This window comes from Vanessa atalanta, chromosome 8 (genome assembly GCF_905147765.1).
Source record: "Vanessa atalanta chromosome 8, ilVanAtal1.2, whole genome shotgun sequence".
In the NCBI taxonomy this organism is placed as follows: domain Eukaryota; kingdom Metazoa; phylum Arthropoda; class Insecta; order Lepidoptera; family Nymphalidae; genus Vanessa; species Vanessa atalanta.
In genome coordinates, this window is record NC_061878.1 from 11,320,765 (window position 1) to 11,392,853 (window position 72,089).

Consider the following 72,089-nt stretch of genomic DNA (forward strand, 5'->3'; position numbering starts at 1 on the left):
ATTCAAGCCCATAGACGAAGTGATGAAAATCAGCGGAATTCTTTTTGAGAATCTATAATAAATAACAAAAAAAATATAAGAGCATGATGTTTTCTTTATGCATTACTAAATCAATTTTAAGACCCTGAGTGTAAATATATCCCCTTCATATCCCTTTCGCACCCGAATGAAACGATCGTGAGTTTCTTGTTTGAAATATTATATGTTCGCGCGAAATTCGTTTCTCCGCGTCAAACCGACTTCGCATGGTCGTGCGCTCATCGATCTATCCAATAGGAAACGGTTTTGGTGGCTAGCGCGATCAGTAGCCGCGAGCGCGCCGGCAAGATGGCTGCGTTTCTTGACCCAGTCACTGGACGTCGTAAGTAATATTTATTTTTATGCAAATTTTGTAAGAAATCATTGATATTTTGATTGTATTACATTATTAAGTATATGACACATATGAATATTTATAAGTTTTCACTATATTTCTTGTAAATACCGACTTAATTTACAACAAAATTGTTAGCTCACTGTCGTGATACATGGGTTGCAATTGTACCAACGCATTATCGTGAGTTCATTCATTTTTAAGTTATTTTTCGATTTTTTTTTTTAACGACAGACGTGCAATTGAACGACGATCTCATCTTGGGCATCCTCAATGATGGTAACTGTTCCGAGTTGGACTTCGAAGACGACGACGAAGAGTTTATTCCTTCGCAGCTGGAAAATGATGAAGAAGGTGAAGTCGAGTTATCCTCTTCGCCTCGTCCATCAGTGGCAACTGGGCAATTGAAAAAAAACAAAGGTAAAGTGTCTAAAAGGAAGTCTACGTCTAAAAACATGGATGATAGTGAAGCAGGCCTATCTTGTTCGAAAAAGTCAAAGCAGACGCCTAGTTCAAAATTAACAAAAAAATCAAAGGCTATTAAAGTGAAATTGCCTGCTCGTCAAAGGTTATGGAAGAAAATTGATTACGTCGATAAATTACATAACTTTTCAGGTCATCCACAACCCAATGAAATAAGATCGCCGGTGGAATATTATAATGATTATTATAATGATGATTTTTACGAGCGCATGGCATTGTGTACAAACTTGTACTATTTAAGAAAAACTGGACGAGTCTTAAATACCACCAAACAGGAAATAAAAAAATTGATTGGTATCCATCTACTGATGGGTATACTTTCATATCCCAGGATTGCAATGTACTGGCGCAGAAGTATTAAAGTTGACATGATTGTTTCTGCAATGACAAGAGATAGACTGACAACTTTAAGAAACAGTTTGCACGTCGTGGATTCCGACTCTCCACCCATCTCGGAAGCAATAAATCCTCTCTGGAAGGTTCAGCCAATAATCGCGATTGTGAGAGAAGGCTGCAACAAAATTCAAAGGACACCGGGCAGGTATTCAATTGATGAACAAATGATACCTTTCACAGGCAAGTGTCATCTTCGCCAGCTAGTAAAGAACAAGCCTCGCCCAGTGGGTCTTAAGAATTTCGTGGTTACTACCAGTGAAGGGCTAATGGTGGATTTTGAAATTTATTACGGCAACAATTCCGCACTTTCCCATCCTTTGGGGCTTGGACCGGCTGTAGTTCTTCGCCTGAGTCAAAGTGTTCCACGCGGGAGCTGCATTTTTTTTGACCGATATTTCACAACGGTTCCCTTGTTGGAAAATTTGACGAAATTGGGCTATCATGGCACAGGAACAATTATGCTTAACCGTGTACCAGATCGACAGCAGCTTAAGTTCAAAGATGACAAAAAAATGATACGAGGAGAAATTGAACAAAGAGTGGCTAACGACGTAGTTTTGGTCAAATGGAAGGACAGCAAGGCGGTATTGACAGCATCAAATTGTACTGGGGGTACGACAATCGACATAGTAAAGCGTTACAATAAATCAGAAAAATGCTACGTTGATGTTGATGCTCCAAAAATTGTAACATCCTACAACTCTTTTATGGGTGGAGTGGATGTTTTGGACCAATCTATGGAATATTACCGTACATTCATGAAGACCCGAAAATGGACTCTCAAGGTCATACTCCACTTTATAGACCTAGCAATGGTAAATTCGTGGCGTCTCTACAGATCTGACTTATTGGCTAAAGGCATTCCAAAAAGTCGAATTCAAGATCTCCTTTCATTCAGATTTGAAGTAGCTGAGACTCTCATCTGCACTCCTGGCAGAGATCGGCGCGATTCATCCCCATTACTTGAAACGCGGGCACAAACTTCGGACAGATACAAACCCGCTAATCATCCGTCTGTGGGAAAGAGGTTTGATGGATATGAACATTTTCCTGTATTTGACGACTTGAAAGCTCCTCGCAAATGTCGCTCAGAGATTTGTTCATCTCGCTCTAAAATTAGGTGCCGTAAATGTGATGTTTACTTGTGCATGAGTCGTGATAAAGACTGTTTTTATTTGTATCACCAAAGAAACTAGTCTACTAATTTTACAACGTTTCCTATGATAACACTGTGATTTAGAAGTATATTTCAAAGATTATCTAAGTATTAAGTTTAATATTATTTTTTTCCAGTCAGAAAGGCTTTTGAGTTTATTTCTTTGTTTTTTTTTTTGTTAAGTTTTTGTTTCCTAAGTTACATGAGTTTATTTAAATTTGCTTATTTCGTAAAACCGTTGAATTTTGGTTCTTTTCTTTTAATTTCTAAGTCGTCTGTCAAAAGATAATTTGTATTACAATAAAATACAAGACTTTAATTTTATACCTAAACTATAATGTTTAAATAAGTCCTTTCTAATAACTAGATGCCTTTTATTTCATTACAAATAATTTCTAGGAAAGCTGACGCCATCATTGCATTAAAATCTCATCAAAACTTAAAAACTCACGATCGTGAGTTGGTAGAAGTCAGCCCCAGAGCTCACTATCGTGCTATCGACTTTCCAAAGTCCTGGTATACGCTGGATTTTTTTTACTATTTTTTACATAAAAATTACCACTTTTTTGCCAAAATATTACAGTTTTCATTTCAAATCAAAGGAACGAAAATCTCAGGTGCGAAAGGGATATCCGTTTTAACATTTCAAAATTGGCCAGTTAGTCACCACTAAGATTATACCTTAAGAGATACATTAATCAGTTATCATTATTTTCACGGAATGAACAAAAACACAAAATACACATCTAAAATAACTAACATATATTGCATAAGTCATAGATTATCGAAATCAATTATAAATTATTCGCTAACAAATATGCGACTAAATGTGAAACGCACGCGACAGACGCTGCAGGCACGAGCTAATATTTAATGAAGTCACAAAATTGAAGCGTGAAGCATCCATTCATCTATTTGGACTTAACTTATCTCGTTGAAGAATTTGTTTCGTAGAATGAATCTTATTACAACGTAATACGTGCTAAGCGATCAGATATATAGATTTCTAATCAGTAATCTGCTTGGCACCCCAGTGTGGACCGTGCAATCATAAATTTGGCGGCGGTCTTCGTGACAAAACTCCATTTTGAAACTAACGAGCTTCGGTAACGCAGTCTAGATTCTCGCATACTATTCCTTATCTTTAAACTCAGTTTTCACGTTAGGAACTTTGTTCGTTGCAATCTAGCTTTTGTGATCTGCTTGTTAACCTATTTACGTCGATGATGATGCCTCGAATTAGATAAACAACAATTATGCATATGATTAAAATTAGTTTTAATCGATTTTGCCGTTACTACTACTATAAAACGCTTCGTTATTCGCACTTATCGTTTAAAAACGACTTTAATGACGGTACTCGTAACTAAATAACGATCGGGTACTGGTATACTATAACGATTCGATAATGATAGGCATTCAGCATTAGGATGCTATGAAGAAAGTAAAGTACATAAGGGTACCTGAGACAATCGTGTATATTCAATCGTATAGTGTACAGTCAATACGTTATAGAAGGAGCTTCAATCGGTCATCGTTGAGACGACCGATTGAATCTCCAATTGAAGGTGCGTCATTCTCGCAAAGCTGTGTTGCGAGAAGACGTGTATATATTAACAGAGAAAAGAAACAATATATATATACTTCATACAGATGTTATAAATGTTAACGTGCATTTGTCAGTTTCTCTATTTGTTACTTCATAAAGATTAAACTACTTATTCTGCTTGTATACACATACAGTCGACAGTCCAGAGCCGGAAGTATACACCTTCCAGGTAACATATTTATTCCTGTCTGTTGCTTCAAATCCATTTTTATGAAATCGTTTGTTCAGGACAAAATGACTATCGATGCAAAGCCAAAACAACTGAGTATAGAAAGCGGAAATTTGGAATATATGTTTATTTTTAAAGGAAAAATCTGGTAAGAGTTTTTTTTTGGAAATTTTAATTTTAAATGATGGATGATCGGAAATGGGAACAATGACTTTGTATGAATTTTACCCTTTCGAAGTCGAGATGGGCAGCTATTGAAATAAGTATTAAAAGTTGTAACCGTGACAAGATTATATTATATTGTAAGAAGCGAAAAAGTTGCCTCTGTCATTCTTCCGTATAAAAATGTAAAAAGACATGGCTTATATATATGACAAAAGTACTGAGATGGATCAGTGGTTGAAATACGTGAATGTTAAGAAATAATCGCAGTTGGAAATCCGTGCCATCACCGATGAGTTTTATATTTTGTCAAATGTTTAATCCATCTAGCATTGGAGCAGCTTTGTGGTACAGAGTTCAAGCATTTTATACATGACCTGATTCCGCTGACAATTTTCTAATTGTAATAAAGTAGCAGTGACATGGTGAAGCTAGATTAAAAATACAAATTAATGATAAATCAAAGCCGAGATACTGCTTTAAACAATACAGATTTCTCATGTGTTTAATTTGTGTTTATAATTCATTACATGATCGGCAGTGAAGGAAAACATCGTGAGAAAAACCGAATATGTTAGGTGAAAATCAGTCACGTACTAATAGACCAGCCTTGTGGAGTACGCCAAAAATCTTCTTCATGAAAATTGGAGAGGAGGCACTGAGACCAGTAGTGAGAAATTCACAGGACATTTACTTTACTTTAGTGATAAGTCTTCTGGTACAATTTACTGTAACTAATGTAAAATAAAAATACTTCTACAGTGACATTTAATTAATAAAACTGCTTAAAATAATAACGGTAACTTAACACGAAAGCGTAAATTTCATATAATGAAATATACGTTTATAACTTTCACCAATTTGATGCGTTTTGATATCTTTACGTGAATCAATTTATATAACCCTTACCCTTTTAAATTCAACGCGTGAATGTCATTTTAAATTAATTCTTGTAAGAATTAACACGCGTAAGTGCTTTTGCCCACATTCGTTGTCATGTCAAGTGAGTGTTAACAACAGGCGAAAAAATCCATTTCGAATAATTTTTAAAACCTTAAGTGTTAGTGTGTTAGGGGTTCAATTCGATTCAATTTCATTTTACTAATAATAAAAATAATGTTATATATTTTAAATTTAACAAATGTAAAATATTATATTCATATGTTGAATAAATAAATGTATGACTCAAATCTTGTAAGTGAACTTTAAACCAGTTCCATAAAACGTCTGAGCTGAAATTTTGGTGCCACTTTTTGTGTTAGTGACAAGTATAACAAATTTGATTTGTAATATACGAGTACTCGTACATACGTGGATTAAATAAAAGGTTTGTAATATTGCATTTTTTTTAACTCGATAGATTTTTATAATAATATTTCAATATTTCAAGAGAATATTTATTAGTTTATCTTTGTTTATTTTACTGGTGAACTGCTAAGCTAACGCTTAAAATAAACAGAAAAACATTCATAACGAAAGAATGTTATTTTATTTATCATTTCCTAACTTTCATAATAATATATCCATAGTTCCAGAAAATTACAAATATTTGCTGGTAGTAGGTACAGTTAGGCCAATTTACGCCGCGCGATATAGAGAGATCTCAATATGATCGAAACAAATTGTCGGTCTGCGCCTGCGCAGGGCTACCGTAAACATTCACATCTTTGTTGTTATATATTCAAAGCTTATGACGGCAAACGACGTCGATGTAATTATTCCTAATTAATATTTATCCATTATTGGCTTACAATAATAAGTAACGAAATATTGAATACAAAAAAGACATGTTCGAATTCGAAAAAAAACCATCGAATTAATGTAATTCATATTCGAATGAAAGAGCTTTTAAAATACTAATTGAGAAATTTAATATCCTTGAGGTGGTATAATAAATATAAAAAATTGTTTACAAAGGAAAGTGGCGGGTTCCGTTCCGGCCATTACATATTGTTTATGCTACGAATAATAAAACAATAAATTTTCCTTAACAGTTTCTTTAAAATCTAAAAGAAATCAACAATCCATTTCTACTTTCTTTCTACTTTCTTTTACATCCTTTATATTAAGCATACCTTGTATAACTATCAAAGCCCGCATGTTAACAATTGTAGGATCGTTCTTACCTTCTTAATTCAAACGTATACATACATAATACACATGCAATTTTTTTGTATCATTGAGCTGATGGGACTTTTGGGCGAGTTCGTGACACAGATTTTTTGCACCCTCACAAAAGCGGAAAATGTTGTTTTCCACCAACCCGCATTAGAGCAGCGTGGTGGAATATGCTCCAAAACCTTCTCCTCAAAGGGAGAGGACACCTTAGCCCAGCAGTGGGAAATTTACAGGCTGTTAATGTAATATGTAAATGTTGTTTTTATATCACATAAGTTATGAATTGGCAATGTCAAAATAACACCACAATAAAGTCGCTAGGATTTTACGAAAACTAACGTTATGACCTTGAATTGATTGTTATTGAGTTATTGATTTATTAATTTATGTATCGCGCTAAAATATGACCAAAATATTTTCAAAGAATCCCAGAGCGTCTAATGTTTCTTTAATATTTTGAAAGAATAAATAGAGTTTATTTTTGTGGCAACCCTAAAAATCGCGTGAAAAGATGGCGGATAGATGCGAAATAATTTCATTTAGCGGTCGAGGTCGTTAATCCACAGTATCAAGACAGGAACAAGTTTTTACTCGACCTGTTTTGTTGGAAATAATTCAGAAATAGGGAAAATTCTCTTGTAAAAGCTAAACTATGTACACTTTGAGTTAAGAGTATTCGGCCTGATAATAATAATAATGTTATTATTTATTAGTGTACGAATAAATTGAAGTGTCTATAATTTGAAAACAACATTATATTATTTTTATTTTGTCTGTCTTTCTCTGTCCTCGGGATGATCTCAAGGTGAGGTATACATTACAAAAATACTGTTAGTGCTTTATTTATATAATTAGGTAATTAAATTCACTAAAATATTTTTTCGGATATTTTTTTAATATAAATTTAACTCCGGAATAAACTTCAGCGGAACACCGCTAATTTAGAATATGTCCAATCTAATAATCTATTACAATCAAAATTAAAAGTGTGCAAACATAAATATAACTCTAAAAAAAAAACAAATTATTATTCATCATTGAACTTTTATTTCAAACAACTATTGTTTAAATATTTTTGTATACATAAAAAATGTACTTTTTACAAAAAAGGGTAAAGTGAATTGTTAATATGTAAATTTTGCTATCTTTATAAGATTATATTATATATAATATTCAAAACTCTAAGTTTAATTGCCTATTTTGATACTAAGAGTATCTACAGCTATCGTCTTGACAGCCTAGGCAGCCAGTCTCATAACAGATCAGCCAACCACGCCGGATGTGTGGATTATAATATATCCCAGAAACACAAGTGCACTGTTCTTTCACTCATAACCCGATGGAACGGATGCGCTCCGTACACACAACTTTTAAATTCCGGGTAGCTAATGACATTATTTTGGAGGATAATCCATTACATATTAATCTGCACGATCTGGGATTTGAGCCCTGGACCTAGAGATCTGCGACCTTATACCAATCCACTAGACCATTGCGGCGAACCTATTATATCCCTCTTATAAAGCCAAAGCAGTAATCAAAAATAAATCAGCTGATGATCTTGCTATTCAAAACAAGCTTTTACCTCGGTGTGGTGTAAAACCTTTATTTATTACAATCCGTTTTACTCTCAAAATACACGATTATTATTGTAAATGATAACGATTTAATATTTCTAGTACCAGGAGCGCCGAGGAAGTGAGAATGTCAGATCGGATAAATTGCTTTAACCTATATGAACTTTGGTGAAATAAAATTGGCAAAATGTTAGTAGAATCAATTTAGTTTTCTATGAGAACGGTTTACGACATTTATTATTATGTCATGTCAAGAATATAGAAGATTATACATATTTTATGTTATTTTATATTATATAAACTATTTAAAATAAAAATGCAGCGGATTTATTTTTAAGTTTTGTTTCATTGCATGCTGTTTAAAGTTAGTCTTATGACTATTAAAAATTTTAATTTACAACAAGACCCTACACCCTGCAATAGGTAACACGACGTATAGAAATTTTATGACATACGATGTAACTTATTAAAAGAAAATGTATGTTTTTGTTAATATACGTATGCTATATACCAATTGTCAGTGTTGTTGTTTTAAAACAACAGCTAAAATAATATAGTACCTACTACATATTTTTTTCTTCCTAGTATTCGATTCTTTATGACCGCTTGGCGCAGCAGACTACCGGGCGCTACGTGAGACTACACGCCCCCAACCGCGACCTTCTCGCTCTCCGAACAGCTCAGTACTTTAATATACAATATAATTTATTGTGAAAATATCTGATGAAAAGCAACATAAAACAATACATAGTTAACAAAAATAAATTACGTTCTGTTCGGATGTAGGCAGAGTCGAGATGGCCTAACACGTTGGAACACGTGAATCTTGAGGGTTCAAACTTAACCGAGCAACACTATATATATAACAAGCACATGAATTTTCATCATATAACTTGCATGGTGTTCGATGGTGAAGTAAAACATCGTGGGAAAACCTGCAAGTTTCGGTTGTAAATCTGTTAAACGCGGAGAGGCTTTAGCCCAGCATAGAGACTTTTTACTTTTTCAATGTAGGATAAAGTATATCAAAAATTAGAAAAAATATTTATAGTACAAGGGATGAAGATTACTTTAAGTTATGTAAACAACTCGCTTGAAGCACTTTGTAATAATAAGAAAAAAAAAAGTTTTCTTAATTTGGAAACAAATAACGCTCCGTACAAACAAATATGTGTTTTAATTTGATAGTGATAATATTGACAAGTCAGATACGAAATGCGTTTCGGAATTTCAAGATAATTATGAATTCTATGCTTCTCACATCGTCAACAAAAACATCATTATTTCCGATCAATCTCCTACGTGTCGTATTTATGTACGTGACATTGGCAAAATAATTCGCTTCACAAAAAAGGGCAGTGACAAAAAAAATGTACCAGTATTTAAAAAAAGGAGTTATTTTAAAATTCAGATACGCTCTTTACGATTACTTAGACACCGAATTAAAAAAAAATGAACTGATGAATTCCTTAAATTTAAACACAGAACTATATATGCGATATACATAATTCTTATATTACTATGTGGTGACTTTTCATTGTAAATTATTCAGCCTTCTTGCAAAAACCACTACTGCATTTGACGGTGACGTGTCACATTATGATACTATTGTTTGAAGACCAACATATGCTGCATGGTAAGTTTAAATATTAATTAAGATTAAAAAGATTTAGTTTTAGTAAGATAATAGTTTAAATAAAACATTGGATTAATTATAACCGGCTTATTTAAGATGCCTAAGTATTAACATACTAGTTGCTGCCCGCGGTTCCGCTCGTTTTTTTTGGGGTTGTTCGTTAGGTGTTAGGGATAAAAAGTAGTTTTTGTTCTTCCTTGAAGTTCAGGCTTACTTCAAACTAAATTTCACCATATTCAGTTCAGTAGTTTCATCGTGAAAGCTTAACATACAGACGGACCGGCTTACTTTTCCATTAAACTATTAGTAGAGTAATCGTTTAAATAGTAGAGGAATAAATAAAATGTTGTATGATGATTTTCAAAATGTCTTTAAAACCTTCGCGACTGGATTAATAACGGTTTAATTCTTTAATAAATATGTATTTTTTTCTTTTCGTACATTATCTTATCACACTTAATAAAATATTCTAATATTAATTATAAAATCATTATATGAATAAAAATTGGCGATAAGAGTTTATGGTTTTGACGAGTAATCTTTTAAAAGTTATATGTGTATGTATAATCTATAAAATGTTTTCGATCGGATAGATTAAACAAATCAAGCGACTCGATTTTTTGTATTCAAATGTTTGTTTGTATCTTACTAATTAGATATTTATAATACTAAGAACTCTTAATTTATCCGTATATTTAATCAATATAAATTTCAAAACTAATAAAAAACTTAATAATTTAATCATTCGTCATTAATCCTTGATGACAAAATACTAAATATGTACTTTTGTGTTATAAATTTGATGAATATGTCGCCACCTATCGATGGACTCATACATACATACGATTACATAGGTGTAGATTACACGAGTGCGGGTCGGTCGCTCATAAGATTACCATGGCTAATGTGACATTAGCATAATTATCATGGCATACCTTGATGTGATACCGCTGTAAATTGCTAGCATTATTAAGTCGTCGGCACGGCATTTTTTTCGTTTTGTTATGTTATTTTAAGCATTGTAACAAATATTGTGTTTACAAATTAAGTATTGAAAAGTAATAAATTATTATCTAAAGGATTTTATTTTCAATAATACTGTAGCTTGCGTTTATTGCGGTGCCGGAGCAGCGGAGCTATTGAGCCGCCTGGTATTACGTGGTCACCACGAGGTGTACATTGGCTTTAATAAGTTTTGAATCATTCCTTACATCGCCAATGCACTACTAACCATAGATACTAAGGTGTTTGTCCGATGTGCCTGTAATTACGCTGGCTCACTCCCTCTTCTAACCGGAACGTAACAATACTAAGCATTGCTGCTTACCGGTAGAATATGTGATGACTTGGTTTTATCTACCGACGCTATTTATTGTACAAAGCGCTATCACCAAGTATCACATTTTGGTACAATCCCACGCAGCTATATTTTTGTATTTTTTTAAGAATAAAAAATAATTTACATTTTTTAGTGTATTATTTTGTTAGTGAACTTTCACTATGTTTTAGAACAACCCAGTGACACTTTTGCTGTGCAGTCAGGTAATAAAAAGCTAAGCAAAAAAAGTGATATGTGCCGTGGCGAACTATTACAACATTGTCATTAACAGTTAAGCAGACGAAAGTATGGCAAGATACGGGTAAGTGGGTGTAACCTCCTTATAGGCCCTACCACTGTATTAGAAACAAATACAGCCAATAGGACTGAAGCAAGCACACATCACGCATGCGCTCTTCCGGAACGATGGCGTCGTGTTAACGTATTATACGAAACTAAAACTAACTATCATAACTTGGGTAGAATAAAAAAAACGAATATTAACATTTTCATAAGCGACGAACTAAACTTATGGATACTTGTTACATTAAAAAACACAATAACAAGTGTAACGCGAAACTGGCAAACAGTTACAACTGTTTTAACGATAAAGCGATTACCTTTTGTCGTTTTTGAGTACTACCTACTAGTGGCAACCCCCATCATACCTTTAGGGCATTTGTGACATGAAACTTACAGCACCATTTATTAAATCAGTGTATGCAGATTTTTATTGATATTACTTACAATATTAATTCAAATGAGAATAAAGATTCTACACTTAAGCATGTGAACTAAATTTAACATTTATTTTTGTTTAAATTCAGTTTCGTCAATTTTGTATGTGCTTGAAGTGTCCTGTAATTGAAGGAGCACCTATATTTAAGAATATTATTACACGATGTAATATACTCGGTAAGTTTGTATCATTTGTTAAAGATCCTTAATATATGTACATAAAAAAAATAAAATACTGACAAAAATTAATCATAAATAAACTATATTATTCAAATACCGTTTTGAGGCTTAGCGTGACTAGATATTCGTTATAAAAGACTTATTGACATACAGATTAAATGATTATTTATTAATTTTTAAGACCGTAATTTTAAAGCTGATTACGGTGCATATAAATGAAAAAAATATTTTTTTGTGTTATTATTAACCAAATATTATTTTGGTTAAGTAATTATTCAAATAAATACTGCACTTTGTTGATAATTATAGAAGCAATCAATCAATGATGCATTAAAATAATTGATGAAAGTATCATTATTATTGGCGTTTTTGTCACTATGATGACAACAAGACGGAATGACATATATTTTATAAATATTTCTGCATAATTAATTTCATGTCGCCTTTAAAAACCAAGTATCGTATAATTGCAAATGTATGAAAAGTAAACAAAATCCTTCAATTACTCGTCCACAGCTGTTTGTAAGAACCGATTTCCGCTTGTATTGTAAAATGGAACATACTTAAGTTATTAATAATTGAATAATAACTCGGGAGTCTCTTGACATTATGCAGTATATAATTAGAGTAATCAATAGGTATTAAAATATTTCCCTTGCATTTATTTCGTGTTAATTAATAATTTATACTAATTATTATTAACTGAATATTGAACGAGTTGAATTACAAAAGTTAAAAACTAGTATAGTTTGTTAGGGTGGCGTCGAGATCGCTTATTGGATAGAAAACGTAAGATCGTTGGACAAAGATATGAATATAATTTTTAGCAAACGTTATTGAAAAAAGTATTTTGTAATTCGTCTTATTCAATATGGAATTATAATATTATTTCTATTATATTTATATACAATAATTCAGGTTAAAATGACAGGTCTTTATATTGTTTTCAGTAATCTTTTCCAACCAATCTTCGATGCGAGTCTTCTTGAACAATATTATTGAAATATATATCTATGTTAAAGAAGACGATTTCAATTTAAATTGAACTGTACCTATTAATGTATAAAATAATTAGTTAATTACTTCTTTAACTTTTATTTGTTATATTTGTTATTATTATTACACAAGTCGATGTTCAATATTATTAATATAACAATAGAGTGCTGTATTTTTCTAAGTGAAGAAAAAAGAAATGTGGAAAGATTCTAGTGACAGAATTCGATTTAACCGTAAAATTTCATCACACGTCGCGTCCCCTTTACAATTAACTTGAATTTAATGTGTGTACTAATCTTAATACGTGCATCAATAATATCGTTTGATCGAGTGATTTATCGAATAAAGGTCAGACGGTGTCAACGAACCCGAATTCTGAGAAAAGCTGTTAACCGACAATTTCAATCACACAATGATCTGGCAGTCTTTAACTTTTTGTTAAATGAAAAACATCATAATATCATTTTTTGTGGACGAATCAATGTGAATTGATATGAGAATATGAACGGTTAGTTGGTGTTGAAATGGGAATCGGGAATCGTGATCAAATCAAATTTTTGTATTAAATCTATAAATATAACTAATAATTAATTTAGTGTCTTTTCAAATAAAGAATAGTAGTAACGTCCCATTTTAAGATATTATTAATAATCCTATCTACTACAATCAAGCCTAAAGCTTGTGGGTACTAGGAGTGGGTACGACAGTAGCCCAATCGGTCAGTATCGAACCTGTGCTTTTTAACATCTCTAGGCGGCTCGTACACCATTGCGCTATTGACGCTTCTATATTACAACAAATACTTTGTTACCGAGAACGCTTGTACCATATTTTATTATTTACATATGACAAACCCACCCGAAATGTTCTAATTTAATTTAAGTTTTTTAATTATCGCCGGCACACATACCCGTTTATTCGGGCAAATCTTTGTTAAATTCATCTGTAGTTTCTGTCTGTGTATTTATAACAAATAGAAGAATTATCAAATAGCGATTTATAGAATTTGATGAATAATAATAAGAATACATAAAAAAAGCACTACGCGTATTATAGTGTTAGCGTAAAAAAAGGTATATTATAAAGCTTTACGAATATGAATTCATATAATACGATGGAACGGAAATTCAATAAAGTTGAAACGTGTTCAGCCGCAGGTCGTGAGATTGTAAACATAGCAAATTTTTTGAACGAAATGTTTAAACTACATATATTGTACAATAAAAAACAAATTAAACATTTAAATATGCCTGTGTTCAACTCTTGCTATGAATTTTGCAAACGAGCAGCAGCTCACCTGATGGAAAGTGACTACCACCGCCCATGGACATGTGCAACACCGGGAATTTTGCAGATGCTTTGCCGGCCTTTAAGGAAGAAGTACGCTCTTTTCTTGAAGGTTCCCATGTCGTATCGGTTCGGAAAACCGCTGGCGAAAGCTGGTTCCACAGAGTGGTTGTGCGAGGCAGAAAATGTCTTAAAAATCGCGCAGTTGTGGATTTTCGGACATCTAGGTGGTGCGGAATGTATATATATGTAAGTATAACAATAAAATTAAAAAAAAACACATTGGTTATTCAAGATTACCAAATTTGTACCATTCAAAGATTCCCAATGAATACATAGAAACAGTATCCTACAACATGGCTGAAACAGTAATTAAATTAATTATCGGTAAGTATGAAACGGCTATTGCGTTTAAAAATGACGCCTTCTATACGCACGAAAACGTCGATTTACACTTTTTTAATTTACCTATTCAAATGTTTTTCATGTACCTAATCATGTTTTTACTAAGTAATTGAATATTCAAACAAACAATTACTATGATCATTGAACGGAAACAATGCAAAAATATACTGAGAAATTCATAAATAACGCTTTCAAGCACGCATGAGTAAAAGTAGCGGTTGTAATCGATATCCATTTCAATATATAATGGAGTATTCGATTCAAATGGTTTTTGTTGTGTAAATTAAACTATTATACATAACACAAGCATCTCTTCCCAACTTAGCGCGGATACGCTTAAGATTCTAATGCGAAAAAAATATTGATTGCAAATATTATAAACAATATGTAGTATCGTCTCTTGCAAATGTTTAAAAAAAATAGAACATGGAAAAGTGCACGACGCATAAAGCCCATTGAAGCAAATCAGTTATAATAAAGCGATAATGCGCAGGCGCCCTAGTGGGATAAATGTACGTAGCATATATAATACCATACATGTCAATTTTATATAGATATCCAAGTCTATAGGTTTTTATTAATTATAATTAAACGACACTGAGTAAGACAGCCATTCACAATAGGGTGCCCCCTACCGTTACTGAAATGAATGTATTAAATGAATGTTGACTCAATTAGTGATACATTTCGCAAGTTACAGTATTTTCATATTTCACACATGATTGACGGGATAAGAATTTGGACTAATATGTATTATTTACTTTTGAAAAGATCCCATTTAAATTATTTTTACAACGGTATGCAAATTATCTTGTTTTCTGGAAAATTGTATATTATCAATCGTCAGTGCTACGAAGCTGTAAGGATAATTAATTAGTAGATATTGAGTAAATACAATAAAATACGTCACTTTATAATAGGCCCCGAGTGGTAAAAACTTTAGGGTCTTCAAATTTAAGTTAGAAAGGGAAGTTGCGAGGAGTTCTTTAATTTTTTTCTTGCATATATTCAATTCTTGAAACCAAGATAGCACAACGCTAAGTTATTTCCTATCTCATTATTTAACTCTTCCCTATACAAGTATATAATATGAATAAATATAAATTCATATCCATAAAACATTATGCCTAGTATACATAAAATAAATTAAATGAATGTATTAAATGATATGTAAGCCTTTTATATATAACATCGTTTTGATAACTGGTTAGTTTTTTTTATAAAAGCATGACTGCAATGTACTATACAGGTAATTCTGAGAAGCATGTTATAAGAAGTAAGTTTTACAAAATCACTGAACGTGATTAATCAAAGGGGTATTCTTGACGAGAGTGAGAAATAAAAAAAAGCAAATATAGTAAATCTAAGTAGGCGCTCTCCATTTAAATCTCAAGTTTGCAAGTATTACACCGTGGACGAATAGAGATTTATTAAGTTATAGCTAAATTATTAAAAATAAAAGATTAACCTCGTCGGTTTGCTAACTGTTTTGCTAAACAAGACAATGTGATAAATTTTTGCTCACTAATAGTGTATAAATTAGCTGTTTACACAGGCCGTCGCTAAAAAACCGCAACATCGCGGCGGCGATCAACTCCGTGTTTAAAATAATAAGTAAACACTACTTTATGTAATAATTGCGGCAATAATCGCCACTGATGCCGCGGTATCATGATTCGTCGCGTGTATGAAAGGCAGTGCAATATGTAAAGTGGTTCTAAGGGGCGCCGTATGTATGCCGTATGCCGCCTTAATTACAATTTACAAAACTACATTTTCATTCTTGAAAATTTATAACTATAAATATAAGTATAACGTTTTTTAGAAATTAACACATAAATAGGATAATAGTAAAGCAACCTTAAAGCGCTTTAAAAGTCGTCTATGATCATCGACCATAAGGTTTAAACTCCTTTTGGGCTATATTGTTTCTTTGCCCATTTCAAGCAAAAAAAATGATTAATAAAAACGGAAAATTAACGTTCATTTGCTGTACTATTACAAACAATACAGATATTCAAAAAGGTAATAAGAAAATCGTTCACACCAACGCGTGTCCGAAGTCGTGGGCACAATCCAGTACACATAACTCTTGGAGCATTGAGCATTTGACAGTTCTTGCTTGTTCAGTTTCTTTGAATATAAATCAAAAATATTAAGGGTAATAAATTTTTAAATTGATTGTAAAAAACATACAGTTGTCGATGTTAAGTTCGCGGGTCCAAGTACATACCAACCAAAATTACTTAAACTCACATAGAACTCTACCAGCAAAATATTGTAAAGAAAACTTGCATTTATGTCGCGAGTTCTACCGCAAAGATACTTGGAACTTAGAAAGTAATAGCCTTAGTTAAGCGTATCATTAGCTATTTAATTAGACCTACCGTTTATGTTTCATCAAATTTTCTTATCTACGTACTAATCGTGGCACAAAAATTACCTCGTTATGCTGTATTCCAGTTTGAAGTGTAATTGAGCCAGTAGATTTTATTTAAAATTTATGAATCATAAGATATTCTACCGCCAAACAGCAATACTTAGTAGTGGTTTGTTCCGATTTGAAGGGTAAATGAAATGAGGCAGTATGACTATAGGGACAAGAGACACAACATCTTAGCTACTAGGGTCGGACGGCGGTGACCACTTAACCTGTAGTGGTCCATTTGCCCGTTTGCCTACCTTTATTATAATCTACTATTATTATTATTTATTTTTTAATAGTTGTTGACATCGTGATACTGTTTTTCTTTACTTTAAAGACAACCAAATCAGCTATGAGCAACGAGTGTTCCTTAGAAAATAAAACCAGTTATTTAAAAACAGACAATGTTCTGCGATTATGATATCAAGATATGAAGAAGATTTTCATGGTTTCGTTTATATTTTAAGTAATATACAAAATGCATTTTATAATTTAATTGTAGAAGATGAGACTATAGGAGTGGGGAAGAAACGCATAAAATATGACGCCTCACCGGCATTGCCCTCTTTTCGCTTCGACACCCATCGTGAAGCGTTGTAAGGCTGTTGCTTTGTCGGTTTGTCTTTAAATATCCATTATTGTTAGTAGCTTAATTATTTTTATTTTGTAACATAAATTGTGTTCGATTTGTAAAAAAATAGAAAAAATCACTTCTGGTCTAATTTCTAAGATTATTTATATTATCCTTTAATTAAATGATACAATTTTAAAACAATAGAATGCTAATTTGTATGTTAACCAACTCACAGTTTAAAATACTTACTCAATTTATGTAACTTATTCCAAATCAATTAATTTACTCAATATGGAAAATTAATCTACCGTATCTTAAAGAGGTATCGAAATCTATTCGCAGTTAGTACGAGTGCAGGAATGTATTTAGCGTTCGGATTTCAATGCTCCATATTAATTAACTGTAATTACAACATATCCGCAATACTTCGCAGACAACTTAATTTGCTAGTAAGATTTACATCGAACGTGAAGGGTTCGATAATAACTATTATTTAATTTCAAATTGAAATCTGTTAACTAGTGATTTTCTTTCCCATTCTAATTTCATTGCTCACTGAAAGAAACTAAAATTCTTTGCATTTAATTGACGCCGTAAAGATATATTAGACATTGATTTGAACTTATTTTTTAATTTCATCGGATTTTAAGCTCAATTTTTTATTCGTTACATAGATCACTGTTTCTATTTATCCGTCTTTATTCAATTTTTGATTTTTAAATTTCTATTAAAAAAAATCGTTCGTGTATTTTCTTAATGAACTAACTATCTTTTATTTATTTTGCTTTACGTAACTAGATAAATATAAAAATGATAAAAATTGAAAAAAATGAGTTTTATAGACAGCACCGTTGATTATTTGTATGTCTAGATAGACTATCACGACCGAGAAAGCATGGGTAAAAATAGTGCCCAAGAATTGATCACTAAGTGTGCGCACACTAGTAAAGTAGTATGACTAAACGTCTAATGTGTACGAGTGACAAGTGTGGCTGTGACGCACACCAACATATTACAGTTGACTCGCTTGTTTTAGTTTTTTGTATTGATAATATATTATATAAATAATCTAAGGATAAGAAATATTTCACTCTCCTAAGCCGATTAAATACTCACAAATCTTTTTTTGATTATGGTATGGTAACCAACGTCAATTAGCGCCAAACCTTGTGAATTAAGATGTAATAAAAAGAATCACTAAGCTCTATGAATGGAGTTTTAATAACAGGTACAAAACTATAAATCATGAAAAATATGAATTAGAAATACATATTATATAACATACATTTTGTTTTTATCGAATGAATCTTAATGAGAGTAGACATTTAATTGAAGATTTTTATTAAAATGATAATACATCTCATCAGAAAACAAAAGTTTAATTAAACACTCGTACTATAATTATATAAATACCTACTTAAACGGCGGATGAGCACGTTGGACCAATCGTCAATGGTCACCATCGCTCATGGACACTGGCATTTCGATTTGCCCTATTAGTATAATTATTTGCATAATTAATTTCTTTGAATTATTATTACCTTCATGCTATTAAATAATATTTTCCCCATAAAAAGTAGCGTTTCTAAACGTTAGTATATGAAATGTCACGATAATCTATTCAATCGTTTAGGCGTGAAAACTATATCAGAAGATCTCGTTTAATTAGATCATTCCCCTTTTGAATTTTTTAATAACACTTTTTTAAACCACTAACATTCCGCCTTCATCCGAGCGTAAATATGACGTTTAAAAGGGCGGTATCTTTATTGCAAAATAGTAATCCGGCCATCTTGCTTTTGTGCTAACGAAGCTAATTCTTTGAAGGTTTGTCCTTGTCATTCATTTATATTTTTAAATAATTATCAGACAGTAATAATAATAATCTAAGAGTACTTTATCTTGCACAGTGCATTTTTCATCACACATCACAATTATGTTTCAATTCTGTGAATTGTCTGATCGTCTCCGTGTCATGGATTCTAAAACTGAAACCGGAATGGATATCCATGAGCGAATTCCAGTAGACTGTACTACGCGGCTCTTCTAATAATTAACTTCATGTCTATAAATTTTAATAGTTTCAACCGTCCAGTAAGCGTTCCTGCTGCGATTAATGAATAACTAATTCGTTGTTTGCTAAATGATTAGATTTATTCACTTGTTTTAGTTCGATTGTTACTAGTCGACAATTGTGGTCTATCTTCACGGTAAGATATTTTTCCAGGGATGAGAATTGCAATAATGCTATATATATTAGTTTATTATAAAGTATTCCTAACACACCAGCAGTGATACTTTTACAATTAATTTAATCTTTTAATTAATGATTCAATTATGAATGACTAAAGTCAATTTCAATTTAAGTGAACTTAGTAAAAGTAACTTTATATAATTTACCACAAGTTGTTTAATAGTTAAACACTGATAGGTAAATAAATAATTTGTATCTACCCGATCAATAGAATAAGTAAAATACCTCTGTACTAAATAACATCGCAAACGCCCAAACGTATAAAACACGCAGACTTACATTTATAATATTAGTACCTACGTAAGAGAAATATTGTAACGATCCAAGTCCCAGTCGGACACGAGTTGCCATAATTTTAAAAATATCTCGATAATAAGTAAGTAATCTAGGACATGTTATCTATTCTGGACATAATTAACGTCGCTTAGAGGCGTGTACCACTTAATTAAAAGATATTATGGAGCCGGTATATGCAGAAAACCAATTTATAGTGCAATCTGCGGACCCAATAGACGCTCTTAGGTGAAGATTATAAGCGGTCGTACAACGTCACGGTCTTTCACGGTATCTTTAGTTAATTTTAAAATAAATTACTTGGGATAACTGAGCTTAATACGATCGTAACGAAAAACGTTTTTTAGATATTTCTATTAGAAGGTACGAAAGTAAAATTGGTATCATTAAATATCACAGCTCTTATTGATTAACCTTAACAGACTTATAGACACAAGAGTGATCCGAAGAAGGTTTATATATACTCCAAGAATAAATATTATACCATAACGTTAAATAATGTTAAAACTATTAACTAACAAGACGATACGACTTCGTTAGGACGCGTGTTCTGCGTAACAATCGTGTTTTTATATTAAAGTATGAATATCATCTGTTACAACTATGTATTTTTATATTTTTTAGTATTTGATGCACTTGCAAATGGCTTATTGAAGCCTTCGTGTGAATAGAGGTCTGGGTTCTTGAAAGCATTTAAGTTTTAATTGAATATTTTTTATCATTTTTTATTACTGAAATATTTAGTTTCTTTCGAACGTTGCTAATTGTTCTTAGTCAATTGTCTTTCGTGCACATACGGTGAGATAAAAGAGCCGAGATGGCCCAGTTTATAGGAAATGGGGTGAAGGGCAATCATCTCGCCCTTGATCCTGTTATTAAAATTTCCAAGGAAACATTCCATTTTTTCTTGTTTAAACGGACCAGAGAATATTCTCACCCACGATCCATTATAAGGAGAACTGCTCCAGGTAGGTGATGTGCATTGCTGTGGATGAACGTGACAGATTAAGTAAGAAATAAATAAATAATTAAACGATTACAAACAAGACTTACGCTATTTATTGTATGTTTTAATCAATTCTGTAATAATAATAATATAATTTAAGTTATTTTTGAAGGGAAGAGGGTACTTTGACTTTTCTCTTCAATATTGTGAGTCACGTGATTTGTAGCGAGGCTTATATAAGTGATGGAAACTCTGTACAAAACAATTTTACACTTTACTCTTTCTGGAGCAGCAAGGTGCTAACATTTAAGGTACGATATAATTTTGTGATATAGTATAATTGTTGTTATTGCTTGTTAAATTATTGATAATAATATATGAATTGTGTTTTTTTTTGCAATTATCAAGATACAAAGTTAGTATTAAGATAATTGGTGTTAATGTAAATATTAATTAATACAATATTACGATCACTACAGCTATTATAATGGTTAAATAAATATTTGTGTTTCATATATAATCTTTTTTTGTCTTAAAAGCTTAAAATATAATAAAGTGATAAAGAAAGATATTTATGAGAAATATATATTTAAGAGAAATTATCTTAAAATATCCTGACATAATGTATAAGTTCTCTATAAAAAAATCTAACAAACGCGAGCACTCGGCATACAGCCAAGCCGCAAATACATATGAGCCATCGGATGTCAAAATGATCCTGCTGTCTTCTTTTAAACAATCATTATTCAGGTTCTCGTCCGTTAATAATTCTACATAATATCAAATACGAAATAAATTAATGTTTCATTTAACTCCTAATTTTGGAATAATTATTTATAACTATAACAGTTTTATGTTGCATTCATTTTACCGTAACGGTTTAATGTAAATGAAAACACAGGACCGCTTAAAATTTAAATACATTTTATTACAGTTATGGTCACAATTATCTTCAGATGAGCTCTGTTGTCTGATCCTACTAAATTATATTAGTTACAGTACGTTATCGATTCTATTCCGAGACAACTTCCACTAAACCGTATCTGGATCGTTGAAATAGAAAAAAATGTATATAAAATATCCCGTACTTTACGTCTTACCGTTGTATTTTACAACATTGTGAAATTGTGGCCCTCACAAGTTACGTAAACATTCATTCAATGAATTCAATATATGCTGATTGGTTGGAGTAACCCTTCTATTCTCTCGCAGACATTTTTTTCGAACTAAAAATTAATTACCGTGACTAACGATATATTCGACCGATCTATAACATTCTATGCAATATAACGAATTAACATAATAGCTAAACCTAACAAACAAAAAAAGCAATTTTTTTATATACTCTGAACTACTCATAATATAACATCGCGACTGTTTAACTGTAGATCTCAACTTTACAGGTTAACATCCCAGGTCCATGTTTTATTATAAAGACGTTGTGGCGGTAGCATATGTGATGAGTGGGTGGTACCTCTCTAGATAGGCTTGCAGAAAGTCCTACCACTAAGTGAATATAATATGCCCTGCACAGTTACCTAATCCAACGTAACCTCGGTACCTAGTTTAACTCCCTTGAAAACGGTCACGTGATTGATATTGGGAAAGTCGTTTTCATCATCATTTATCATTAATTATTTTACTAAATTTTTTAACATCAAAATGAAGCTCATCCTAATATCTGTGTTACATAGTATTTTGTGAACAGGGCATGACTTCGGCCGCAGCCAATATAGTTAAATCGCAATTACATTGCCAATGCACTATTACGAAGTAATTTCAATTATGAAATACTAGCTTCTATCTAACAATCTGCACACTGCCATAAAGTTGATAGCTCTGCCCACTTAGTTACGTCCCCTCTTTCACGAAGGGGGGGCAATTGGGATCTACAGTGTATTTAATAAGTAGGAGGTGTCGCGAAACTGTATAATAGTGGGGATTGCGTGCACGTAGATTGTTGTATGGCCCAAGTATAATATTCATCCGGAAATAATAATACTAAGATTTTTTAATTGAATACTTTCGGCAGTTGATTTAGACGTAAAATTAAAAAAAATGATTGAATACTTTGTCGGTTACGAGTGAACATGATATCTGTTACGATTGAATAATGATTTGGAAAAGTATTGACCAGTTTTATTGTTCCATAAAATAATGCATTTATAATTTAGTCACGATTTTAATCATCGAACTGATTTAATTTTTTATGAAGGTAGCAATAACCATACAAATACTATTAAACCGAAGCTAAGCGACGTAACATAAATTTCTTTATATAATTATAATTTGTAGTTTATAGTAACTGTTGCCAGTGTCGAGTACCCATTTTACTGGTCTTTAAATTTATTATTATTTTATTGGACTAACGATCATTTATTTTAGACAGAGTACGACAGATGCAATATATTTTCAATAGGCATTATGATAGATTATAACACGCAGATCTTCCGACAAGAGTGGCGTACGAAAAGTAATTTTAAAATCTTGCAATTATTACTGAACAAATAATAGAGGGATCATATATTTTGTACATAGAAATAAACAGAGAGTATTGGTTAAACACTTTTTTAAAACTATATGGGAAAAATAATACATTTTATTAAAATATATAAAATACTGCCTCGACTTCGTTCCGGTAAAATAGGAATTTAATATCCCTTCGATCACAGCCCCTACCTATCGAGGCTAATTTAAACCATCCAGGAACCCACACAAAAAATATTATCAAAACCAGTCCAACCGTTAAAGAAGAGTTCAGTTACATACGAGTACACACGTACAGAAGATTTATATAAAAAATATTAGAAAATTAAATAGTTGGAAGTTAAAATAGTGTACTGGAAGTATCCTGCAATACTTCCAGTATTGCTGGATACTTCCTTGATATTCCTGATGATAATTAAGAAGTGCAGAAAATAAATATATTTATTCGATAAAATTAATAATAATACATCTGCAGCTTGGCTACAGTCTTTAACTTGGGCCATACCACCTTAATGAGAACATGACTGTTCTTAAGCGACGCCATTTATGCTGAGATGTAATTTCCGATGCGATCTTGTGAAAGCGCTGTTACAAATGCATTCAGATTGACCGCGCACGTGTTTTGTCGTATAATAAACATTTATTAAACATAACTAAGTCTCTAAGGTCTATTAAATTGATGATTAGTTATTACTAGATACTCGTCCCGGCTTTGCACGAATAGAATAAGGGTCTACATAAAGCGCTGATGTTATAATACATACAAATATTGGATTATACGGTGCATGCCAGTAAAGTTCCCAGTCAGCATAAATTCTTTCGACATCTTCATCTTAATGATGAAGATGTCGGAAGACTAAGTTCTATTTCAGCGAATTTTCACAAAACCATAATGAATTACCATTAAACCTAAACACACCGTCCATTGATGGAAATCCGTAAAAAAAACAGGTGTGATTGTTTTTGAGTTTATCGCGTTAAAACATATAGATAGACACGGTGAGAAAACTTTGTTTTATAATAATTATGTAGTTACAACGAGATTAAGATAGAAAAAATGTAATCCAGAATGTGACATACATATTCATAAGAAAGAAAATATAAACATGTTTTTAATACATATTTTTAGCAAATTATGTTCTTCTGGCCGATTTCTGCCAGGGCGACCATTTTCAACGAAGAGTAGCCACAGCTATTATTGCGCTCAATCGGTGAAATGGCATTCTGACTTTACTAGAGAAAATTCAGGGGTATTACTTTTTAAAAACTGCAATTGAGTTTTTTTGACAAAATATTTTTTTTTTTATTATTGGCTCCATTTGAATCCTACGTCAACGTTATCTGTCTAAGACTAGCTACGAGATACCAGAAGTAATAATATAAGGCGCGTTTACTATTTTGAAATAATAAGATTTTTTAAGATTTTAAAAACTCGGCGTTTCATTTCGAAGAAATTTTTGAGTATAACGTATCTGACACAAAAACAGTTTACTTATCTCATGTGTACTAAGTTACACGCATTTTAACTTATTTTATTGTGACAGGTTTTAATTGTATAAAAATCCTTATATACAGTAATAATTATTATTTCAACGTTACAAGGAAAATAAGCTTAACAAATACTCGACCACCCAACAATAAACGTCCAGATTTGATGAGTTCATTATATATTTTTTCAAACGATTCGTTACCTCATGTAAATAATTGTATCTTCGTTACACACTGGTGTATACTAACAATAGTAATTGTAATAGTAAAATATGTATATCCGCAAATAAATAGATACGTACAGTCGTACATGTTTGAATACTAGGTACCTACTCATCAGATATTCTACCGCCAAACAGCAGTACTCTGTATTGTTGTGTTCCGGTTTGAAGAGTGAGTGAGCCCAGGTTGGTGGCGCATTGGTGATGTAAGGTGGTTAATATTTCTTACAACGCCATTGCCTATGGGCGGTGGTGACCACTTACCATCAGGTGGCCCATTTACTCGTCCGCCTACGGATATCATAATATAATATAATGATGATGATGATGATATAGATCCGATCTATTTTAAAAATACTTTATTTATAACCTTTTAACTAAGTATACTGGTAACTCAATATGTAATTAATTTAATAATGAAAAAGAACCATTCAAGATTCGCTAAAAAGTTATAGGCACGTCACGGCACACAGATATTTTTCTCCTTCCGATATCCGTATAGTTACGGATACGCACATCGCTAGCCACAATTGCAGTTATATATATTACATTGCACAATAAATTACGCAATACATAATAACCATGTTAATAACAAATTTTATACTCGACATTTACTTTACTTTAAAACTTTTTTTTCTCAAATAAGTCATAAACTTGTCCAATTTTTATTTTAAATGTTGTCATTTGTTTTTGTAGCCAATTTTAGTTTTTATCAACGATTTTGATACGCCTTTTAAGTAAGAAATATCCCACGGTAATACTGAATGCTTGAGGATTGGGCGTTGTAAAACAATTTTTTCGAGTCGTTTCCAAGATATCAATAATCGCAACCTAACCTTAAAACGCCTACGAATAAAAGCAAAATCAAACAATTCATCATAGGGACACTCAAGAAATCCGCTCACTATCATTCTCATAGGGAATATCGTGAAATATCGTTTCATGAAACCCTAAATCTTAAAATGATACAAATAAATAACACGCGTATGCCAAATGAAGTGATAATACGCAGAACAATAGTGCTGTAGGTGTCAGATCTACTAGTCATGTGCTTTCTATAACATCGATATATGATGACAAAATTAATTTACCACTTTTTAAAAAATATATCATAACATTAATTAACCGATAAACTATAATGAAATATTTGTTGTATTAATATGCCATAAAACAACTCTTTTAAAAGTATTTTAAATTATAAAATATACCCAAATAAACAAGTCAAACTTATTGTTCAATCAACAATTTTAGCACAAAACATACTAAGTATTAAAAATGAATAATTTAAAAAGATCATATGATCTTAATGATCTTATGAATATACAGTATCAATAATTACCAAGATAATAACAATAAAATAACCGACCAATAACACAACAAAATTATACCCACTCATATAATAATTAATCATTTATCGATCTTGATATCGATGAAACATTGTAATTTGCATCGATTAATCATAAAGAAATAGTTACCACCAAATGTTATCGATATAATGTCTCGTCACTAGAAGCATGTTTACGACACCATAATTCATTGTCGATGTTCAAGTGACGTTTACAGCCGTAGTGTGGTCATTAATGATTGTCGAAGAACTTTAATAGACTAATATTGACGGTTAATGTTTCGCTTTGCTTCAGTCAGTGCCGATTGAAGATTTATATACATCAGTCACGAGAATTAAGACTACAGACATTTGAATGTACAGTCATACATATATCTAAGTATTTAACGGAGAGATCGAACTAGGTTTGTCTTTTATTTTTATAGAAAACGTTAATTAATTATTTCCAAACAGGTTATTTGCAATTTAATAATATTGATTTAGCAGAATTACTTTGGTCATTGTTATATTATATTTTGTCTAATATATAGACCAAACATAGTTTTGGAAGATATATTTGGTTTAAAAAATGTACGATAGTTTTCAACAATATTATTGATAGATAACTTGGTACTTATTAAAACAATATAGTTAAACATTTAAAATTAAGCCAAGATGGTCCAGTGGTTAGAACATGTGAATCGATTTTTGTGGATCCAAACCAACCAAACGAACCAACCAATAATTTGTATTTATAACCATAATATAATATAAAATGTATATTTTATGAACCGTGTTGAAATGTTAATGTTGTAATTAAATTAATATTATTAATTTTTATTTCATACCATTGTTTTTCCCTTTTGAATTCTAGAAGATTTTATTAATGTTTCTGTGGGATAGGACATTTCTGCTCAACACGATCCAATTCTCTCGTACTAAGTGATGTAGGAAAAGTTTGCTAGGAAACCTGTAAATATCTAATTTCACTGAAATTCAGTCGAATGTGTCTCTCACTATCTGTCTCGCATTCGAGCAACGTGGTGTAATAAGCTCCAATAATTATAACCATTTTATCTACCGCACTAAGTAAACCCAAGCAGTAAGTAACCCCTAACTACGTAGTATAACTTACAACGGACCAGATATAACTACTTTGTAAATAGTATAAAATCATTAAATCCATAAAATATATCTGTAACAGGCGCACATGAATCTAGCATGTAATTAATATACTGGCCCTTCACGATCGATCAATGAGTTAGAGAGCCCTAATTCCGCCCCGGAGCCCCGCTGCAACGACACAAATTGTAACTTATCAACTACACGCATTTTTCCTTATAATTTCCGCGTCAATCGTTTATAAACTAGTTCCTGGAGCCCTAAGCTACCGTTCCGTCTCCATTCCTAAGGATAATAAGCGGTAAATAACTCGCTATGAATTATGGCGGTGGCACACAATAGTCGATTGTCGATAATGATAACGGGTGCATCGTGCAGCACTATTGGTATAAGTGAATTTGACGTACACGGCTGCATTTTTAGTATTTGATTTAACTAATTAGTAGTGAGTTTATTATGATTAAACTAAATAAAAATATATACATGTTTTACTTTATTCTATATTTTTAAAGCGGTAACTGTCCCTAGAAAATTCTGTTCATCCTAATGACCAGAATTATCTTATTTCTAAGGTAGCCTTTCATCTTGACCCTTTAATTTAAAATAGTTTTCAATTTGATCATATTTAGCTGGAATATACTGGTTAAGTTTAATATTAGACTAAGTTCTTATGTATTTCTGTTATAGTGACAATAAATAATTCCTAGTAAACAATTTAAAAAAAAGCATGTTAAACTAAAAAAGTAAAGGTTCTAATGGCTTTTTTCTATTTTAATAAAAAAATGAGTGCAATATTTTTTATACATTTAGCCAAGAATACTAATTAAATTAGTCTCATGTCTATATACGAGTATAGATTCACTATTGATATTCAATTTTACAGATCGAGGGAAACATTAACATTCACACGCTATCCTGATTCTAGTCATAGAGCCTTCATTATTCTGTATACCACAGTATACTCAATTCGCTCAAGTTTTTAGACTACAGATCATAAATCAAACCAACATGACATGCTACCTTGACAAAATTTAGATTCGCTATTCAGAATGCTACTTGATTACTTTAAATTATTTTTTTAGGATTATATATTTTCTGTTTCTGTATATGTAGATTTAAAACCTAAATTTATTTCTTACAATTGGAGATTGTTCATTACACATCACTAAATAATAATTAGACCGAATTTAGATTTAAATGGTTCTTTGGAAATGGAAATCATAAAATCCAATGCATATTTTTTCTTATTCTTATTTAGTTTTAATTGATTTGCTATTTCCATTTTAATCTGTGTTGATATCCGATACCATTTCCGTTTTAATCCCTGTTCTATGGACATGTTAACATTTGAACACAAGTTACGGCCCGGGACGTGATAATACGACTATAAATAAGTAAGATGATGTACACCGACGTCATACAATGGAGATTGTTAACTGGTCCGTACGTTCGTCTTAGGTAAAATAACCTGATATATTCCGTAGAGCGTGGGACGTCCATGATATGTGATAGCATTAGAATTCAGATATAACGAAACCATGAGTACTGGACAGTCAGACTTGTACTACAGTGGCCTGTACATTTTTTGCATAACATAAATAAGAAACTTCTTATAAATTCAATATTAAAAACCAGACATTAAATAATTTTGATACTGCCATCAAAATGTAAACTACCAAGCCTATAAACATACCAGATATAGGATCTTATTCTTTCTTCTTCTAACAAAAATTACATTTAAGTTAGGTTAGTTTAGATGTATGTTTAGATTATTACTCTAAATGGTTCAAACTTGACCGATAAAGTTGCGAAATAATATAACCGTTTTTCAAAATAACTATGTTTATTAAAGGACCTTGATTTGCATACGATTTATTATCATATATATAAAGTATCTATGTTATTATTTGTTATAAAAACTATTTAATGAGACAATAAAAATATACAAATAGATATGTCATAGTTCAAGAAATTAACCAAGTCAGTAAGTCAGAGACAAAATTACATCTATAGCAGTTAATTGTAAAAAAAAACAGTTTATTTAATAATTTATTCCTAATTGCTGTCAAGACAGTAAATTAATTTCAGTAAATACTTAATGAAGACTCATTATAGATCATTAAATTTAAAATATCGATAGACGCTATGGCCTGCTTTTACCATAAAAGTACATAACTATGTTCATTGCCTTGATAGTCTCTTAGATCTCATAAATCATATATAAGTAACATACTAACAGAACTACGAACTATATAAGTTATTGAGGCTAGAAAATGGCAGTTTTTAGAAAACTGTTCTCGTTGTAACTTGTATGTGACATGTTAGGCCCATGTCAGACTTAGCTGAAATAATAAAAGCTTTATTTTTACAGCTAAGTTTGACAATTCTTCGGTTCTTTCGATTCTTCGATAATCACTGAATTAATTCATAGGATAAATAATCACATATCCACTGCTGGACTTCGACCTCTCCCAGTACGTCAAAGTGTCCGATTCTACACCTCTGCATCCAGTTGGGTCCCGCCACCTTCTTCAGGTCGTCGGTGCTCGTGGCTGAGGTGTGTCCTACGCTGCGTTTGCCGATCCGCGGTTTCCACTCTAGGGCACTTTTGCAGTCGGTATTTTTCAGTAAAAATGTCATGTCGCAGATGGAGGCTGCAGTGAGGGAGCGTAAAAAGAGTACCTCCGCTGACCCGTGGCACCGAAGAATACCAAGAATTAAGCCATTACCACTATGCACATACCCCGGGAAACCCCTCTACCTTGGAGCCCCACAGAATTAGGCCACCGTCAAGGTGTCACGGTAGCGTGTGCAAGCTCTCTGAATGTACCACTTATTTTTAGTGGATATTCCAATCAACGCCGATACCGAACCGGGTTAATAAATGTCCTAATTTATTATTTTTAATTTCCGTAAGATATTTAATAATCGTTAATTTTTTTAATAAAGGATTTTCTTTTGTCACTCAAATATTTTAATGTAAATTTGTTTATATATAACAAAATATGTAGAGTTGAAAGTGCGAAGCAAAAATGCTAAACAAATGCGCCACCATCAATTCAGGTACAAACGTGTCTCAAACGGCGCTACGATACATAAAACCACATGAGAATAAAGAGAAATAAATCATTTTAATATTAAACTAACGCGATATCATTGATCGGGATACTGAATAAATAATATTCTATTATTATTGATTATGGTTTATGGTATGGTTATGGATTCGTAAAAAAATATGCATTTTAAAAGTCGGCGAGGTTGTTATCAGATCTTTAGAAGTTAAATTTAAATACGTATTAGTAATAAACTGCAAGAGTGTTGTATTATAAATAATGATATATTTCTATATTTTTTCGGTATCGCTTAGCTCCGCAATCAAACTTAAACTTTAAGCCGTCGAGGCGCCATATAATTTTCCCACCTCTTCCAACACACTTCGTATGACAGGGACAGCATAATGTACTACCGGGTCCAATCCGCTAGTCATTCCCCAAGTCCAGACGTGATAATGCAACTATAAATAACGTAAGATGAGTTATGTTGACATGAAACAATAGCGATGGTTATCTTGCCTCGTGCTCTTATACTTATCGGACTAGACTTTTAACTAAGTAGCGAAGAAAAGAATGTACCAGGGCAACATAAAACAAAAACAGCTTATTCACACCGAAGGTATGAGGGTCACGATTTTGGTCTTATCTTAAAACTGTATTACTAAAAATCTTAATAAAATTTAGCAGCTGTTTTATTTAGCTACACTGTTTATTTAAATTACTTATTCCTGAAGCAACAATACAATTGTGTGATATATATCACAACAAGCAATTAAATTACAGCCGTATAAGTCTAAAATTTAGTCAAATTTTAGTTTCCAATACTAAAGTTCGATCGTGTAAAAAAGATTAATTACTAAAAACATGTTTCCATAGCAGATTATTATAAAGATTTTAATATACCAGTATTGATCGACATCACCATCAAAATCTTGATTCACTTGCTGCTTGAATATCAAAAAACTGCCGCTACTCCGGAAATAATTACCTCAGGCCTGACAAGATAAGGACCGTAAAAAACATACGATAATTATATATTTTTAGATTTTCTTTTTTTTTACAATTATATTGATACATTTTTTAAACTACTTTGGATGATGTAAAGATATCACCTAGTATTTTTAAATTTAGGGTTGTTTTTTTTAAACTGTTATAATAGCGTTTACCTAAATTATCCCACTAAAATATATGAGTACATAATTGAGACAGGTTACAATTTGTCAACTGTTTTACTAAGACAAACTGAAGGCGGATCTCTAACGCTAAACATGGGTCAAACCGCAAACCAGCTATTTATTTTTATATGAAAATCAAAACATATTTTATTACATCAACATCACATCTACACACGTAAAATGTAAAAGGATGACTTTTGAATCGTACTTTTACAAAGCTATACTGAGTGAAGCTACCACCGGTTCGGAATGTAATTCGGAATAAAATCAGAGTATTATTTAAATTATCATTTCTAAAACCGTAACGACGAGATTATTCGTTCAGTATTATCAACATTATACTGTAACGTAACCGCCCCTTTGGTTAAGCTGAGCGACCGAAGACGATAAAAATATGAAAAAGTTGAACAAAAACAACTTCGTTACATCGTTTTCGCGCGATATATCAATCACGAATGAAAGACCGAAACATACTTCGGCCATACCGCTATTGGAACGTACACCTTTAGCACGTACAACCTTTGGCGCGCGTGGCACGCATGCGCACGCGTCGGCATTGTCAAAGCAATGAACTAAGTAACAAACGGACTTTACTTGATACTAAACACATATGAAGTCTCTAAATGACAAGAGAATAGCAGGTGTTTATGTATACAGAGCAATAATAATTATCGCCTATTAAAATCGTAATAGCATATTATAACATTTCATAACTATATTAAATATAACATAATTGCATGTATGTATGTACTAAACATGGTACAGCAGTCTTAAAAATTTCATCATAACCGACTTATCAGTACTATTAAACATAAATTGGAAAGCAATTTTGATTACACCTAAGATATTTGAAATGATAACTTGCCGACAAGCGGCTTAGGTTAATAAGTATTTTTTCGTGTCTATAGAAACTGTATCACTTCTTAGAATCATAACAAGGTGTTATATTTTTATGTATTTTATATATCAAGGTTCATAATTAAAACTGTTATTTACACAAAAACACAAGAAACTACCGACATGTCGTATAAATGGAGAATATATGAGTGCCTCTGTCTATTATTGGCCTTTATAGGCATATTTATAGCTTCTGCACACATTCCCCCTATATTCACATGTTAAGGTGACACCTTAGTGCTATAAATTTAATAAAACTCAGTATAAGTCAACACGGTTATATATAATATGAAATCATTATTATAAATCTTTTAACGTTTTATCGATATTATAAAATAATGTATTACTTTTTGTTATAATTTGTTTTATTATCATCTATTGTTTGTTATTATAGCTTATAGAAATAGATTAATCAATGTTAATAGATGCTTTCATATCTTTCCGTATATGCTTAAATAGCGCAATCAAACAAATTAAATCAATGTTTACGGCGCGTTGTTCGTTAATAAAACATTTGTAAATATTTACACATGTATAAACCATATTCACATATTATACAGCGCGGGCCCCGTATCAATCTCAATGTATTTATAAGACAAATTACGTAATCCTCTTCCGCTTCCATTATATTTCTTTCTCTCATACAACAAATCGGTGTAAATATTCATTACAAAGGTATAAATTAATATAACTATAAATCGAATACAATACAATTTAAATCAAAGTAAATGCTGTACTTGCTTCTTTACTTGTAATAATTTAAGTATTAAAACTCATTTAATGAAAAAAAGTATACATATTAATAAAAGAATTTTCTTGTCCGCGTTTGATATATACAGCTTGATGCTTTGTTTCCGCGGTCGCTTATTACTATGTCTACGAACTTAACCAAACATTGCCATCTGTATTATTCAGGAGAGTGCAAATAATAAATAATTCATATGCGGCAGTTAACGCGACTCTTAGTACGATGCATTAGTCTAATTAAACATTTTGTATTAGCCGCCCGCCGGCTACCGACTAATTAAAGTTCGACTTAGACTGAATAATCTTCCTAGCAACCGATATGCGAATAAGTCGTCGGTAGTTTTTGCCAGAGCAAGTCTATTTTTTTAATGGAGAGTATGAAGGCTAATTACAAATTAGGTACTAGATTGTGGATTGGAATAGCCATTAGCCATTGCAATAACTACTAACTCATAAACAGACATCAACGTTTTACAAATCGTGAGATGTAAGTTGTTACCCTATTTACTAGAGTACAGAAATAAAAGTCAGTGCAGTCGTTTGAATTTGATTGTTTCTACCGTAGAAGCGCGCACTAAACCCTAATTACGATAAAGACTAATGGCTATAAAATACAAATGTTGTTTGTTAAGGAGTGCCTCGATTTTTTTCTTGTATCATGATATTTTGTTGTATCTTCTGGAATACATTTTATATATATTTGCTTAGTAATTTTTCAGTTAGGGAATACAAAACAAAAGTCTCGTTATTTTTTAATTAAGATACTGGATGACAGCTGTCATAAACTTTATCATCGACTACTTACGTTATTTTTTTGTGGATTGATATTTTTTCAAAATGTATTTAACTCATAAAGTGGTGACATCTACGTATAAATGTAAAATATGTATTTATATATACATATAGGCCGAGGACCGCAATCATAAAGTTAATTGTCTTTCGTAATAAATAAAGTTTGTTTAATAATTCAAATGTTATCAAAACATTCACTTCTAGCTGTTAGCAGTATTTTAAATAGACCTTAACGTGAAGCAATTACTCTTCGATTTATATTCAATTATCTTCAATACGTTTGTGGACCAGTTACAAATTATTGTTTCCTATGCAAACATAAATTTACCATTTAATTATTTTCCATATCGGTTTTATTCAAAAATTAATCGATACTCACAGTACCTAATAATAAAACATTAATAAAGCTGCTAATTATTTTCGTTATTTATGTAATAGTTATGTCTTCGAATGTTTTGATTTATTAAACTGCTCCACAGGGCCTTATTAATGTCTGTCTAAATAAATAAAAGCTTTAAGAGTCATGTCGCTGAAGAAACTAAACTAAAACTAGAATCCTAGATGCTAATCACTATGTGATGTCAAAAATTAATGGTCGAGTTATCCATCTCCGTCAGTCAACCGTCGACTAAGGGCTTGGTCACAGCACGTATACTATTAGCAGATATATCGAAGTTATTGAAACTTTAAAGTATTTAATTAATATGTATACGCAATAAATTTATAACATGTAATAAAGTATATAGCTTTTTATATCTTAGTATTCAATTAAGTGTAAGAAGCGAAATTTACTCTATTGCATGATGTCTTTGCGTTTTTTTAAAAAAAATGCAGTATTTTCTAACAACGTGTTAATTCAGCGCAAACTTTCATATGTATTTATGATTAATTATAATATAAACAATGGTTACATCTGTAACCGCATAATGCAGGGCAGACAAACATGTCCTCGATTCACTAAAACGATTTCAAAACAATCATTGTCATTATCATATCATTAACGAAAATTTTCATAAGAATTTTGTAAACTAGCGATATATCTCGATATATTTAACTTAATATATGGACGTTTACCCTTACCTGCTTAGATATTTTAAAGTGGTATAACGAACGTACTGACTTTGGTATGTAGATAGTCTCTCTTTGATTTACATCTCAACTTGTTACTATAAAAAGTAACTATTGAATGTGCACAGAGTATTATTATACAATGTTCCGTTATACTGGTATTTTCAAGTATAGTACATTTAATTATATGAGTTAGTAACTATACGATTGATTGCTTTTAAACGATTGTTAAAAGTATATTATTATAGTTGTCGTCAATCTTTTGGACTAAGTCGCTATTTTAATGCTCAATATAAAATATATCAAAGTAGTTTTCTTCATTACGATTCATAATTGCTTTGTTTGCTAGTCATTGTCGAGGCTATGTTTAATATTTTTATTCAGTTATAAGTGTGCATTTGTACTTCTTCACTTTCTTAGGTTTAATTGTTTTAAATTACAAATGTACAGAGTATTCCTTATTATTTTTGTTTTTAAATAAACATAATTATACATGGTGTCGAGCAATAATACTGCATTAATATAACTGCATAAGAATATATAAATACTCCTTATGAAAGAATTTTGGCCGATTTTTAAAACTAGTTCACTGCGCAGGATTATAGCGGACGTAAATACACGGTGGGCTTTCATATTTTTCGATTGGACGACAAGTCTACACGATATGGGAATTAAAAAAACGGGTACTATATGTTCCCGATTATATTTCGATTCAATTTCGACAATGCCTCACAAAAAATACATATGATTACGTTTCGAACTGATTGCAAAAAGATACAATTTGATAGTAAAATTGAGCCCCTGAGTAAAATTAATTAGGCATATAACCAATTTTTTAAAATCTTTGCCGATTGTAAAATTACAAACTTACTAATATATATTATACTATACTTAACTCACAAACAACATAATTTCACTTGTTGGTAAGGCTTTATACAAGCCTGTCTGGGTAGGTACCACCCACTCATCAGATATTTTACCGTCTAACAGCAATACTTAGTATTTTTTATTCCAGTTTGAAGGGTGAGTGAAACTGTAACTACAGGCAATATTGACATAACATCTTAGCTACCAAAATTGGTTATGCATAATTGTGATGTAAGAACATCAGGTGGTCCAATTACACGTTTGCCTAACTACAGAACAAAAAATTAAATGTAGGTCTGTTACGACAAATGATAAAACAAGTAACTTTAATTGGTCGGACTTGAAATTTAAACCACGAACCTCATGATCAACTACCGTACAAAGTAATCACTAAACCGTCGAGACGGTTACAAAAATAATTTTAAAGCACATACCAACCATGTCTCATAATTAATACAATATCTAAACGGTACACCGGCAACCAAGTCGCGCGTTTGATCTTAGCCCCTCAGAGTACTGGCAAGCCGACTTGTTAGAGGGAAAGAACAAACATTTGTAAAACAATTAAAATAAGCATTGCTAATGATAAAAAATAAGCCGCGTATTGACAAAGTACGAGCATTAATCAACAGGTCTATTTGGTCAGTTTTCTAATTATCTTTGAAACAAAAACACGCCGACTACACATCAGATGTCAAATTATAAACAATAATATACAGTGAATCTATTCTACATAATTATTGAGACGCAAAAAGGAATTTAATTCGATATTAATTTATGGTTGTGTTAGAATTTCCTATTGGTTTAATTACAGGATAATGCTAAATCGTCGGTGACTTTGAATCATTGAAACGCTACATCACCGTTAACATTATAAATTCATAATTACAATAAGCATTTAATTATTTATAAGGAATAGTTTTTGTAGTTCTAGTTTTTTTTTAACTTAAATTAAATACATGAAAAGGAAGACAAGTTTTCTTTATAAAACAGCGGTCCCTTTTACGTTGTAGCTTATTAGTAATTTCATTTCTTATTATTTCATAAATATAAACGTTAACGTATTATTGTTGAAACACGTTTGATACTATTACTGTAATAGATACTACCATACGCAATTAATATAAACTGCTTTTATGATTCTCCTTGAATAAAATACGTAAAACACGCATTCATCGAAAAAAATACAGAAGGCTTATTAATAATAATACGCAATGACGTGTCATTTAAAAAAGGTTTAAGTTTACAATATACAATATAATTTTATTTTATAATTCACACAAAATTCATGTCGAACTGCTAAGAAAACGCCGCCGATAGTTTTTATAGGTTATTAGAATAAGCCTACGTTATTAGAATAAGCCACGAGTTTTCGGATGTGACAAAATATGATATGAAACATTGTATGTGTTCCTAAGATGTTCTGTTTCACCACGAAGAACTAGACAAATTATAAACACCAATTTAATTTAAAAAATCAGTGCAACTTGTCTCGTATATTTTGTCTTCTTTGTATAATTGATTAGATACATTTTAAGATTTAATTACTTTGACTGTATATTACTTTTTTCATTCCGCTCTATATCCGACTAAATAATAAATAGCAAATATAATTAGCCTTACGACTTATACACTAAGTCGCACTTCAAGCTATGCACGGTTGAATTAACAAGCAAACACTAACCCGTCTATAGGTATTTTTTATTCACATCGCCAGACAGGGATAATTGTTCGTTAGTACATAACATCTAATTTTATTCAAATATATATATATAGTTCTCAAGCAGTTTATGTAAACCTATTCACCATATCTTTTTGAGCATTCATAAAAGAATTAATTCAAATTTTTTCTATGTCTGCAACACCTGCTTGTGTATGCGGAATTACGGAATATTCACTCGGCATATTTGATGTCCATAATCGATGTCCCTCCATGACCATTGCCCTTGCGTTTGTATGTGGCATACATTCATACATATTTATAAGAAACGACAATTTAATGCTTACAAGCCCTTGCCCGTTGCTTCGTTTGATAAAAATTAACGATTCTCCCTTTTATGTTTGCGGTGACGATTTTTTATTTGAACCATTATAAAGTAAAGTCCGACAAGCCTGTAAATTTCCCGCTGTTCAGCAAAAGTGTTCTTGTCTTTGATGAAGAAGGTGTGGCGATTTCGCCGCGCTTCTCAAATCCGGGTTTGTAAATACACATGTGGCAGATTTACTTCCGGAAAATGTAGGTTTCGACGCGATGTTTTCCTCCAATGGTGATGAAAATATAATATAATATAGCATAAGATAAAAAATTACAAGCACAAATTAGTCACTTTAAAATAGATTTGTTCTAGTCTGGTTTGATTATATGATAATCACAATAAAATGTTATGATAATAATATATGATAATGATAATCAATTATGATTCACATTTTCTGACAACTGTACCTTTATGATTGGCTCTGAACATCTCTTCCAATATAGTAAATGTAAGATATTTTGTACTTAAACTAATACTAAATAGTCTTGCGGCTTATCCGGATTCTACTGTTGCTAGATAATTAATATATACGTTTGGCTGACACAGTTTGTTAATCTTAGAGTAAGTCTCATCTGATTGATTTGTTAAATTAGACCAGCTTGACAACTGGCTTCCCACGAGGAGGATGACCCCACAGATACAAATATGAACAGACACGTTTAGTTTTTTAAGTACAAGCATCCAAAGCTTACCTACCAGTATTCAAAATTACAATTAAATATCTCGTCAGAAAGTTTGAAAATTTACGTTTTTAGTTTACAGATAAAAAAATCGTAAGTACTTACTACATTATCATGAAAACAACCATGCGAGCAATGTAAAGTCTAGTTTTTAAAACTAAAAAAATATGATTTAATAATAACACAGTAATTACTCTTCCATACAGATTTTTTTAAAGAATTTTTCCTATTTATCTAAAAATATACATTTCAATTTTAATCATCATTATTATTTTTCATATATTATTGTAGATAAGGATATATGAATTATATTTTTAATATGTTATTTAAGTTAATTAGAAAAACTAAAATTATTAAAATATACTTGAAGACATTGTAGTCATATAAAACTAAGCTTAATATGGTTAGAGGAACATGGTTACCAATCCACTTTGTAAAGAACATAACTTAAAATAGCTTCAAATGATAGTATGAGATAGTTGCTACCACATGCTCTATTTATTCATACTAGTGTTCTAAGCTACTAAAATAGAAGAAATTCGGTCGACATTTAAAGGAAAAAAGTTACTAAACTAACTTTAATTTAACTAAGTTATTAACTAATTTGTATTTGTTTTATTACTTAGTGGTAGTACAAGGGCCATAACATCTCAGTTCGTTTAATAGTATGGTCGGGAAAATACATGTTTAAATTGACACATGTCAATGAGACATGACAATTGATTTACATGCCATGTCTGTTACATAATAGAATTAATAAATTACTTAATATTTTGTCTTTAAATTATACGAATTAAAAATACTATTACTAATTGGCTAAAAACAAACTGAAGATCTCTTGCTGATAACCAAGTTGTACTTACATTACTACACTTACACATGCGCGTACACATAGGTACACACGCCAACACACTGTCACACTACATGCGTGCTGAAATATAATTTTAATAAAAGGTAATAATTATTTAAATAAATGAACTAAAATTTAAAAATATATTATAAAACATTTTTGTAAGGGATAAGCAATAATAAGATCTTCTGCCACAGATTTTACTCAAAGTGAGGTCACCTCCATTATTTAAAAATTATAATGAATAAATATTATATTATTTTTATTATTCTTTTTTTTTAGATAAAACCGTAAGAATTTTTAGGCAGCTATAATAATGTAGTAAACATTGGAAAATAAGTACATAATTATAATTATTAACTTTGCATATATGTAATTGTTGAACTTGATAATACAGAAGAAAAAAATGTATGCAACTCGACTCGACTTAGACTCTACTTATAAAGCCAATTCAAGGGATGTAAAAAGAAGTCAAATTAAAGGCAGTATGATGCCTTATCATATAACAAAAATATGTTTATACTTACTAATAATTTCTAAAATAAACATTTAATGCATACACAGTGATCGTTATCATAACAATTTTATTATCGCTAACTATTCTCCTAACTGTTGATAATAATTATAAAAAAATGTTTGAGATCGTAGCATATGATAGATATCTGACGTATAATTAATTTACCGTAAGTTACTATATTGAGACTAATTATTATTTTACATTTAAAAATACTATAAATTAATGACGACACGGTCATTGCTTGTATCTTAATAATTATAATTAAATTAATCTTTTAATCATATAACATTGTGATAAATATATGTTAGTAATTTATCAATACTCTTAAATAGATTTATAAAACGTCTATTTATCTTCGGGTATCAAGCCTCAGAAATTGATGTATCCATTTCGATGGCTATTTATGAAAAAACTTCGTATATCTTACAGAATGAATAAACAGTGGTCATCCAATTGTCGAAATTCGATCGTAATTCAATTGATGTATCAAGAAGTACAAATTTATAGAGGATTTTTTTTTGTAACATATTATGTAAATTTTAACGTTTAACTTTGCAAGTTATCATACTCCTGAGCGCGCACAATGTTTTTAAACAGGGGTGTATAGCTTTATCTTTACATATTAATAACATTGTGTCGTATAGTATCGATATCGTAATTTTGTGTCAAGTAAAATGTCTGGAAAAAATATAGTTTTCGTCGACTCGGAATCACGTAAAGCAGTTGTTCCTGTACCTTATCTCATGTCGTAGTGGATTGCCGACCCAACGGACCATGAGAAGGATGAAATAGAGTTTATACCTATCTACCCGCCTGTACGTACTATTACTTCTTACCGTAAGCTGCACGTGTGTTTTTCTCACGTGTTAATTCAAGTATATAAAAACTTAAAAGAATACAAAAAGCCGCTTTAAAAAATACTGGTCTAAATTGTCTAAAGTCATTCTTCTCTTCATTCTCAGTCATTTTTTTTTATATGAAAGTAATAAAAAAATAAAAACTTATCAAATATAAATTTTAAATCCGTAAGTAACTTTGTCTGTCCTACCTATTATTAAAACGAACCGATTAAACCGATACAAGTTTAATTATCAAATTATCATTAGGTGGTGACCTAATGGTAAGTGGACGCATTTGATTGTCCCTTCACCTATACCACAATAAAGATATTGCTTTAATTATTTTCGTTTTTGTAAAAATCAATTTTTATCTCGCTAGAAAAACGCATTACGCGTTTCCGCCACGTGGAAGGAGGGGAAGGGGAGTATGTGTGACTTGCTGGTGCCCTGTACACCGAGTGCACCCTGGTACAAAGTAATACCCACTAAAAAACCAGCGGTACCCTCTCCGTCTCTTCGGTGGGCGCCACGGGATCGCTTTCCCATGCTACCGTGACGCCCTGACGGTTGGCTCGCCTATGCGAGCCTCCAACCCCTGGGGGATTCCCGGCATACTGAGAACCCCTCTAGCCCCTGTGACGCCTATTGAGGCGGGGGAAGAAGGTGCGCGTAGCGCTTCTTCCTCCTCCTCCCCAGTCTTCTTCGGTGGAGCGGGTTTGCAGCGGCATCCTCTTCCCCCTCCCGCTCCACGACTTCCTTCTGCGACATGACGTTTTCGCAAAAGGAAGAGATGCGCATCTCTGATCGGCACGCCTCGCTACCGAGCATTTCGTTGACGATACTTGGCAGCGAGAGGGCTCCGCTCATCGTCGCCGCCAGGGACTGTCTCTGGGGCAACATCTAGCTATCCTACTTAACAAATCTAAGTCAAAATAAAGCTAATGCAACACAAAATAAATTAAATAAAAAATAAAAAAATAACATAACATACAAATTTTATAAAATTAGATAATTTTACACTAGTTTGTGTTGTCCAGCGATAATTTACACTCAATCAATTGGATAAACCAAAAATTGCATTTAAATTGAATTACAACATTTAGACCACACATACTAACAGATGAAAGCTGTTGTGAATGTTAAATATAATAGGTTGTAAAAATTCATACGCGTTGAAAACCTTCCGCTTTTTAATCGGTTAACTGTGGGATAAGCGGCATTAAAATTAATTTTATTCTTCTAAGCATGATTAATGCATGACATCTTAATGTTCGTTAAAATGATTATTTATTATTTATCAACTATCAAGTTATAATGTTTATGAGATACGTATATCTCAACTAATCTTATTCTAAATTCTTGTTTAGATAATAATAAAATTTATTATTATGTAAGAATAAAATATTTAAAATTAATCTTATGATTTGTATTATTATTTTGAAGAAAATAAAATTATACAACGAAATTAAAAATAGGCAATAAGTACATTTTCTTATTTATTTAACGCGGTAAAGGCAGTCAGGCTAATGCACCACCTGCTGGTTCCCATAGACATTATAGCATAGAAAGAATTATAATTTAATTTCCTACATTGTGAATGTGGTGCTAACCATGGGTTCAATATAGTGTTCATTGGACATGCAATTACTGGCTGACTTATTTTTCAAACCGTGTAACATCAATACAAATTATTGATGTTAAATGGTAAAATAATTAATGAGTATTGTGAGTTATTTTATTATTAACACTCAGTTCTAAGTTTGCTAGTTCCGTTGATAAACGTACCTGAAAACAAAATAAAACTAAAAACAGTTACCAAGGTATGATATGTCGTCGTCGCATACGACGTGTAACATTTGAGGTCTTAACTTAGAAACAAGCAACATGAACAATATATCCTCTCCGGTTGATATTATCTGACGGTCAACCCTAGCACCGCGCGCGCTCATTTTTCAAACAAAATCGCGAGCTTGCCCAGCTTCCTTTTACACGTTTCCGTCCCTTTCCACGGAATTACTCTCAAATTCAAGAAAAGTGAGAGGGAAGATGTTACACGTCAAAAAATACTACTAACTGTATAGTAGCCGTAGAACAATTAATAACAAGCACAATTTATAGAATTAATTTATAATACTGAGAAGAAATTGCTCTTTCAAGAGCTCTTTCAAGAAATATTGAAACAAACATGCGTTCCCAGCAATTAAGTAACTACCATATACATCTCAATAAATAAATTGCTTTATCTCATTGATCTTATCTTTATACAAATGATCATGTTGTAATCAAGAATGTGTCAATACTGACCTGAGGGGTAGAAATTTGATATTTAAATAATATTAATTTCAATTGTATGAAAACTTCTTTCTATAGTTTAAGTTACCTTGATCATTTATTAAAAAGACACTTTTAATCGTAATTAGATCCATTAGTATTTACAAATTTATGTTCATGATTAATTTAAAAATCCCGCCATTTTAAGTATACTTTAATGTAATATTTTTTGTAAGCCCGCCAAAACCATGTACTCTTTTTTCACAGATAATAAAATCTTATATAATAGTTCGATTATAAGACGAATAACAAAATGAACATTCGATTCCATTAGTCATAAATAAGTAATTATTGGCTTGAAATATAATTTATAATTATTATTCTAAAATACTTATAATATTATTTATTATTATCATTAGCTTACACAATTTGGAATATTTTTTTTATTAACAAATGTCATTATTATCAAATACTTGGTTATCTAGCTTAGAAAAAAAACAAATCAACTTTTGATATATTTTTTTATTTGATATTTTTACTATAAGATAAGGATAGGATAATAATTGCCATACATCCTGTTGGCAATTATTATCAAATACAAATATTTAAAATTAATAAATGAGAATTTGATAAACCAGATAATAGGTAACATTAAAAAAGTTATCTGACAGTAACATTATATAGACCACAACGTAAAAACAAGATTACATACAGATAAATAAAACTATATTAAGTACTTTTACGGAATGCGCTTTTTAAGGAACCCTTATTTTTATTAAATTGACGATAACTAGCATTTTCTTTACTTACGCGCCAATTAAAAAATGTTTCTGTATTAATCTTGGTTTAAAAAAATCCACACACTCAAAGGTGTATTCGAGTTATTAATTTCCCTTTTTTAATAATAATTAAAAGGTTGCTGGTTACGCTTGTTATTTTTAATGTAAATAAACTATAACGGAGCCAGTAGGCCAGCCAGAATGAATTTCTTTTAAAAGATAGATTAGAATCATCATAGAGTTATCGAAAATTATTAATAATATTGTTTTTAATTTATGGAAAGGACTGGATTATTAAAGACCTCCATTTAGTGTTTAACATATTCAGCCATATGTCAAGGGTCATTTTTTTATATCTGTAATAATTAATAAAACATGTGGTTCTTAATAGTATTTTTAACAAAAAATAATAATAATAATACGTGAAATAATTAGGCTTATTTTAATAATACTGGCATCTAATACGCACGACACATTAATATATTTTAAATAAGTTTATATTTCGAATATGGAACGCAGAGTCAATTAGGAAAATCAGTTTAAATGTAATCATTAAAATGGCGGCGTGTTGTCCACTATTTTGCACTATATAAAAATAAACATAGTTAATAGTTATTATTTGAGTGAACTGAAAACTAAATTTGGGTAAGTTAAAAATTATTATTTACAATGCTATACATGAATATATTGTTTAAGTTTTTAATGATTGAAATTAAATATTACAACTAATTCGTCCGTCACAAAATTTTAAACAGACATGCCATGTATCTAATGACTAGCGCATAGCCACGGATATGCCCGGAGAGATATCAGCTTTCATAGAACCCTTATTTTATAAAAACATTACAAAAATAAGTATTTAAGCATTTTGTATGAAATATTTACTGGTAGAAATCACGCTTATCACGCCAATATTATAAATTAAAAGCGAGTGATACTGCTAAGCGCAGACATTTATATTATTTCTGGTTGTGTACTCGATGAGATATTCCATCGATTTCCATATTTCTAGCATAAGAAAAGATGACAGCGAACTTCGATACAAACTGTCACCACCAATTTAACACTTATGTGGTGATTTACAAAACCGTTATTAGAATTGGCTTCGACCTATTATAGGCCGTAACATAGACGTCTATTTCCATATTGTCCGCCATTTAAACCTACGAGATAATTTTAAGCTGTTTTTAAGCATCTCTAAAACGCGTTAAATTTTATAGTAAAATAATTTACTGGTTTAGTAGTTTTTTCAGTTAGGCGATACAATAAAAGGCTTTTCACTTATTTATTTAGATTAACAATTACTATGTGAAAAACTACCTTTTTTATCTATCCCAAATAATTAAAATGATTTTATTATCAGATACATAAGTCTCGTTATATGCACTACCTCACGCATAAGTATATGTTTCGATTTTTTGCCGTCCATTCTAGAAGGGTGAGCAATGAGCATCCATGTTTTTTTAGTAAAAATTCCACAAAATGATATCTGTTGAAACGAGTATATTCAGACCAATCAGCTACAACTTTTCGTTTGTTTTTTTAGTTTTTTACAAGTTTGTTTTGTTAATTTGCAAGTTTAATTAAAAGTATAAATTCTTTAGTGGTTTTCATTTTAAAGTAGGTACGTATAAGCGAAATATATAGTGTAGTAAAGAAAATAAGAATTTTGGTTGTAATGGCATAGAGTCATCATTTCTTTAAATTGTATTTTAGTAGTACACTTATTTTATTACGTTTGCCTTTTTCACACATTCAAAATGTATGTAATAAAAACAGGAAGGAATTCCCTTCCTAAACAACAAAAGATTCTAAGGTAACATACATGAAATTATAAAAACTCCTCCTTTTGTAAATCGGTTAAAACCATTCTTATTTAAAAACATACATTAATACGGCGACCTTGGAGACAAAAATATTCTACTAATGGTTTTTTTTAAATCATATGCCACAACTAAACCGTAATTTATTAGTTATATGTATATGCCATAATGCATTTGTGATCAAGAAACAAACGATGAAATTACATCATAAAATATAGTCGTCATTAGTCAGTCACTCCACGTCAAAACAAATCTCAAATGTAGGTTATAGTCGCACCTTATTTGATTACATGCAAACATTATTCCAGTAAGCGATAATTAGAAGCTAGTAGCTATAATTAATTATAAGCGTGGAGTAATGTTCCATTATAAATATTGAATATTTAATTTGCTAAATAGACTAGACACAAATTTGATATAAAAACTCAATAGATCAATCAATTTTCTTTAAAATAACATTAACTTTTTATTTAACGTTTTATTATAAGGCAGTCCTCTTGACCGAATTTTAGTCGGAGATGCCAATACCAATAGAACACTACGCAGAATACATTACAGTGCGCAAGTGTGTGTAAACACCACCAGGTACACAAGTACTTGTGTCCTTACTGTCTAATAACTAATGGTTCGAACATTCGAAAACGAAGAGTGATTATGGGCGGAGCCACGGCTTTACATGCTTTCCGAGATATGGGAGTTGGGACCGCCGATTTTTCAGCTCCGGCCTTTGTTGGCCCGGCCCGGAATTCGAACGCATTAACCTGCTCCAAATAGGGCAGTTAAGCTAACTAATTCATGAGACCCGAAGCATTGAAACTCTCGGAATGTTATAACTATGCACACATCAATGAGACATAATAATCGTGGAGTTGCAGTTTGAAGTCCAGCTGCATTGTAATTTTTATATAATTTTCAAATGTAAATATGTTTCCTCTGAGTGTAGATTAGCACGAAATAATAAAATAAATAATAATGCATAGTTGTATAACCATATAGTAAGCTAATTATTGCTACCTACAGCTAAAATGGTCGAGTCGTTCTAGTTAAAGCGATAAATTCTAACTAACATCTGCTGTTTTGATACTTCTCCCAACTTGTGTATAAAAAAGTGTAATTAAGATTATCATAAGTGCTATGTTAATTTAAGAATTGTTAATACTAATCAATATATAGTATAATATAATCAATATATAAGTCATAGTTTCTTAGTTTTCGCACTACAGCTGTGTAGTTAAATAATTGATGGTGGAATGCAATTTCAAAATTTTGTATGGAAATTCACACGGTACGGATACGGATATTATATAATCATTTAGAATATTTCAATTGTCTAAATATTTTCATTCTAATTGGTTTCTACATTCTTGTATTAGGTAAATAGGTGTCAAAGGTTCGAAGAACATACAAAGTACCGAATTATAATCAAAAAAGCACGGATAGTTAATGTCCCAGATAAGATAGGCCAATTAAGAAGCTTTCAAAATATAAAAAAACGAATTATATATATCTTGACGTTTACATGAAACAATATGTAAACTATCACCAGGCTGGTTATTGTTTAAATCAGGCTAATATATTTATCACGATACAATAAAATACTATTTGTTCTTTTTTTTTTTATATATATAAATTTTGTTTTAATTATTTAGTTCATATACGAATAAAAGGGGAATGAAAATTACTATATTAATTGAAATATTAGCATAACACTGCGATATTACATATACTATGATCGCCATTTTTATTTATATATTTAACTCAAGATGGCTACCATGATGCTAATACGCTTGAATGAATCGATAGATTATTTATTGGTTACAAAAAATAACATATTATTAATTTTAAAATACCTTACACTACGTTAGTTATTAAATAAGCAAGTAGGTAATATATATTATAAAAAAGTCATAAAATAATGGCGTTTAAAATTTTTTTGTTTTTAAATACTGTACATTGTATCAAATAACTTCACTATCTGAAATAACACCTCTGCGATATAAGGCATGCCATGATCACCATATTTATTTATGCATAGATGCTTTGAATCAAGCTGACGGCCATGCTTCTTACACGCATGAATGAATGATTTATTGTATACCAAATTAGTACATATTACGACATTATACATGACTTACGTTAGATATTTAAACTAAGAAGGCATGTCGATGGTAGTTGTGACTATTATGAGCCCATTTTGAAACTTTAATTTTACGGGGATTCTAATATTTGTATTGAAAGTATTAGTGTTTAAATTATTTATTACTATTTTGTATTTTATTTTTTAATAATCATGTTTATTTTTATAAAAAATTGCGGGTGGGCCCACTATACTAAGTATTGCTGTTTGGCGATGGATTGTGTGATGAGTTGGTGGTATCTACCACCAAACGGGCTAGAACAAAGCCCTACCGCTATGAATGTCATGTCCGATTGCTGCCGCATCAGCTTAGGAGAGTGAAAGAATTTTTTTTTGCAAACATTGAAATCGTGTATCCACTTTATCTTATGCAATTTGCTTGTCTCAGTAACTCTTAATATTTGTCTCCAACCCAAGCAACTAACCTAAGTGATAGTGTTTTTTAATCTCTACAATAAACGGTATTATCACTTACTCACTTACAATAAACATAATCTTCTAATTGGCTAAGAATCAACATGACATATGTTACAGTCATTTTGTGCTCATTTAGAGCTTTTTCGATTAAATACTAAAATTTAAAGAACTATAAATAGAGCATATTTGTCAGTTTCCAATTCATCGTGGTCATAATTAGAAATGGACAGTGGACAATTTAATTAATTTAAAACATAACTTTATTTACGCCTTCAAACCTATTTTTTACTAGTGTAATATACACGATAAGAATATTAGAATATACAGCAGCAATAATCCCTTAAGCCATTTAACCCTAATACTAATACTACCGGACTACCGGACTACTAATTATAGGTTCATTTACAGTAACACGTAAATATGAAACTTAGCATTAGCATTAGCATTAGCAGCCTGTAAATTTTTTTCCACTGCTGGGCTAAAGGCCTCCTCTCCCTTTGAGGAGAAGGTTTGGAGCATATTCCAACACGCTGCTCCAATGCGGGTTGGCGGAATACACATGTGGCAGAATTTCGTTAAAATTAGACACATGCAGGTTTCCTCACGATGTTTTCCTTCACCGCCAAGCACGAGATGAATTATAAACACAAATTAAGCACATGAAAATTCAGTGGTGCCTGCCTGGGCTTGAACCCGAAATCATCGGTTAAGATGCACGCGTTCTAACCACTGGGCCATCTCGGCTCTTATGAAATGAAACATAATAAATTTAAAATAAATAAGCGACCTAACATTAACCTAACCTAATTCTATATTTTCTTGTACATACATTATATATTTTCATAATATATAGATATATTTTTAAATCAGATTATCATCTGTTGGGTTAATTTATTATTATTATATATACAAAAACAAAAAAGGAGCAAGATGTGGTATATTTATACTAATATTATACTATATAATAGAATGACACTTGGCCGCGCTACTTTATATTAGCTGCTCCTAAATATATGTTAAGATATTTCATAGCATATGTGTTCCTTACTTCTTTCTTATAGAAATTCACATATTTTATTTTTATGCTTAGGTAATTATTCTTGAGACAAGTTTAAAATAGATTCAACAAACGTTGTATAACAATAGATCAATGGAATGGCCATTCGCTAGTTAACACGCCGTGTATTGCAAGCGACGTTGTGGGGCTCCCATCCACTATAATTAATGTTACTCATTTCTAGCTTGTTAAAAACAATAAATGCAGAGATAATAACTTGTAGAATGTTGATAATAGTTACATATTCATTATACGTATGATGACTCCATTTTTTATGTATGCTTTGAAATCCATAAATATACAATTAAATGAAACGATAAAATTGTTCCAGTTTAACATCAGACTACTTCGTTAAAATGTTTCATTTGAAGGCTTCAAGATCACTGTCCAGCATATATACTAACCCATTGGCTTATGATTCAACACTATCATATAATCGAACTGCCTGGCTCACCGTTTAAAACGGAACACAACAATACAGATATAGTCGGTACCGTTTGGTGTTAGGATAACTGTTGAGTTGATGGTACCTGTAAAGACGTGCTCGCATGAATCTCTACCATCAACAATAATAAAAAAAAAATTTTTTACACCAAAAATATTAATTAAATAAACAAAAGGATATTTTATAAATATTAAAATATATAAACATCGGCTATCTGAATTGAGGACTAAGCTCTAAACTGTTTTAGCGACAGAAGTCTTTGCTTACCTTACTACAGAAAATTCATATCATAAATATTTTTGATAAGTCGCATGATTTCGAGTTCAAACCCAGGCAAGCACCATTGAATTTTCATGTGCTTAATTTGTGTTTATAATTCATCTCGTGCTCGGCGGTGAATGAAAACATCGTGGGGAAACCTGCATGTGTCTAATTTCAACGAAATTCTGCCACATGTGTTTTCCACCAACCTTTTCTTCAAAGGGAGAGGAGGTCTTAGCCCAGCAGAGGGAAATTTACAGGCTTATAATAAGTATTTATTTAGCCCAATTACAAAATGTAATCCTCAACTTTCGACTTCAACTAACAATATATAAATACATACATTAGTAATATTCTTATATAATAATGTTTAAAAAAAGCCAGCAATCGGGATATTATTATATCTACAAAGGCAGTAGTGTGTTTATATCGAAACAATTTTTATATTTTAACTTCAAGCTATGAATCATCCAACGGGATATGAGAAATTTACACAAAAAATGGTATATTCAATGTAATGCAGCAACTAAATAAAAAAAAAATCAAGTAAAAGACAGTCAATAAAAGTATAAAGCCAAGCCAGTAAACAAAATATTTTTATTTTGTGAATATGCGATTTTTTTACATATGTACTTATATTTTTAATTATATAAGATACTAACTGTTATCCGCTTGCTTTGCTAGTCATTAGACTATAGAAAAAAGGGAAAAAACAATGAATTAATTCAAAAATAATAATCTACATACGATTCCGCGTCAATTGGTCATAGTCTCATACCGACACGTTCAGTAGTTTTCATGTGATTTACGCACAAAGAAAAAACACACATAAACCTAAATAAACCTAATTGATAGGTATCAATACTTGTAATTGGTACGATAAATTTGCTTTATTATTACTTTTACTAGAAAGGTTTATTATAAGCTATGGCTAAGTAACTGTGTTCTACGAACATAAATTTTAATGCAAGCGGAGTCACATAAAACTACATTACATTCGTAGATTTCAAAATGTTACAAGTAATAATCATCATTAAAATTTTGTTTAAGTAATTCCATTTAAAAGAAAATAATACATTTTTATAATATTAGTATTTAAATACTCCTACAATATGAGAATGAAAAATTTATATTGGAAAACTGTAAAATCACATTCATTAAATATTTACCCAAATAAAGCAATATTCAATGTTCAAGACCGCGATGCTAGACAACATTGAAAATAAGCTTAATAAATAAGAATACCAATTGCATCGCCTTGAATATTAAAATCGACGTTTATAATATAATAACAATATAAAAAAACTACCTACGAGGTTTCACCTGTGTTTTGACGCGTATTTCGGCTCTAATTCTTGCCCCGTGGATTATATAAGGTATATTCTTCTCAATATATAAGCATTCGCAAAAAAAACCATTAGAAATTGATTGATATTAGCGCGTTTAAATAAACAATATGTTCTAATAACATTATATAGCATATTAGCTAGCAGTATATATATTAGATAGCAGTGTTATAAATTGACCCTTTACAAATTGTATCCTAATATAATGATATACATATATCAAAATAGATGTAAAAGCTTATTAATGTCCTACTTTTGGAAAAAGGCCTTATGACTTTTTTGGAAAAGGCTTTTAGATTTTTCCACCACAATGCTCTAAGTTGCGATGGTTGGCCATTAATATTCAGCGATGTTTGTCTGTACTTGTGGCCACCAATCTTCAAGAGTGAACAGGCTATTACCAGTTAGGCTGTACGGTGTTTTAACCACCAAGATGGCTTTTTGATCCATATTGGCTTTTCTCGTGCGGCTAACAGATAAAATATTGGTTTTGGTATATTATACAAATTATACAAACTACCAAACTAAAAACACACTTTATGAAAGTATATGAATATAATACCCATAAATATTTTTTATATATTTCAAGTAATACTTTAGTTATTTTTTCATTTCAATTTTTTTTCTTACGCTATTATTATGTTTTTTAATTCTCACTCACTTATAATCATTTTTGTTCGTTATAGTTGATGTCAAAATTCTGTTATATATTAATAGCGTAAGCCGATTTTTGTCCCATTGATTATTATATTATATTGACGACAGCTGCTCATAAAAGATCATTATGGTCTCATTTGAAGAGCTTCAGCCTTAGATGTGCAGAAAATTATAGAGGATTCGTGATTGCAATTTACTAAATTGTTACGATTTAACAAATAATTAATTTTAACTGTTACTGGCCAGGTAGAGAGCGGCACTAAAAAAATGTAAAACGTGCGAATAAACGTGATTAGTTTATAATTAAATTAAATCAAAACAACCCTCATAGATTTCGAAATTCGTTGAATAAACGCGAAGTTTCGCGTGCGACCCACTAGTATAATTAATTATTGTTTTTTCTTAAACGCACACTGTTATTTAAATAAATTATTTGCATGCATAGTTATCCTTTAATTGGTATATGTTTTTAGGAGCACTATTTTAAATGCGTAAGTGTCCTACTAGATTATGGAGGGTATATCTAGCTAGATCTTCAATTCTCTAAGTTATTATAAACGATTTGAAGTTAATAATCTGCTGAAAAAAAAAGTAATAAATTAAAATATATTGCTTTATTTATTATTAATAAGTGTGATAAACCTATCTTTATTAACTATAGAGACAAGTCATTGGTTTCACAAGATGACTTCATAAAATCTTAGAACACTTAAATATTAGATGAGCAGTTTCGCATAAAAATAAGTTTCCGACGGGAGCATCGCTGTGATTTGAACACTAGTTCCCGTGAGGAACGGAGATGGCCTTGTCGCCATGATTATCTTAATGTTTTGTAAAATTGAAAAGCTTATTAGAACATATTAATCGAAAGATTTGTAGCTTTTAGAGGGCAAGTAAATTTTTCGCCCAACTGATGATTCTGAGTTCAAACCAATAAGCACCACTTAATTCATATGCTTAATTTGTATTTATAATTTATCTCACGCTCGGCGGTGGAGAAATCGTCATACCTTATCCTCAAAAGGAAGACGTCCTTGCCCAGCAGTGAGACTTTAACTGGCTGTTACTTTTGTACCTATTTATTTAAGTCCAATAATTTTTTACAACATTGGTAGTCGGACGGGCCACCTGGTGGTAAGTGGTCACCACTGCCCATAGACATTGGCGCCGTAAGAAATGCTATCCATTCCTTACTTGGCCAATGTGCCACTAACCATAACTAAGATGTGATGTCCCTTGTGCCTGTAACTGGCTCACTCACCCTTTAAACGGGAACACAACAATACTAAATATTGTATCTATCTTGGTCTATTGACTCGCTTTTACAGCTATACCTGTATGCTTGTATGGACCCATAACTTATTAAGACCTTATTTAGAAATAATATTTTTAAAACAACCCTCTTTTCATACATAGTTATAAAATAAAACCCTCGCCACAAAGTAAGCGGAGTAGTAAATTCCTAACAGATAATAGCGTAACTTCATAAAATATTATTTATAAAAAAACCAACTGTTATTTTCTTAATGCCATCTTCCCTAGTTATATTTATATTCCTATCGCAAACTGTACGCCTTATGTAGATAAGGTAAAGGTCAATTATGTAATACTGTAAATTACAAGAACTCATTTTGAATCATCTGGTTCATATTGATAATAATTTTTGTACAAATCGTTTATTATATCTATATATATCGTGTATGCATTAGATCATAAAAAAACAATAAACATTAAGAGAAATTCTTTCACATAATATACAGTTTAAACTTACACTATGTGGAAATATTTATTATTTTATTTGATGTTGAAGGTACCGTGACCGCGCCTTGCGGATGAAAATTTCTGTAATGAATATAACAAACATTTTGGATATTGAACCATGTATTTAAATTTTATCGATGTGATACCTTTTAAATTTCCGATGCAAAAAGATATGTTATAAGTTTAATGTATCTGTTCCCCTATTTGTGGCTACTTAGCTGCTAAACGGATGAAATGATTTTGTTTTTCTAAAAAAAACTGTTCAGCTGTTAAAATGTTCTTTAGTTGATAAAGGATTTTTTTTATTTGGTGACGTTTTTGGGACGGTACAGAAACAGTAAAATCATTTCCATTTTTGTTATTGAAATTCAGTAAATAATAAAACACGAATGTGTGGGGTCACAATAAACATATCTCATATTATTTGACCTCTACAGTCACAATATACAAATCAGCATACAATCAAGCTTTTAATAAACAATTTAAGTAACTAGTACGAAAAACATTTAAATAAAACGATTAATCAAACCAAAGCCGACAAGTACAGAATTAAAATAACTTTAGACTATGTTTATAGTAAGAGAAAACCAATGATTCTATTTAGTAGTGCTAAATAGAATCATTGGCTACTGCTAGAATAATGCCTCCGCTGTCTTTGAATAGAAGGCTAAAAAATTCATTAAAGTTAGAGGCACCCTGGTTTTTTCAATGTTTTTCCGTGAAAGGTTTTTTTTCATGCATTTCATATAATTTAATAACAACCATAAACTAAAAGAGTAGCGTATTTAATGTAATCAATAATCAAGAGATTCAAAAGCTGAAGTAACATATTATGTATAAAACTCACGACATTATAATATAATACCTGATGTTAAGCAAGTAATAAGTTATTATGGCAAATTAAACTCCAGCACAACGAATGTACAATACATTGTATTATTTTTATATTGATATATGTATGTATGAATACATAAGCATTTATTTTTAGAGTCGGTATCAGTCAAAGCAAGGCAAGGCATACCTATTTAAATATCAACACGAATTTAAAAGTAACTATTAAAGTATTTATAATATAATAATTACTTCATGAATTATGTCCTTATAAACTGATCGATGGCGTAGAGTTTGTTTTAATAATCAATTGAATTATTCCTATTAGTATTAATTTATTTTAATAATAAATTCATTAAAAAGTTCAAAAGTAGTTATATTTATAAGCACATCTAGTCAGGTTAATTCTGATATGTGCCACATAAGTCCCTTCGACAATAATGCGTATTGAGTAAATGTTAACTGTTTAAAACCACTTTAATCTATAACTGACAATCGAATGTTTGTACTATTTATAATCGTACGACAAGACGACACCTGTCTGGACTTTCTGTGTAGATACTTCTGTTATTGGGAAATGAAAAATCGTTTATATTAGGATTTTTTACATGATTTTAATAGGCTATTCTTTGGAAGAAATAATTTAAATTGAATCAAAGAATACTAAATTAAGACATCATCACAACCTTAGTCCGTGCAAAACGTAACATTTTATTGATATACTAAACATGAAATATCAACTAGTTAAATTAAATAAGGCGTACAAAGTGTTAAGAGAATTATTATATAATATTTTGAAATTTAAATATAATTTGTTGTACATATATATTATAAATATTTACATAGTCGCAAATGTGTAAGAAGCTTAAAACGTGATAATTCTGTAGATACAACTAAATATGTCTTCTTTGCTTGGTCGCGTGCCCATTTTTTAACTCAAATAAAATATCCGTATCATATTTTATTGCCTTTTTTACATCGTAGAGTGAAATAACAGTATTTAAACAACATTTAAACAAATCCTAAGTTATTATTTTCATTTACAAATATATACTTAATGTTGTAAAGCTTAAGATTTTGTTTATTTTTTTATTTTTTTTTTATGGCATTGGTTGGCGGACGAGCATATGGGCCACCTGATGGTAAGTGGTCACCACCGCCCATAGACAAAGGCGCTGTAAGAAATATTAACCATTCCTTACATCACCTATGCGCCACCAACCTCGAGAACTAAGATGTTATGTCAATGTTTATTTATTTGTGCACGCTACTTTTAGAATCTGTCATAGTCAATTAGCCTAATTTAATTTTTATATAGACTATTTATTTGAATAATCATAAACAATATGACATCACGGTCAAATCCACGGGGATGAGACTGTATCTTTTGATTCAGGTGAAACCGAACGAAGCAGCCATTATAACAAAAATAATATTAAATAAATAAAATTAGAAATAATATTGATTCGACATTATTCTGGTGATTTTAAACATTGACATAATTGTATTCATATTCACAAATCAATGAATGTTACAATTGCAATTTTTAATGTCTGACCGGACACCGAACCAGTAAATTTCTTTGAGATGTTTTATCTACGAGCCATCTCACCTCTTAAATTGCCATATCGGGTGAGACAACATACTTATATTGTAGAACGGCACATCTGGCAACAATTAATCGATTATTTACGCACGCTGTCAGTGGAATATGACTTAAGGTCACGAACCAACATACTCGGACATAAATTATCACAATTTATCTATAAAAACAATCCTGAAAGGCAAGTAATGTACTAATCTATCCATCTATGAACAGTAAAAAAGTAAAATTTCCGTATCTTTACATACCTCATGTTGTGTATACTGAATCCAAAATGTAAAAATTTTAAAAATGTATGGACCGTTCGCCTATCTGGATGGACAAACTGGATATTTAATGAGGGCTTATCATCATATAGTAACTTTTTATCAAATATAATTAATGCTTTTCTATATGCAACGAGCTGTTAAAATACCTTGGTTAAGACTATATGGACACCTTTTGTTTTCGTATTATGTTGTAGGTAACTTCTGTGAGTGATATACTTTACTTTGATTTTCTAGAAGATTTTTTTCCATAAGGGTTAAATAAAAAACTGCAGAGAAGATATTTTTATCATAATCAAGATATATATTAATATTATATATAGCTTAAATATTTATAATAAAATATGAAGGCTAATATAATCGTAATGTCAACATATCGTAAAATAATTGATCTGTTTTCACCATTTAATTAAATTAAATGCAATTATTAACGTGAACAAATATTATTCCCAAACGTTATAGTAGTCGACATAATGTAAAAAATAACATTATATTATTCTTACAGTAAAAAAACTCTGTATTAAGTAAAAATATTTTGTGGTCGACCCGTACAAAAGCGTTCCTATATTTTTATATAAAAATATCGACTTAGAACATTTTATCATATTTTTATAACAAGAAACTTTATAAAACTTTATTTTATGATTCGGACATACCTTTAAAAAACCTATGTCCGAATCATAAAATAAAGTATCATGTCAACGAACTCTCAAACAGGTGTAAACTCACATCATGCAATAAAAGTTAACAAAAAGACTATCTCAGTTATCATTACCAATGGGAGGAAGTAATAAAATGGTCTCGATTGAAAAACGGTTACAGAGTGTTGTCCTTAACATTGTGTCATACCTCACATAACTGATATAACTAATTCAATCTCCTCAAACGACGCGACGCGGACGCTGTGACCGCGTTCCCGCCCATTACTTAGGTGCTGGCATACCGACGACGCCTTGCATTACACAAAGTAAGCTAATTCAGCGGTTTTAAAATGCTGAGCGCTCAGACTTCTCACACAAAAATATATTCATTCGCTTAACCTGCATTCAGTTTGAAAATGGAACAATGAAATATTTTGGTAACTTTACGGACTTATGTAGGTACTTGTATAAAATATCGTTTTAAAACACGTATTGCTGATATTTTTTCTGTCACAGTTGCTTCAAACAAATTATATTGATTATTATTTATCTGATATGTAACAGTCATTCGAGTATATTTATGTAAAAAAAACATTTCAACGTGCTGTCTGTCTATTTTTCACGGGCAATTAAATCAATACAACTGCAATAATTGTGATGGAATTCTCATTAAGCAATTATTAATTAATTATTAATTTAGAGTCGCACACTTTTTATGATCCAATTCAAATAAAGTTTAATAAGAAGTATAATAAGCATTATAAGAAATATAAAACACTTCTAACTTCGCCAATGTGCCTTTAATTAAAACTATGAAAGATCATTACTTCCTTTTTCCTCTAATTACACCGGCTCACTAACTATTCAAACCGGGACATTATACACAAATGGTACAAAGCGTTTCTGTTTGGCGGTTATCGGCTTTATAAAAAAGAGTGTATTAAACATCGTTAATTTATTTTCATTGTTATATAATACGTATGTATGTATATAAATTCATAAAAAATACCGTTATATGATTCCCTTTTTCCTTATAGTTTAGCTTAATACTAACTGTTTAATCCCATTTAAATTTTAAGGCAAAGTTTAGAGTTGGTTATTTTTATGTTAAAATTTTATGAATTTAATTATGTTCGTTATATTATAGTTACACTATTTTCAATTATGGCAATACGAGTAGAATTGTACGCAAATAACTTATTAAATTATAGGATATCATTATATTATTTTTATTATAACTATATTCACATAAAAACATATTATATGGTATATAATATAATTTCATTTCTAAAACGTCTCACGAGGGAGCCTTAAATATACAAGAATGCAGACTTGGCCACTTTTTACGTACATAACATAAAATTATAAACATAACTTAAGGTCTGAAATGGGGTGATGTGCTTAACATAATTAAACAGAAAATCGATGCTAATTAAGAATAGCATTCACTTTTTACTTAAACAAACCGTAAGATACATACCAGTTACCATTTTGGTATTTATCGATAGTATTTAAAAAATTAATATGACGCTAAATTAGTATCATAATATCTAATGAATATTTATGTTTGAGAAAAACTCTAGAAAAGTGAAGGGTAAGTATTAACCTTACCTTATACAACTATACATTAGACTTAGGCTATGTTGAAATTAGAACATTGAAAAGTATTTTCATTATTATGACGATTAAAATAATATATTGAATCAATAATCATTTTTAGAATTACCTAGGAAAAAATTTAGCACCAACAATTTACTCATCCAATGATCAACTGGCAAAATGATCAGAGTTCAAGAATCTAACACTGACGACATACTCCGTATATGAAATATATATCACCTTTATCTCAAAACTACTAATATAGGTATAAACTATGTATAACAAGAAAAAATAATATTTCTTTTAATATCTATAACACCCCTTATCTTATCTATAAACTTTTTTTAATAACGAACTATTTTATTTAATTAAAAACAAGACAAAAATACCTCAAGGCAGCACTACTCATACAGATGTAGATCTAGGAAAAGCGTGAACGTATACATGCATTATTCATTGGTACATCCGCCAGTGTGTCTCCTCTAACGGTCTGACTACAAGACGCTAAAATTTCTATAGCAGGAATCATGATATTATAACGCGAACTATGAGGTTTTTATTGACATTCATTGAAAAATACGTTCACATACCTTGCGCGTCGACTTTTGAATGGATTTGCGGTAAATACGAGTATATCAATACGTGAACATCAACAAATATCGAACATTTTTAAAGTATATATATTTTTAAGCATTATTGAATAAAAGGAGTGAAAGTTATATAATTCGAAAAGAAACTGTGGGAGAGATATGCACGTAACTTTTTTTATGAAAAAATCTTGTAAAGAACTTCAATAAAGTGTATTTTAATATTTACCTCCTTCAAGCGTGATATCAATACATTTGTTTCGGTAGTTGAAATTTTATCCTAAATGAAAAAGTACTTTATATGTATATGTTTAAGCGCTGTTTTTGGTCATTTAACAGTTAGTTACCTTGAATATTCAAGTAACATTATTTTTATTTAGGCGTATTATGTGGGATCCAAACTCACTAAAACCACTATATTGAGCCTGCCGTTATATTTGAGCCAATTCACACGAAACTTTAATGATTATACAACTAAATGTGATCCATGGAACACTCCGTCCGTTAGTGAAAACTGTATAAAAACATTCGACAGTTTTGAAGTATTCCGTGCTCAGACATACAAGAAGCGGCATAAAGACTTTGTTTCATAATTGTAGGTATTTAAAATAATATAGTGGATAAAACATTAATTTTGCACACATAAAGTCGAGACTGATAAAGTAATGTAGCGTGTGGCTGTAGATAACGAGGCATATTTCAAGGAGTCTGTTTATTCACAGTGTCGAATCATATTTATGATTTGAGAAATCGAAGAATACAGCATTTACGCTTCCAATGCGCAATATATATTATCTGTCACCCTCAATTCACAGCATGAAGCCTATGAATGATGTGTGGTAATTTAATTGCTATAAAATATAAGATAAAATGAAAAAGTCGATATTTAAAACGATATGCTAAAAATATATTCGGTTATTTGTCTTGTTTTTTTTTTTTGATCTGAGACTGCCGGACCACAATTTTATACTGAAATTAAAATATAAATAATTATTTTGCTATAAAACATAATATATTTAAGTAGAAAACCATCTGATGAATACTTTATTCATAACATTTTTAAAACGTAAGTTATTTTTGGTTTTTAATACATGAAAAAGCGATAATAGATTTTTAACTAAAGATATTTATTTTTAACAAACTTCCATAAATTATTTACATATAATAATATATATGTATATATTCTGTTTAAACAAAAGCTAATAAAATCAACGAAAACTACATACTAATGCGATGTACCTCATAACATTGCATTAGCAGAGATCAGTAAGCGAACGTGTATATCAAAAGCAAAGCAGAGCCGGGACGTGTTGCTAGTTCCTCAACAAGTTTAGTAAGTAATATCATAAGAAACAAAAGCAGTGATTGCAACAGATCTATAATAAAACAACAGAAACAACAGTTGTTAATTTCTATCTAATCTAAACAGTAATAAACTTTCTTATACGGAAACGTTGCGCGTGCGATCAAAAAATGAACAACACGATTCTGATTGGTCGAGATTCTTCAATGACTTTGCGTCTGCGTAGTACAGTTACTTCTAAAGTGATAAGTGTAACATTGAGGCTACTAAAGAATACATAGATAAATATGGAACAACATTTAAACTATCATTATTCCACTAAAAAAAATATTTAAATAAATATCAATAAAAATTAAAAAATATATTTTTAACAAGAAACTACCGTGGGGAACATTCTTTGAATATAGATGATAAAATGAAGGCTTAGAAAAAGTAAAATATATTATGCATACCAATTTTTCATTGATTTTTTCTTCCATTCTGTGGAATAAAAAAATACTGGTAGCAAAATAAATTGGCCCAATTATTTTCTTGTAAAATAGAAGGTAATGTTTTATAAATAACTAGCTGTTGCTGGCGGCTTTGCGCGCGTGGAAGTTTATTATATTTTCAGATTAATTTAAAATATTACGTTAATTTAAGACTTATTTCGTAGAATAGAGTTCGGAGTAGAATATCCAGAAACACTTAAATACGTAGGTATCTACTCAATTTTAATCAGTAGCCAAAAAATAAAGTTTCATGATATAAAAAATGATGGACTTCCATACAAACTTTCAACCCTTATTTCATCCCCTTAGGGGTAGACATACCAAAATTCCTTCCTTAGCGGGGGTGTCTTCTCAACAAAACGATCCTACTCACTAAATTTCATGGCCCTAATTTTAATAGTTTACGTTTACGTTTACGTTTATATGATGAATCAGTCAGTCAGTCAAGACATTTTATTTTATAAGTATAGATAAATATCACTAAAATTACGCGAAACTAACTAATGTGGAATATACTAAAGCTAGTAGTAGGTATTTTTTTATAACTTTTATAACAGTATTAATCTATGGGATGGTATTTACATTTGAAAATTGAATGGTGCCGAAATACTATACAAACGGTATTTAAAAGAGTCCGACTGGCGCTTAATAAATTTCTTGCAATATTTTTAACTCCAGTTCGTTTTCCAAAGAAAGTAAATTACCAAAAGTTACTCATGTGAAGTTAGGACAATCTTCTACGATTTCTTTCTATACATATTTTTACGCGATGTTGTCCAATGACGAAGTTAAAGATTAATCGCAATGGTAAAATAATATTTTATAACTCATTTCAATTACGTCAATATAAAATTATACACTAGATTTTAATGTGTAGAAAACCTATACAATAAAAATCCAAACATTTATTACCGCTACGTTCATCACGAAGGCGATATATACCCATCTTCATCTTGATCCGCCAACCAAGTTTTTGTTCCCTTACATGGCATATCTAGACCAATTAATGTTATTTCCATGGGTCCACTTTTTTATAAGTTACTGTCATTTAATCCTGTACGAGAAGTTTTTTAGATAAAAAATCTTATTACTTGCTCAACATCCTTGTATTTTACCGTCGGAAAAACTGATCCAATTAAGTGGATCCCTTAAGGTTTCTAATTAAATACCGATAAATCTGTTTTTCATTACATTTAAATGGCAATTGATGGGTTAGGAACTAGTGCGTATTTAATTGATAGTAAATTTGTTGAATACGTGAGGACCTAATGAGCGTGTAGTGAAAATGTAGCCTTAATCAAATAGACTCCATTTCTAACTACAGAAGCTACACGAATTTTATAATTATTCAAAAATACTTTAGCGCAGATTATATAAAATCCTCATCAAGATCTTTTTAAAAATAATTATAACTTCGTAATTGAGGTATTAGGTGTAGTAGTTATGTGTATTTCGATCACTCCAAATAGTTCTCAAAAGAAAATATCTTGCTAAAACACAACACATGACACACCACTGAGTTATTTTATTACCATCATTGCGATGAGAAATGTATTTATTTATTTTTATTAAAATTTTTGAAAGTTTTGAAATAATAACATATCAGCAATATCTACAGTAAAAATATAAGACTTATATTTTATCTTTTATGATTACAGTATACAAAGTCTACTCAACAAATAGGCTAAAAAATAAATAACCGGCACCAAAACATAAAAAGTGTCAGCTAACTCGTTGCAAAAAGATGTCGCTGAACAAAATTCAAATGCATAATATTGGATGTAATCTATATTCGATTCATAGAATCGAATGCGGTGAATCGAATAAAAAATTGAACGATAATATTGCAAAAAACGTGATGCTGCGTCACGCACGAGCTCTCCGAGTCGAATCTCGAAGTCTTTGACATCGATAACTGATTCATAGCAGAAGTATCTTGACAACTTCTTTTGTAATTGGAATGTCACTCATTTCAAACTTATACTTCTTATTTTATTCTATTCTAAATACTTTTTTGTATATTTATTTTTACGTATATATTTTAGTAATATTATTTATTTGCATTTTATATTATAAAAATTAATAAGGACTTTATTAAGTATACCCTTTTTTTAAAGTGACATCCCAATTGTAGTTTGTAGTATAAAGTGATAAAATTAAAAGACTTGTTAAAAAAATAAAAAATGAAATAATATAAACAATTAAATTACCACTTATTCAAATTACTATTTATATCACAATTTATTAAGTAAGTATATATGTAGTGTTAGTTCTTGTGATCGAAACAAGTTTTTATATTTTAATATAATCACAATAACGGTTGCGATCACAATAGAAACTATCTATACATATTAATTTATTTAAATCATTGAATAATAATATTCATATAATCAGTTGTAACACGTTAAGTCGGAAAAATTCAAAAATAACTAAGTGATCTTGATTTTAAATTACATATATTATTGTTATATGTTATTCTATTACATTTATTTTTGGAAATATTAATGCAGCAATTTTAAATATAATAGTTATAAATTGAGTTACAATTATTAAAAGTTTATTTGCAATTTACTTATTAATATTTAGCCTGAATGTATGGCAGAAAAATATACGTCTACAATTGCAATTGGCAATGAGCTTAGGTACCATAAAGATTGAGAAAATAGTTATTACTCAATCTTTTTAGCTCAACGCCGCTATCTTATTTATCGAGAGTTACATGACTCTTTCTAGATTAACAACAAATACCTACATGCACAAATAATTATCTACTTGAAATAAAATAAAGCATTTACAAGTTTTCGAACTCTACGAAAGCCGTTAGGCGTAAAATATTTTTGTTCATATCAGTCGAACAATAACACGTTTATATTAATTGTTTCAATTTTAAAAGCTGATTTTGCTGTCTTTTTATATTTCTTTACACATACATAAGTAAACCTATTTTAACTAAATAAACAAATGGAACTTATGAAATAAATTTAAGTAATGAATTCACATTAAATACACAACTAACGCTAAATAAGTAAGTATTAAAATCTTGCATCAGACACAATAGTGCTATCAGACTTCATAAACCTTCATCACAGCTATTTTCCATCGTATATCACGGTTTTGTGATTATGACGCGACAAGCGTGCATGAACATTAAACGGCTATTACCGATATAGGCGCATGCACATCAACTGGACACTTTAACATTGTAGAACATGTTTTTTTATGTTAGCAAACCAAGCGAAGAGTGTGATCCAGACATTCGCGATTAGACCAGACATATTTAAAGCGACTTAAGAATTAAGCACGAAAAATAATCACAAATTATTTTTATTATTAGAATTCTGCACCTAATAATAATTTACAACTGGGTACTTAATGTAGCAAATAATCCATTTCTATAGAAAAATCGTAAACATATGTTCTAATTTGAAAAGTGACTGGCACAAGTGATATAACACCTTAGTTCCCAAGGTTGGTGGCTCATTAGCGATGTAAGGAAAGGTTAATATTTCTTACAGCGCCATTGTCTATGGGTGGCGGTGACCACTTACTATCGGGTACCATCAAAAAAACAAATGCTAGATTCGCATCGCGGGTCCATCTGGTAGCTGAACAAAGTTTGAGTTTAATGACATATACGAATTTCATCTTTTGGCGGAAGGAAGGCGGAAGGTCCTATTTGCAAATAGGCCACCTCATGGTAAGTGGTCGCTACCGCCCATAGCTCATACACAAATTATAATGGGTGGGGCGTGAGTCGTATCACATAATTGTTAACAAAGATGCGTAATAAAACATATACTGCCCGCATTCACTAGTTGTGTGTAAAGTGTCATATTTTATTATGATTTTTTCCTTTTTTATATATGTGCTACGATTAATATAAAAGTTAAAGTAAAAGTTGCATCATAAAAACACGGCCCAACGGTCCATTTATTGTGATATAACCATCCCGTAATTACAGTGGCATCTCATGTTTGTAAAAACGAGTAGCGGTCCGGATTTAATGTGAACATCTATAGCTCGGTTAAAGAGTGTATCCAGAGCGCTTATAATGTTATTATTTTCTTTATTAAACTTGAATGTAAATTGTTACAACTGTATAATATGTATACGTGCAGAATATAACTTTAGGTTATTAGTAATAACGTCGTACGAAGTCATTCTTGTAAAAACTTGATAATCTTGACTTTTTTATCTTCTCGATTAAATGTACTTGAAAACAGTTTTATTTTTAATTTAATCTACATTATATTCATGTTATAATTTAAAAATAATATGCAGAATGCTACAATGGTTAAACAATTCAATTGATTTTATTTCATATTGACCGTTGAAAGTAACTAAGTTTATTGCGGCTTCATGGCCAACTCTAACAAAATTAAAAGTAATATTACGAGTTTAAAACAAAACCTTAATTATTAATTAAACATATTTTTTCACACAAATGTTATTCTATATATTTATAATTTAAATAAAATGTAAAAAATATTTATCGGCGCAATTTTTCAGTGACTTATTTTGTATTTATTCAGTGTATACTATATTTGTTGTGTTAGTTAATGTTTCTTTTGCAATAATCTACTTTATTGTGAATATATCCCCATCTTAAACATAACAAGTGGTGTAAGCAGTCTTCTGGCTACCTCACCTCCCCATAAACATTTCTTAAAAATATTTATGACGCCTCATCTATCCAAAGGTCCAAAGCTTGACCGTCATCGGCGAGACGCCCTTCAACGGGCGCGACCGGGTTCTTTGCACCTCATGCACACGGGGCTAAATAGAGTACATATATAAATAGGTATATAATCTATTTAGTCGCGTTATAAATAGGTATATTGCGACGCTAAACTTTGAATTTCTCGTTCATTTAGTGGCTAGCTTATAAGATTCTGAGGTACTGAGATCATGATTGTTGGGTTTTCCCACAAAAATTCTCAGAAGCAGCCTGTGGTTTGAATGTTAGTAGTAACAATGCTCGGCAGGTCGACCGTTTAACACTAACTCTATTCTCGGCTTGTTCTCAACCTAATCCACATGGTTTAATAATATATAAAAGCTATTGCTATTCGTCTTGAAACTGTAAGTTATATATTTGTTTAAGGTTCATGTCGAGTGATTCATTAGTTTTCATGTATGCGAACAGCATAAACTTATTGTATATCAATTATGTTTTCCGAATAACGGGATAAACTACTATAGCTATTTTTAGCTAATTAAATATAATTGTCACAATTTCAAATACTCAGTGAACAAAATTATTAATTCGTGGTGTTTTTAGTTTTCCCTATTACCAGTAATTTTATAATTCGGTAAATTATCTAAATAGCCTTTGTAATTTGGAAAATAGAAAATAATTCACAGAAGCAATCAATATAATTGTCTATTAAGCGTGTCATTATAATTTTCGTGTCTCATTATTCGCTTATTAAATTCACAAGTTAAAACCTTGAATTGTCATACCGTTTTTACTTTGTGGCTAACGTAGGTATTTACGTATCTACGTTTGCCACTTAAGTGTTAATCTTGTTACTTAAATGGCACGATTCACAGCCATCATATATGAAGTATTTATATTGCGCTATTTTTAAAATGTCATAATAGACAAGATATACTATTTACTAATATTTCAAATAGGAAAGTTTATGTATATTTCCTCATGCTCCAATTATGTTATCAATCTAAGGTTCCTCCTGTCGATGAATTTTGTCAAGGACAAATCAAGAATATTGCCTAGCATGAGGTCCTAATACTCACACTAGTTATTCAAACATTCAGAATTTAATTGTTAATAATATCTATTTTACATATATTACAGTCTAAAAAATAAAGTAACTAAATTGCTGCGATAATTGCAAGTTCTCCTCGGTAGAATCCATATTCCAAAGTAATGGTAGCTGTACATATAATAATTAATCTTGCAATGTCTATTCAAGGAAAAATCCCTCTAAGTGTGATTTTTTAGCTGGTAATTAAACCATAAAATTAATTATATATTAAACATTTAAAAAGCACTTGCGAGATACCATACTTGAAATTATTTTTATTGATTGCAAGATAGCGGACTATAAGAATAGTCTTTTCTATGAATGAATAATATAAAAGGTATCAGGAATGCTTTATATTACCAACGCGCGGTAAATCGAGCCATTTGAGTCCTTTACGTCTCTCCCTGCAATTAGACTGGCTTACGGCTATACTCATACTGCATGTACTTGAATATCAAGATAAACATTTTTTACTAAGGAGAGCTTATTCAGTCAATACGGACTTGCAATCACATCGTCAACAATAAAATACACACACGAAGAAAATACCAAATGATAGCAATTCTGCTTTTAAAGTAAAAAACGAACTAATTTATTGTTTATTAGATGCTCGTCTCGTATGGATAAAATTCATACGAAGCTTACCTGAGCCACTTGAAGTTAAAATTTTTAAAATCCCATTCTTAGCGGATGCTTACATGATATATAATTTTATAAAATTAATCTATTTACCAATATCTACTTTCTAGACTAGTAAGTAGTAGTTTTAATTCTACGTCGGTAGTCAGTCAGGACAAATGAATCAAAACAAATTTATCGGTAAAAATTAAAATTAATTAAATTTCAAAAAAATTCAATTGTATGCTTAGCCTTAGCCTAGCCTTTCATTAAGCGGCGCCGTTCAATCAGCACCTGAATGACATTAAGCCAATACTATCCTCCATTCAAAGAAGAGGATCATTTGCTTAATACTCTTCTGAAAATGGACATAGGTATCTAAAATTATGCTGAAAGAATTCAATTTATAAAATTCTATTCAATTAAATAATAATGTTGTAATGTTTTTTTTTTATTTGTCAATATAATATATTGTCTTTTATAGTTAAATACGGATTTGACTTCGTTATTACGTATTTCATTCAAAGCCAAATTATATTTTTTAAGTTAAACATTTTAATAATAACCGATCATTCAAATAACTTATTGAACATCTGGGTCGTTTGTTCGCGTGCCGGTAATCACAAGCCTGACCTGTCAGAGTACTCGGACATGCGATGCCGGGACTCGAACCAACTACTTACTACATCAATGTGGCAATTTAAATAAACATTTCGATATTATCCCTGTAATATGTTCTCTATAATTTTACAAAGGTAATTAAGGTATTTGATTTAAGAATTGATCAACCCTGATTCCTTAGGTTAAAGAGGTATTAAAATCTAGAGGTATATTTTTCATTGGTATTAAAATCGTATGCAAGCCTAGAAAGGTAGGGCATTCATCCTTTGATGTAATGATAAGTGTTAATACCCTGTATTGCTACATTATAGTGTGAAGCTATCAAATTAAATGTAATTATTTTTACATAAATTGCATAGCATAATAAATCCCACGGACGAAATGCCAATATTTGTAAGAAGAAATATACAAATTGCAATTCGCACTGTTTATAATCATTGGAAAAGAAACCTTGCGTAAGGTGTTATTGTATATTCAAATCAAATTAATAAATCCAGAATCGGCTTATATTTGGAGAGGAAAAGCTGAGACCTAAATAATTAACTTGATTCGCTGATCGGGTTGGCAGCTTTTTGGCGTGACAAACAGAACGCAGTGAACATATATTATCATAACATATTTTCATTAAAAGAAATATTCCTCATCCAAATACAACTGTTACATTTTTTCTCGTTGAACACACGAGACTACTCACGCTATAATCTCATTGAATAATTCACGACAGAAAGAAAAAGAATTTCAGTTAAAATATCATTAAGTTTTAATTTAATTTATTAAAATAAATAAGCTTGCTGAAGTTTAAAGTATATTCATTTAAAGTTTATTGAAATAAAAAGTGGTATCCCGCGGTTGTTTAAGCTCGTTTTGAAATATGTGTGACTTTGTTATCATAGAATAAATAAATTTCTTTATTATGATATTAAATTAAACATTACTTATGAAATTTCTTGGTCCTAAGGTAATATCCTTTTTAAAACAATCAAAGAAACAAATATGCCTGATGATACATGGTCATCTCGGCCCGATGATAATTGTATTGCTATAAGAAGTGTAAATGACGAATCACGCCTATAATGTTCTGCCAACCACGAGCTCTAAAATGCTATGTCCTTTATTTCTGTTCAAGTTCGATCAAATAAACTCAAATTATTCTTATTTTTAAAAATTCTTACTCCGAAAATTCATAATAAGTATGTGTTCCGATTAAATTAAAACCTACTACTTGAGGATGTAACATAGTAGTAATACAAAAATTAAATCAACAAAAAACATACACAGCGCCTACTTTAGACTAACATTCTACCCCCGTATCAAATACTGTAGGCTTTTTTGTTCAGATTGTATGTAAATACACATATCCGATTAACTTGGAACTATCACTCTTTAACCGACCTCAAAAATAAGGAAGTTATCAATTCTCCTTTACTTTTGCCTTTCTAGTAGCAATATTTAGTATTTTTGTGTTCGGGTTTGATGGGTGAGTGAAACAGTGTAGCATGCATGAACTCTAGCCCATACAATCAACTATACTTAAACACATAAGAGATTTTAAAACACAGACTATTTACAGACCTGTATTTTTGAGAGTATTTTATTCACTTTAATTGCGGTTAGCCTTGAATTGCAAGTAAAATTACTTTTATTTAATTGCTATCGTAACATCACAACAGTACATTGACCAACTAACGAACTAGAAAACTTTATTCGATCATGTAATTAAATTGATACTAGCACAAGATTTCATTGTGACATTTCAACACAAATTAAAACAACATAAAATAGTAAGTAACTACTCGTTAATGTCATAGTGACGGACAAAGACTTAAGGACAAGGCCCCAACTCCATCCGCTGCTCTAGAACCCAAACGGTTGACAGAAAGAATTAAATTTAATACTTTTACATTGGTATATGATTCCTCACGTTGTTTTGCATTCGCTGATGAGCGCGAATCATATACGCAAATTGAGCACGTATAAACTCATTAATATTTGGTCGTTTGCGAACCAGAGATATTCGGTTATTGTATTTATTACCGTTGTTAATAATTAATCTCGAATACAGTCATTCATATTTCATTTTTATTTTATTGTATTTGAGTTGTTTCAAAATATCACATTAATATGAAAATAAGTAATGTAATTGAAGATATGTGCGGTTCTTTGCCCAACATATCTAATAAGCAGTAATTAATTTTTACAACTGCAGTCTAACATGCGAATAAACAAGTCGCAACTGAGACAATTGACAACGACCTTTTTTTAAAAAAAAAATGAAAGTTTTTGTTAAATTTAAACACTTTGACCACAATGTATAAAATTTTATTAGCGTCGTCTTATGGCTAGATATACCTTATACATGAATTACTCTTTAGCAGCATTGTCACAAATGTAAACAAGAATGAAAAAAGGTTAATATTTTTCACAATTACCTATTTACATTCCATTGTAATTAACAATAGTCTAATGCACCATTAGTCTAATGGCTCGCATATAAGGCTAAGAAATGAATATCATTATTATTTGTTCCCGGATTGTAACAACAATAAAGGTGTTGAGTTTTTTGTCTAGAAATTCGCAATTCAGAAACATTAAGCAGCCGGGAATTAGAACGTTAACATTGTAACCGTGCGTCGGATGGCACGAAAAACCATTGATCCACCGCCTGATATCTCTCAAGATGTGTCGGATTGCCGTCACATTATGAGAATAAAAAAATAAAGAGTCCACCTGTGACGATATACTCACGTGTCCACTATACACCTGCGCGATTAGCTACATAAGAGGCGCCGTGACAAAATTCGGAATAGTTCTACTTCGTATATTTGCTAAATTCTTGAAATACATTGTATCTCCATCTTATATTTTTCTCATTTCGAATGTCAAATTATTAATAACAGAAAGAGAGAAATCTGTGTACACTCGCTATACTCGCTATACTCGTACAACGATTATCTAGTAATTCCTTTAAACAAAAAATGAACTTCATAACATTGTTTTTATTTTTGAAATGAACAATAAAAACAATGTAAGTTATATAAAACATTTCATTTTTTCCCGTTACATTATAAAGCAATTGAAAACAACCGTAAACATGTTTATTTATAATAAAAAAAAACGAACGATATCACAAAACTTGACCTTTTTATTTGTTTTTAAAAGCATAAAGAAATAAAAATACCATCATCGCGAAAATTACCTTTACTCAATATACAATTGAAAGTAAATAAATAGCTTAATGCGTATTACATCTGTCATATGACATTTGAAAAAGGATAATCTTGTCTCTTTAATAACCAGCTAATGGTAAAAAGTGTCTGACATTTCTTTAAAAAATAGCGTTGACAATTTAACCAATACTTAATACCGTAGAACCTTACGCCTGTCACGTGTTGGATTAAAAGAATTCGTAACGGAGTTTTATCGAATAACCGCGATTGTATGCAGCGTTAAAGTATAATATATATTTATGATATAGTCTATTCCAATCGCAGTAGGAATAAAGATAAACAAACATTAAATTTACGTATTTCATGCGATTTGGTAATAAC

The 72,089-nt window shown here is 30.8% G+C and overlaps 1 protein-coding gene across 1 annotated transcript; it reads left to right on the plus strand.

The window, feature by feature from the left end:
• The first annotated feature begins 327 nt into the window (after positions 1 to 327).
• On the plus strand, positions 328 to 30,520 carry LOC125065931 (piggyBac transposable element-derived protein 3-like). Its single transcript, XM_047673790.1, has 4 exons — positions 328 to 361; positions 608 to 2,372; positions 2,808 to 2,924; positions 30,274 to 30,520. Exons 1-4 carry the CDS (start codon positions 328 to 330, stop codon positions 30,518 to 30,520), a joined length of 2,163 nt encoding a protein of 720 aa, XP_047529746.1.
• Positions 30,521 to 72,089: the final 41,569 nt, after the last annotated feature.

Coding starts and splice junctions, on each gene's coding strand:
- LOC125065931 (XM_047673790.1), top strand. CDS start 328: ATGGCTGCGTTTCTTGACCCAGTCACTGGACGTC. Junction 362..607: donor TGACCCAGTCACTGGACGTC/GTAAGTAATATT, acceptor TTTTAACGACAG/ACGTGCAATTGAACGACGAT. Junction 2,925..30,273: donor ATCGACTTTCCAAAGTCCTG/GTATACGCTGGA, acceptor CACCTTCTTCAG/GTCGTCGGTGCTCGTGGCTG.